The following is a 72,089-nucleotide window of genomic DNA, read 5'->3' as shown; positions in this document are numbered from 1 at the left end:
ATCCCATTTTCAGATGAGATTAAGGGATTTTGAGTTAATTGTGGTTTTGAGTAGTCTTTATAACCAGAGAGGAAAGCACATGCACAGCTCAATGAGTATTATACTGATCATATTAATAAGCAGACTACCTATAGATTACCAGACATACCACCATTAATTAACATTTGCAATTACTTCCAACCACCAGAAAGACTGGACTCATTGCAGAGCTCCAATGATCCCATCATCTAAAAACAGCATCATAGGAGCGCAATTCAGCTCAATGCAGGGTCTTTATTATAGCGGCGATGTTCAGACCCCCACCGTTCCCCATGACTCTTCTGCTGAACCCATCAGAACATTGCAGCCATTTTATAGACGTGTGAAACAGTCTTAAGTCTATGTGTATAATCCACACTCTGGGTAGTCCAGTCTTTATTATAAGTGCTGTAATGGCACATTGTCACAATCCAATCCCATTTTTGACAAGTCATTTATCAAGTCCAACAATTAATGAGGCAGATGGGCACCAAGGATCACCATTTCTCATTGCAGTATGCCTTCTGGGGTAGTAGGGTACAGATGATTATTTTGTAGGGGCACCTGCCGGAGCATATGTCTCGCCCAGGCCCCCACCCCTGGAGGGCAGCAATAATCCATTGCCTTTTGACAGATTAGACATAGAAGGATGGTTGCAAACTAAGTTGAAGGAGAGCCACAAAGCACCTTTGAATTTTCTCACTTGTACTGGTGCACAACCAACCCGTGAAAATCTTCACAAGTTTTAAAATTAAGAACCAAATTAGCTTTTTTTTTTTTTTTTTTTTTTTTTTTTTTTAAGGTTGGAAATGTGATAATGCTCCTGTAACCAGCCAAATGCCAACCTACAGAAATGTAGATGCACATAGTTCTTTAGTGGTTCATTCGCCAACAGTCATCTCCAGATCGGAATTGGATCCCTTACTAGAATGAAGCAGTCAGACCTTCCAGACCCCCGTCAATAGGTTTATTGCAGAAGTAGGGGGAAGCGTAAAAGATTGATAGAAGGTGCAAAGCTACAATATTTTAATAGTCTTAGGTTGACATCAGTTGTTGTTTTAGGTAGGTATGCTCCACCTGTTCTCGATGGACACCCTACCCCCCTATTATGCCATGAACCAGTCTACACTACAACCTATATTAAAGTATATAGGGACATAACCCATTTATGCCACCTTCTTTCATGTTCCCATTATACACCCTGGACCCTTTTTTTAAAGGTGTCCAGAAGCTTTGAGCGCCATTACCAATCAAAATGTAGTTTCTGCTTTTCAGATGTTGGCTTTGGACACCGATCTAGAAACTTGTAGTCAACTATGCGCCGTTTACAGACGCCTACAATTACAGGTTATATTACATTCCATCAACCTGATTGTTGCAAGAACTAAATCATTGATCTTGGGAACTAATACGTGCGAACTAATATGTGTAGTTATTCTGATGAGTAAGTTACTGTCGTTCTACGATTAAGTGTATGCATAATGCGTATTGAAGGTAGATATTAAATTCTCTCATCCATTCTGCTAAAATAAGGGCAAAAACACATTGGTAGTTTCATGTATTTATTGCCAACAACGTATACAATGTATACTTAAAATAATGTCCAAAAAAAAGGTCATAAATACTTCACTTTTGGGCTGTAATAAATTATTATAATAACTAGGAATGCACTTGTCCAGCCACAAACGTGGGTATTAAAACAAAAATATATATTATATATGGCCATAGTTCACAGTTGAGCAGCAGTAAGCTGCGTCGATCACAGCGATTCCACATCACATTCTTGTCCTCGAATGCAGACATTCGACTCGGAATCGTGAAAGTGTTCACAGTTCAAATCCGCGACCACCAAGATGCTCTCCATAGAGCAAAACACATAGTCACTCCGCTTTGACGTACTCCCAATAAGGGTCATCATCCAATAGGATTACTTTCCACAAAAGTAAACTTCAAAACTGGTCCAACAAAGCCAAATGTATTGATCTCTGGTCCAGTCTGGTTCCAGCCCAGCGTGCTACGTAGGAAGTCTGTTTTCGTACCACTTCCGCTTTCCAACGTGCTAGGTTCCGATGCCTGACACTTGTGTTCTCACAGTGAAGGACTTTCTCACCCTCTACGTTCCCAGTAACAGTCAGTCCATTAATTGCACCTCTGCATCAACATGTTCAATGCGTACTCCATCCTGTTCCTCAGGTCGTTTGAACCACCGGACATGAGTAGTGTACTCAAACGGAAAGTTGTAGACATCCTGTCTTCATTGATGTAGGTTAGAAGATACTCATCACTTTGGTTGGCTATGATGATTTTTGTGTGATCATGGTAGAAATTTACCTGTTTATATGAAGAGGAGGAACCAGTTTAGTAATTTATGAGCCAGCACATTATCTATACAAGTCATTTTATAAGTCTAAAGGCCTCCTGTCACATTAGTTTGATTGGCACGTAACATTCATCAGCCAAGTAGATATATATAGGTTGTGAAAAAAAAAAACCTATATAAAATGCCTACTTTTTCAGGATTAGGAGTTCAGTGGGTGGTCCTAATCAGTAAAGTACGAATGGCAAGTGGTCTCCACATAAAGTAAATTAATACATATGAACTCTAAGTAAAGTTGTATTTCATTCATTGACAAGTCTCTTTTAAAATATTTGGGAGTCCAGTGGGTGGTCTTATTTTACTGGTTAAGACCACCTACTGGACTTCTAACAGCAAAGGTTTAAATAAAGCAATTTATACTGAATCTACTCTCAAAAAACTACATAGAAATCTGATCAGCTCCTCCTATCCCTAGATAGGACATATAACCAGTTACCCAACCTTAAAAGTAGCTGTCAAGAAAAAACGGGGCAAACCCTTATAACCATAGTTTGCTCAAGACAAGGACTTTGTGTGGAGAGAAGGGTTATTACCTGAAATGTGCCATCATTGAACAGCATCATGAGGGCTTTGTCAGACTTTAGCCACTGAAGGAGATATAATCGAAGTCTGCACACATCTGTGACACTGGGCAAGTCACCCCCCTATAGAGAGAAACCAAAAATCATTAGTCAAGGAGAAAGTAAAAACATTGGGTTAAGTTATATTTTTCAGACTTCTCTCCACTAGGCTTAAAAGTGTGCCAGATATCAGGTGGCTACTTACATCCATGAGATTCTCCTCCATGTAATGGGAAAAGTATTTCAGGACAGTAACTTGGCTGATGAATTGCTCCGGGGCTTCAGTAGCAGCAAAGATGGAACATTGGCCGAGTTCTGCGTAGTAGTGCACAGTCCTGCAAAAAAGGCAGAAGACGCAAGCATAAGACATCCAAACCGATGGAGTAGAAGACCAAGGTGGTGACAGCGCATATGCAATACTTACTTCTTGTCAGGCAGTAGACTCATGTGCGCCCCATTATTGAACAGTACGCCAACCGTGTGATCCGACAGCTGGTAACCGAAGCCGTATTTGTTGGAGTAGTCGACCCATTTTGTCACCCAGTGAAATGAGGTGGTCAAGTGTTCTTTAGGGATACAATCTGAATCGGGCATGTTTTCTAGGCAGCCTCTGAGGACCCTGGCGACTGTATCGGCCACGCTGCCCATCGTGCTGTCTTCTAGACCTGGAAATGAGTAATGGATAACGTTACTACCAATGACAGGAGAATCTGCGTGCCTAGGGAACTCTTGGCACATATTCAGCAATCTCAGCTTGAAGGCTGTTCTGTAGGAGCTCTGTGCAATTATAATCTTGTTCTGGTTTATTCTAGGCGGCGTGCATTTTTTTTTTTGATAATTGTGCCGTCAATGTTCTGACTTGTAGCAGTGCCAAGGCAGCTGAGAGGCCAATTGTGCGGAGCGATAATTGAGCCAATAGTCACTAGTGCAGTGACTGTCAATAGTCTGATAGGTTATACTTACATTCGCTGCTGCTGCTACAGCTGCCCAGGGTGCCACGAACAATCATTCGGATCGTGTCGCCCATCTGCTGCTTGTCAGGCTTGTCCAGGGCATTGGACTTGGAGATTGTTTTGATTTCCTGGAAGTCAAGAAACAAGAAGAGCATAAGAATCAAGCTGAAGACCCAAAAATAAAAAGTTCACTTCCCTCGCCCTTAATTCGCACTTCCCCACCCATAGCAATAAAAAAAACTAACCTCATCCGTCCTGGGATTCTGCTGAGATATGGAGGTTTTCTTCAAGTCTTGTCTCAGCTTGTAAATTTCTTCATCTTCCTTGGCTAGTTTATCTGTAAAGTAATGAAGCCTGGTTAGATAAAAGGCACAACAGACAAGATATGGAGGCCAAGGTTTCCGCTCCATCAGTTACTATAAGAAGAAACAAACTTACTGTGGTTATCCAAGTATTTTGCCTTTTCTTTCTTCCCTCCGAACAGTGCTGCAGCTGCTTTCTTAAAGAAGCTCTTAGCCGGACTTGACAGGTGGAAGTCCGGAGCGGTATGACAGCAGCTAGAAGGAAGCCGGTCGGGTGTGAAGCCCTGGAGGGAAAGAAGGCAGCCAGTTATTGTCTGCATGGGCGATGAGCAGCAGGCACCGAAAGGAACATTCCCAGAAATGAATCACTACATACCTGGGTGAAAAAGTCGTGTTGCATGATTTCTTCAAGACTGGGCCTGTCATCTGGGTTCCTGGACAACATGCTTGCTATGAGATGCTTTGCAGATGACATTAGTGAAGACGGCAGAGAGTACCTCGCCTCCCGGATACACCTGTAGGTCTCTTTAAGATTTGTGGTTTCGAATGGCGGTCTCCCAAGCAGCATGGTATACCTTTATAAGAAAATCAAAGGAAATGGTCATCACCTATACATGTAGGTGACTAATGATACATGCAAAACTGTATCACAGCCTAAAATCCACATCCCACCTCTCATGATGGATATCACCCCATTAGATACTTACATTACACATCCTAAAGCCCAGATGTCCGATTCACAGCCGTGCCCTTGTTTGTTAAGCACTTCGGGTGAGAGGTAATTTGGTGTGCCGCATATCGTTCTGCAGAATAAAGGGGGACGACAGAAAATTAGCCAACTAGATCGCATGCATTGGGGGAGGTACAGAGGTATATCCAAATTCACAGCACAGGGGGGAGCAGATCAGTCAATGGCCGTACCTTCTTCTTTGTTCCATAGGCTCTAGTCTAGCTGCCAGGCCAAAGTCACCCACTTTTAGTTCCATGCCTTCGTTAATAAAAAAATTTCCTAAAATTGAAAAAAAAAAAAAAAAAAAGTGTATTAGTACCATAGAATGGAAAAAAAACATTGCAATCTCAAAGTCAGAATGCGTGCATTAATTACATGGAAGATGACAGCTGGCCTCTGCTACGAGATAGTGACAAATTTGGCTCTGCTACATCAGTAAACAATTAATTTCACTTAGGTTATGAAAGCTAAGGCTTGCCTCGCCAGCAGAGCTTGCACTTACATTTTAAGAGAGAACTCACCTAATTTTAAATCTCTGTGCAGGATTTCTTGCTCATGTAGGTATTTCAGGCCAGACACGATCTGTTTGAGGTAGTATCTCACTTCAGGGTCTGTCAACACTTTCCTTGTTTTCAGTATATGTGCCATAGACTGGAGAAACAATAGGAGACGTCATTAGCTCGTGCCAGGGAGAGATCGGGCACAGACAGGAGACGGGCACACTGGAGGCAGAATACTCACCCTTCTGCTGCAGTACTCCAGCAGTATATAAATGTTCTCCTTATCCTCAAAATAATGATAGAACTGCACAACGTGTCTGTGGTTCAGGGTCCGATGCAATTCAATCTCTTTGTCAATCTGGAAAAGAAAAAAATGACAATCGGTAATTTTTTTTTATTCTGGTATATAAAATCGGTGCAAAATAAAAAAAAAAGGCAACGCCTAATAATATCCAGGTATACTCAATCACACATTACCCACCTTCTCTCTCTGATGAGGCTTTGACACCCTGCTGTGCGGGATTATTTTGGCAGCATAGATTTTGTTGGTTGTCAAATCTGTCATTTCATAGCACTTTGCAAATCCTCCCTACAAAGAAGAAGAAGACGGGTTGGTCCTAAACAAAGAATCCTCGCAACATCGCTCTCCATTTAACCCCACACCTAGACGCTGCAAATATTAAATATGCAAAGCAGACGGGGTAGAAAAAAAAAAAAAAAAAATCAAACCAAGATCAAATACAAAAGGCTCTCCAAAGCCACAGACAGCCAACACAAACCATCCCACAAGGGATCCATCTCTATGAGCATACATCATATATTCAACTGGTGACTTGTTGCTAAATAATAATAATAAATAATAAATAATAATAATAATAATAATAATAATAATAATAATAATAATCAACACACAATAGCAGAAAGAAGAAGTCAAGATCTAACAGATTCCAATACTGGAATCTTCAGATCTGACAGTGAAAGAGCCACCAAAAAGTAACATTATAATACAAGAATTGGATTAATAGAAAAAAAAAATCTGCAGGATTCTAACATTCTATATTATAATAAAATTGATTCAAAGCCAAGTCTTCTAATAACATCCGCAATGATTCTGATCACATTGTATGAACCCATTTCCATTGATTTTTAGGCGTCTATGGAGGGTGCCGCAATTTGGGCACAAAGCAACATGTTCTGCCAAGTGGTATAAATGCCAGCAGTGCCAGTGATCATTAGTGCCAGCACCAGGCACAATGTGCAGCCCGGCTATAGATCCAGGAGGGCAGAACTCGCACACAGCCTGCACCCATCACACGTCCGTGTAATCCCCGTGCATCCGATGATGCCCGCAGCTCTTTACCTTGCCAAGCACTTTGCCCCTGCAATAACGTTTGCCAGTGCTGGGGTCAGTGATAATCCTGGACACCTCGGTAGCGGAGCCGGTGCAGGTGTGCTGGACGTGCTGCTCCCCCTCAGCCGGCAGCTTCCACCTTCGGTTGTTATCACACACCCTGCCCGTTGCCTGCTGCTCACACATTTTGCTCCCGTTGGTTGGCTGGTAAGTAATAGTCCTCAATATTTCCATCACTCCCTCTCTCGCCTCCACCTCCAGCTGCTGCTGCGAGAACCAACGCTGTCTGCGGGCTGCAAGACCGGCACCGCCTTATATAAGCTGTGACCACGCCCCTAATACTGACAGATCCCGCCTCCTTCAGCGAGCATTGCCTGGACATATCTCTGCATTGACGCTGGTGGCTGTCATCCGTACACCCTCCCCACCCCCCCAATCATAGCAATGGTAGCCCCCAAAAAACAAATATGAATGAAATCAATGTCAAAACAAAAATACCATTCTTCAATATAGGGAGGGTTAGCGTATGACTGGTACAGGGACAGTTAACCCTTTCTTTACTCAGACTAGGGAATGTCTACAGTAACAGCCATGGCTCGTGTATAGGAATTATGGAGGGGACATATATATATATATATATATATATATATATATATATATATATATATATATATATATATATATATATATATATATATATATATATATATATATATATATATATATATATATATATATATATATATATATATATATATACACCCTGCCCGTACTGTATCTACTAATATTGTAATTATTAATATTTTTAGATTTTTTTTTTGCAATTTTTCGCTTGTACATGTTGACAAAGGGAAGGTGAGGGTCAAATAAGGGATTTTAAAGGGTAAGGGGAGGGTTTATATAGGCATTAATGATGGAAATGGTAAAATCCTCCCCGATCTTAATCCTTATTTATCCTATAGTCTTATAAAATTCCCATATTTCCCTTTGTCTCCCATATTTCTGGTGGTCTATGGTGGGGAAGGGGTGGTCTGGGGCAGATATAGGTTCTTTTCTAACCCCCGTGGGGACACTGATGATGATGTCTGTAAGGCGCTGCGGAGGATGTTGGCGCTATATAACCAAAGAGAATAAATCACAATGGTCCGTTGTGCCGTTCCTCTGTTACTCCTCTTGGAAGTGTATGAATAATCTGACAGCTGGGGGGGGGGGGGTGTACCGACACAACCCCATTGTCCAATGAGAGCACAAAGTATCAGGCGACTATATAGGGGACACGTCCCTTTGGTGAAGAATGGTAACACCCAGTTGTCAATTTATACTATTTCTAAAGGAGGAATAACAGCACAATGCAGAGATAGAAAACAAAAACAATGCTACAGAATTTTTAATTCTTGTGAAATACAAGTATTTACTGAGACAGACAGGACAGGGATGGTGGTGACAGGTTTTGTTTAAAGAAAAATAAGAGAAATAAAAATTAATCTCTCTTCCTGCAGATGCCACTAGGGGGAGCTGACAGTGCGGTCAATAAGTCACTGTGCAGTGAGCTCCTCCTAGTGGTGGCTAAGGGATAAACATGAAACTTGAGGAATGGCGCAGAGGTTTCCAGGTAGTAGACACCTCACTTCTAAGTCTTGTTACCATTATACTAGATGTAAACTGGTGCTGTAGCCATTAACCGCATTACAGGTCTTGTATAGGAGGAGTTAAAAAAACTGAAGCAGCAAGCAGATTGGCAGCCTCAGGCAATATGGTCATTGCAGCCTGCTGCCAGTGACACTTTTTTTGCACCATTTCTTACTCTATGCATGCAAATTGTCTCTTCAGTGACAAAGAGGACTTGAACTCTATAGTGCCACCTATTGGAAGCAGCAATCCTACAAGTCACAATCGACCCTTTAATGAGTCTTGCAATATGACTTAGGATAAAAGTCAAATCAGAGTCTCAATTTGCAGACAGTGTTTCGGGCTGTTGGCCCTCATCAGTGCAAAGGTTGAGAACTGATTTGGCTAGATGAGAGGCTCTGGACTGACGTCTAAGGGGTAAACGCTTACTCTAGGCAGTCTTCTATTAGTTGGTTTGCTATATTGTGTCACTTTAATGCACGTATTTGGGGCTAAAAATCATTCTTTTGAATTGGGTTCCATTATAAATTTTTCACCATTTGGCTTTTTCTAAGCTCTTTGTGTCGACCATGGAATCAATGGTGCTCTAAAAATTATTTATTATTATTAAATGTGGTCTGTGGTCATAAATAAGCTGAAAAGAGCTCAGAAAAAGATAAAATACTCAACCATCAGACTGCCAGAATGAGCTCGCTGACAGATTCTCAGTTACCTCATTCTGCAGCCGGCAATGGACAAGGAGACACAGAGGCTAGGATCGTCAAACGCTGCTAATTTGTTAATGACATTCAAATGCAAAACTAACCTTTAGCCCCCAAATCAAGTATTTAAAGAAGTGTTTCCTAAACTCCGGTCAACACAGCCCCCCCCAACAGATCATGTTTTCAGGATAAGTTAAAAAAAAAAATCCTGGATTGTTATAAAGAACGTCTCCATTATTTTTGAGGCAGATTGAAATTGTAAAATAACTGAATAATAAAAGCATAAAATAAAATATTATTTTTAATTTTTTGGTAATTAAAAAGGGTAGAAGTCACTGGTAAGATATGCAGACACTGGCTGATTGAGGGGGCACGACCACAGGGACCCCACTACTGATTTCAGCATTTTCTCTGCAGTGATAAGCAGATCCGGGCATTATACATAGACAATGGAGAAATGAGCTGCTCCTCCATAATAGGATCCGGGCAGTGGGGATGTGGTGACATTTGTGGCCGGTGTCCCTGGCATGTAATGCAGTCCCAGGGTGCGGAGAATGCAGGTAGGAGGAAGCAGGGGTGTCACTGGTGTCAGGAGCGCAGATCTCCCACAGTGAACAGTCCCAGGCGACAAGCTCAGGCATGTCCACACCTCTCAGCTGTCAGCGCAGACCTCTACAGGAAAGGTGATCGCTCTTAGATCAGAGGCGGCCTCACTATACACAAAAGGACACTGTAACGTGCCTGCAGAAGTCACACCCGGCGGGTGCGGACCCCCGGCACACCCTACAGGACAGATATACATATACAATGAGGAATAAATGAGGGGGAAGGTCAAATAAATAAGGCACTTCCAAAAAATACAAAATCCCCAAAAAACAAAAGGAAGCAGATGCAGCCAAATAGATAGTGATAACCTTTATTAGAAACAAATCCAACATAAAAAAGGTAAAAAAAAAGGAGAAATGGGACATAGCGACCCCACCAGTCCAGGGAACAGATCAACATAAAAGGAATAAAAGAAAACTACATTTACAAAATTGCATACCATAATGAAGCCATGATGTGGTATGGATAAGGGCACAGAAGAGCCCACAGGCATATCCCTTCGTACAGGGACATCAAGCTCAAATACAGAGGGCCAAAATGAAAAACGTTGACAAAGTCGTAGCCCTCCGTACAGAATAATGGGCCCCACAGAGCCCTCCGTACAGAATAATGGGCCCCACAGAGCCCTCCGTACAGAATAATGGGCCCCACAGAGCCCTCCGTACAGAATAATGGGCCCCACAGAGCCCTCCGTACAGAATAATGGGCCCCACAGAGCCCTCCGTACAGAATAATGGGCCCCACAGAGCCCTCCGTACAGAATAATGGGCCCCACAGAGCCCTCCGTACAGAATAATGGGCCCCACAGAGCCCTCCGTACAGAATAATGGGCCCCACAGAGCCCTCCGTACAGAATAATGGGCCCCACAGAGCCCTCCGTACAGAATAATGGGCCCCACAGAGCCCTCCGTACAGAATAATGGGCCCCACAGAGCCCTCCGTACAGAATAATGGGCCCCACAGAGCCCTCCGTACAGAATAATGGGCCCCACATAGCCCTCCGTACAGAATAATGGGCCCCACATAGCCCTCCGTACAGAATAATGGGCCCCACATAGCCCTCCGTACAGAATAATGGGCCCCACATAGCCCTCCGTACAGAATAATGGGCCCCACATAGCCCTCCGTACAGAATAATGGGCCCCACATAGCCCTCCGTACAGAATAATGGGCCCCACATAGCCCTCCGTACAGAATAATGGGCCCCACATAGCCCTCCGTACAGAATAATGGGCCCCACATAGCCCTCCGTACAGAATAATGGGCCCCACATAGCCCTCCGTACAGAATAATGGGCCCCACATAGCCCTCCGTACAGAATAATGGGCCCCACATAGCCCTCCGTACAGAATAATGGGCCCCACATAGCCCTCCGTACAGAATAATGGGCCCCACATAGCCCTCCGTACAGAATAATGGGCCCCACATAGCCCTCCGTACAGAATAATGGGCCCCACATAGCCCTCCGTACAGAATAATGGGCCCCACATAGCCCTCCGTACAGAATAATGGGCCCCACATAGCCCTCCGTACAGAATAATGGGCCCCACATAGCCCTCCGTACAGAATAATGGGCCCCACATAGCCCTCCGTACAGAATAATGGGCCCCACATAGCCCTCCGTACAGAATAATGGGCCCCACATAGCCCTCCGTACAGAATAATGGGCCCCACATAGCCCTCCGTACAGAATAATGGGCCCCACATAGCCCTCCGTACAGAATAATGGGCCCCACATAGCCCTCCGTACAGAATAATGGGCCCCACATAGCCCTCCGTACAGAATAATGGGCCCCACATAGCCCTCCATACAGAATAATGGGCCCCACATAGCCCTCCGTACAGAATAATGGGCCCCACATAGCCCTCCGTACAGAATAATGGGCCCCACATAGCCCTCCGTACAGAATAATGGCCCCACATAGTCCTCCATACAGAATAATGGCCCTACATAGTCCTCCATACAGAATAATGGGCTTAGTCCTCCATACAGAATAATGGCCCCACATAGTCCTCTATACAGAATAATGGGCATAGTCCTCCATACAGAATAATGGCCCCACATAGTCCTCTATACAGAATAATGGCCCCACATAGTCCTCCATACAGAATAATGGGCATAGTCCTCCATACAGAATAATGGCCCCACATAGCCCTCCATACAGAATAATGGCCCCACATAGTCCTCCATACAGAATAATGGCCCCACATAGTCCTCCATACAGAATAATGGGCATAGTCCTCCATACTGAATAATGGTCCCCACATAGTCCTCCATACAGAATAATGGGCCCCACATAGTCCTCCATACAGAATAATGGCCCCACATAGTCCTCCATACAGAATAATGGCCCCACATAGTCCTCCATACAGAATAATGGGCCTCACATAGTCCTCCATACAGAATAATGGGCCCCACATAGCCCTCCATACAGAATAATGGGCCCCACATAGCCCTCCATACAGAATAATGGGCCTCACATAGTCCTCCATACAGAATAATGGGCCCACACAGTCCTCCATACAGAATAATGGGCCCACACAGTCCTCCATACAGAATAATGGGCCCCACATAGCCCTCCATACAGAATAATGGGCCTCACATAGTCCTCCATACAGAATAATGGGCCCCACATAGCCCTCCATACAGAATAATGGGCCCACACAGTCCTCCATACAGAATAATGGGCCCCACATAGCCCTCCATACAGAATAATGGGCCTCACATAGTCCTCCATACAGAATAATGGGCCCCACATAGCCCTCCATGCAGAATAATGGGCCTCACATAGTCCTCCATACAGAATAATGGGCCCCACATAGCCCTCCATACAGTATAATGGGCCTCACATAGTCCTCCATACAGAATAATAGGCCCCACATAGCCCTCCATGCAGAATAATGGGCCCCACATAGTCCTCTATACAGAATAATGGGCATAGTCCTCCATACTGAATAATGGTCCCCACATAGTCCTCCATACAGAATAATGGGCCCCACATAGTCCTCCATACAGAATAATGGCCCCACATAGTCCTCCATACAGAATAATAGGCCCCACATAGCCCTCCATGCAGAATAATGGGCCCCACATAGTCCTCTATACAGAATAATGGGCATAGTCCTCCATACTGAATAATGGTCCCCACATAGTCCTCCATACAGAATAATGGGCCCCACATAGTCCTCCATACAGAATAATGGCCCCACATAGTCCTCCATACAGAATAATGGGCCTCACATAGTCCTCCATACAGAATAATGGGCCCCACATAGCCCTCCATACAGAATAATGGGCCTCACATAGTCCTCCATGCAGAATAATGGGCCCCACATAGCCCTCCATACAGAATAATGGGCCTCACATAGTCCTCCATACAGTATAATGGGCCTCACATAGTCCTCCATACAGAATAATAGGCCCCACATAGCCCTCCATGCAGAATAATGGGCCCCACATAGTGCTCCATACAGAATAATGGGCCCCACATAGGGGTGGCGGTTCTAGTGTCAGGGGCCAAATAAAACCACCCTGCGACCCAAATTTGGCTCATGTACCAGAGTTTGACATGTGTTGGTAATAAATAGTACATGCCAGTAAAGTGAGTAAAATGACATAATAAATAAATAGTACACATCTGAACAACTTGGAGAAGACGAGGAGATGGGTTTCGCTTTAGCTTCTTCCGGGGGTATTGGCAGCTTTCTGCCTATGCACAGAAAGCTGCCAATCAGTGGTGTGGGCGGGGCTATAGAGAGCTCATGAATATGGAGGATAACCGGCAGTAGGTTTACTAGTCCCACAGTGATTTTATCAAAACTACAGCAAGCAGCCCAGTAAGTGACACATTGCTGGAATCAGGGTCTCTGCACCTACATTATGCTGCTCTCAGCAAAAACCTGGTGACAGATTCCCTTTAAGATGTACTTCGTAGCCTGAAGCAAGTGAAGAAGTCATGTATGCAGCGCTGGGCATGTCTGGCGTTCCTTTCAGCCGTACATTCCTTTTGATTACTAATGATGAGTTAATGTATCTCCAGCAGTTATTCGAGCCCAGGATGCCGGCAGCAGCTCTGCCCCGGTGTGTCTCGCCACAGCTTGGCATCACTGTGCACCATATAATGAGGTGTGGAGTGTACGCTGCACAGGAGGGAAGGCGATACTGCAGAATCTGCTCACATTGTCTCCTAAATATGTCATTTACCCTGAGAGCCGGATTGCTTACGCATGAAGGTACAAGCCTAGGGATGTACTGAACATTTGTACCGGGTGAAGGAAATCCTAAATCTGACTCTCTAAAACCACTATATTAGGGAATTGCTGTGTGTCCAGCACATTGTTTGCTTATTTTAATATAAGCCGAGTCTCACCTTTCCTGGTTTATAATCTAGTTCTCTAAGCCACGTGACACCATTTCTATGATAACCATCCCAGACACGGCGGCTTCTGATCCCACACGTGATTGTGACATTCTCACTGCTGTGCTTCTGTCTCCCCCTAGAGGCTGTATGTAGTTAGGACACGGCTTACTTCGTGCCACCTATACCAGTGACCGCTGCCTGTCGTCAGGTGCAATCGCACGCATCAGTGATGATCATAAAACTTGTGCCGTAAAACAAAAAGATTTTTTTTTGAGTATGGTTCCTTCTTTAAAATTTAGGCATAGACTTTAAAAAAACATAAGGACAAGTAGAAAAGACTGGAGGTATTGCAGTGCTCAATGTCAATCCTTAATCCAAGGAGTCATGGAGCCCCTTCCCCTGGTGGTTGGTGACGTGTATAAAGATGGAGGGTTGTTAAATGGCAGTGCAATCGCTAAAGCAGCCCGCTTTTCCCATCCCAACCGCCAGCCCGCTTCTCCCATCCCGACCGCCAGCCCGCTTTTTTCCCATCCCGACCGCCAGCCCGCTTCGTGCACATCACCAGTCACATGCAGAGACAGAGGTGGGAAGAGAAGCTTGCCCAGAAGTGCACCCCCAATGAAATCAAGACATGGGAATTAAACTTCATAATAAAAAAAGTTTCATAAAATTTGCATGTTAATCACATTACATCTACTAACCCTTTAAGATGTATCAAATCAGCTACTCCAGAAAAACTGGGTCCACTTTCTTTCATATTGAGCCGGTTTCCTGCAGCGACATCTCACATCCAATGTGCTGCCCTGCGGTCTCGTTGCCCTGCGGTCTCGTGCGAGATTGCAGCTTAGATTGAAGTGTAATCTACTGGCCGCAATCATAGGCAGACAGGAAAGCAGACTCCGGAGGTGTTCTCAGATAATTGAAATAGAAAGGAAGAAATCAGAGTCTTTACAATGAACAAATAAGAGAAGCAGAGGTTAAAGGGGATCTGTCAGCAGGGTTTCACCCCCTAAAACTATTTATATGCGCATGGCGCTTTTTCAAAGACAAGTCCAGCAATACCTTTACATGGGCAGTCCACTCCTCCGTTACTGAGAAATTTCAATAGAATTGATATACAAATGTGACTGAAGAATTATGGCAGATTTGAAGTCTCTGTCACTCCAGCTCTATTCCCCGTTGCCTCTTCCTGCTTGGCTGAGCCTCTATGCGTCATGACTTAAAGTGAAGGAGTAGTCAGACAAGCAAGAGGAGGCGGCACTGGGCAGGGAATAGAGCTGGAGTGACAGAGGTTTCAGATCTACCATAGTCATTCAGCCTCATTTGCATATAAATAATGCAGACTTCTCAGTAACGGATCGGCTATGTAAAAAGTACCTGCTGATATACGGTGGATCGAAAGCTGAAACCCTGCGGACAGATTCTCTTTAATGTGGAAAAAAATCTAAAGTGATGAATGTATTCCAGCTCTCTGTACATTTACATTAGAAAACACTACAGTGACGTCTGATTCATGGCATGCTGCTTAATTCAATTGTTAGAACAGATGCGCCCTCTTGTGGTGAAATAATATATGGTTCTAAGTTCTGACAGGTGTTAAGTAATCTGCTTCCAGAATTAGGTAATCACACACAGCTCTGCAGTAAGACTGTCATTACATGTCTCACAATGAGAAATCTGGTCTAATCTATTGTGGGGAAGTGTTTTTTTTTTTTCTCCTGTATGATGCCTCCTGCTTATGATTGGTCAACATCATACAAGTGAAGAAGTACATGCCCCCAGAGTAATTTCTGGTAACGCCTCACTGGACTTGACATCAATTATGACCTAAACTTTGCAATCTAATATCACCACAACGCAGAGGAGAAATTAAAAGAATTAAACTGTTTCATGCTGTGGTCAGTTTAACATGCTCAAGCTGGTTAAAGGTCCTATTGAAAGTTCATGGAAAAGATTGTGCAACATTTTACTCAAAGATTTTTTAATTTGTGCCAAATTCATCAGACAAATAGTGTGTCCACCAGCGAAAACAGACAGAAAAGACAAAAAAAAACAACATAATTGATGAATCAGGATCTCAGTTTCTGTTACCATCAGCGCCACAGACTTTGAACGGAGCGATAGGGCATGCAGTCTAATGGGGCTTCATTCTGAGGCGTGGTCTTGCAGTTGAGGAGAAATGAGTCTCCCATCTTGGTGGGGGTCCCAGCAGTTAGAGATATATACTTCTGAGTGGAAAAAAATGGAACTCCCCACATTACAGCACATTCATTTATATTTAATCCATCATTAAAATGGCTCACCCCAAGCTCGTGTTTTTAATGCATCTTCAATACCAGGGCATAATCCCTTAGATAATGCCTATTCAGAAGTTACAACTTAATTCTATTTGTAAGCTGGGGTCTAAGGGGCAACGTTTCTCCTTGTGGAGAGTGACATACCGACTCTGGCATGCCAATGTAAGGAGGCTTATTCGCTGTGCAATGCTCCTCTGGGAAATTTAATATGCAAATTGCCTCTTCAGAGAGGCAATTGCATGCTTCCAACAGGTGGCACTATAGAGGTCTAGTCCTCTTCCTCTCTGAGGAGGCAATTTGCACAATTGTGAGCTAGGGATCTTCAAGCTTTACTGTTAAGAAATCCAAATGATCTCCTTCAAGACGTCGGCTGATCAGAACCTCTTCTAACGTTAGCCATATCGTATGCCCAGACCTGGTCCAGCCCAGTGCCTTCAGTACATGTTGGGGACCATCCAATTAATGGAAAACGACACACAATCACCCTGGCGTTATCAGGAAGTTCATCAGCCAACTTCTTCTTCAGGGTCTCCACCTCCATAAAAGAAAACAAAGTCAGATAAACGTAAATGTAAAATTACATTACTACTACTGCAAACACATTGCATTAGATTTAAAGGGAATCTGTCACCAGGTTTTTGCTAACCCATCTAAGAGCGGCTTGAAGTAGGGACAGAGACTCTGATTCCAGCGATGTGTCACTTACTGGGCTGCCTGTTGTAATTTTTATACAATCACTGTTTGTCAGCTGTGTGCACTGTGTATAGGCAGAAAGCTACCAATCAGTGATGGGACGGGGTTATACAGAGCTCGTGACTATGGAGGACTACCTGGTGGCAGGTTTACTAGCCTTTTAGTGATAATATCCTGCTTATATCTGGTGTACGGACTAGTACCAATCGTAGACTCATCTAGTCGTTGCCCTAGTTTTCCAATCAGGCTGAGTAAAATGAAACTTGTAGCAGCGCCATCTTGCCTGTGCTGTTACTATAGTACAGAGAGATGTTTATGGCCTAATAAGCCGGCTGCTAGTCATCGCCCATGTAATTGCATTTACAAATTTAGGTGAAGTATTAATTTTGTGTTAGCAAATTACCTGTTTTATGGACTAAAAAGAGCAATTACATGATTTTGAACAGGACATAAAGTTAATGAAGTGCAGAAATGAACTTCACATTCAGGCTTTTCTGTACAAATCTGAATGGCAAATGCAGAACTAATGACAAAAAAAAAAATAATCTGCTCATAACCCAGTTCTGTGCGGGTGACGGCGTTAATGAGGACATTATTATTAGACATCTTTATAGGTCATGTTTACTCGCCCTCTCTGCAACTGCCCAATGGAGGAGAATAATCAAGGATGATCTGCACCTAAAATGACAAGCTCAACCTGCAACTGTGAGGTTCTCAGCTTCCACTTATATGCGGAAGTTTACATGTGTTTCATGTTAAATCTACCATGTTGGCAACCAATGTGGCTGACTCCGTTACCGCAGGGGAAAATGTGACTTCTATTCAGGAAAAACATTCTCCGTGAAAGTTAATTAATGGCAATTAGAGATAAGCGGATCGATTCACAAAGGATCAAGTTAAGATAGAATTTCCTGAAATTTGAGGTTCCACGCAAATTCGCACATTCTGCCATTCACAAGGACGTGCAAAAAAAAAAAAAAAAAGAAGATGTCCGGCGCCATTCCACACACTGCTGAAGACTAATGACGTCAGACAAGCAAGGCGGATTTACCCATAATGCCCTGCAGCTGTCACATTGGCTATGCTAGACCATGCAGTCAGGGGGGCTATCAGAGCCAGTATAAAAGATGAGGGACAGCCTAGGATGCCATGCTATTCATGTACAGTTTAGGGATCTTGGTGTCTGTACTATGACAAAAGAGTTGAAGACAAAAGAGATGGGAACGACTTCAATCAAAAAATAGAATTAGACTTACCGGTAATTTGGTTTCTAATAACCCACCACGACAGCACACAGGAGGATGTAACTGTGGCGCCCCTGAGGGTTCAGTCGCCACAGGGGTACTGCACCTCAGAACGAGGTGTGGTATCTCCACTCCCAGGTAAGGATGGAGTACCTCACAAGACCCCAACCGCACACTCAACACTACACCACTCCAGTTCTGTAGGGGGCCTATAGCACCATAGTGCTGCCCATGGCCTGAATGGAGGAGTTGGGGGAGAACCAAAGTTAGGGGGAACCATGTAGTGAGTGAGGGTGGAGGAAGCACTTTACTTTAGCACTTAATAGAATCATATATAACTAGAGGCCATCTTTATAACCGGGTCTTTGGTCGTGGGTCTTTGAGACGGCAAGTCAGTACAAAGCTGCTGCCGGCTGGAGGGTCCACGGTTCCCGGTCTCAGGCCTCGAGACGGGGGATTGGGGCAGAGTTAAAAACAGGCTCTGTCCCCAGTCAGAGTCCAACCAAGAAGGCCCAGGACGGGAGCAGAGGAGTTAGGCTCCACAGGCGAAAGGATCTCAGGGGGTGCAGACGGAGCGGAGTCGCCACCTGCATACCTTATTCTGGCCCAGCCAGAGAGACCCTGCCGCAAGAGGGGGTACCGGTCCCCGAATATCTGACTTTGCACTTTACGTCTCTGTCGGAAAAGTCCGGAGGCTTATGTGGATCCCATTGGGATACGGACGGAGCGGAGTCGCCACCTGTATGCCCTAATCTGGAGTTTATCCAGAGGGACCTGGCCTTACGCCACGTTCTCCCCACCAGTCACCAAGAAGGGCACCCAGTCGGTCCGGGAGCTACACGCTACCCATCAAGGACATCGCAGTACCCGTACGGGACTCAGTGGCGGGAGAAGTTTACAAGAGAGGAACACTTTAGAGCGGGGGGTCCTGTGAAGCGCTCCTGAACTACCTGGAGTGTGCTGAACCCCACCCTGGCGGCCGCAGCTTGCCGTGTGACAGCAGAGGGAAGCTCTGGGCTGAGAAAACGCTACCGTGAGTAAAGACTTGGATGACTTCAGCTACTGCCTCTGTCTGTTCTTTCCTCTGCGGCTCCGCACCCGCCAACGCTCTATTCTGAAACACTCTCTCCTTCCTACACTGCCCTGAGGCCTCGCTCCACCTGTGGGGAGCAGCACCAACTAAGCTGCCTGAACAGCGGCCTCTGAGGATTGTTGTAGCGCTGGTGATCCTCACCAGACACCAAGGGTGGCGTCACGAACATTTCCCCTTTCCCATACACCTTTCCCCCCTTTCCCCTGCTTTTAAGAGTGACCCCAGGGTACGGGACCAGGAGCTGGCCACCGCGACATCCCCCAAAACCAACAGCAAGGCCCGGGCGCCGAGTAGTCATCCCATTCCCTGGGTGCGTCATAACCCCACCCTAATAGGGACAGGAAATACGAAGAGGTTTAAATAGCCCCTCCCACATCCTCCCTCCAGTGTGATTACAAAAGGACCACAAGAGTATAGATGCTTCAAATTAAAATTTAATTCTACTGATCAAGTTGTCGTAGAAACAATAAGCGAGGGGGAGGGAATTACCCGTGCTGTCGTGGTGGGTTATTAGAAACCGAATTACCGGTAAGTCTAATTCTATTTTCTCTAATAACCCCCCACGACACCACACAGGAGGTATACCAAAAGATATACTAGGGAGGGACAATAGCCTGAAGGACCTTCCTTCCAAAGGCTAAATCTCCAACAGACATTAAGTCTAGTCTGTAGTGTTTGGAGAAAGTATGAATTGAGGACAATGTGGCAGCCCTGCAAATCTGTTTGATGAATGCACTGGCTTTTTCAGCCCAGTAGACAGATATCGCCCTTGTAGAATGGGCCTTGAGCTTTGCTGGAGGAGGTAGATCCTGGATCTGGCAAGCCTCCGTAATCGCCCGCTTAATCCAGTTAGCTATTGTGGCTGCTTTATTTCCTCTGTTTGGACCTTGTGTATGGACAAATAGGTTCTTGTCTTTCCTTCCTTCTTCTGTTTCCTGAAGATAGTGCAGTACTATTCTCCGAACGTCCAGAGTGTGGAATTCCATCTCTTTTTTGTCTTTTGCGTTGTCACAAAAAGATGGAAGGATTATTTCCTGAGATCTGTGGAAATTTGAGACCACCTTAAGTAGAAATGAAGGGTCAAGTTGGAAAATTAGACGATCTTCCAGGATTCTCAGGTAGGGTTCGTTGACCGAAAGGGCCTGTAGTTCACACACTCTTCTGGCTGTAGTTACTGCCACCAGGAAAGCCGTTTTCCAGGTCAGCCTGTCCAGTCTTATGGTTGATAAGGGCTCAAAGGGTGGAAGGGTTAACCCTTTCAGAACGATGTTAAGGTCCCAGGGGGGAACCAGATCTGTTACTCTAGGGTGGATGCTGTCATAAATCTTCACACTCACTGATGTTCCGCTAGTCTTTGATCGAAGTATGAACTTAACACCGTTACCTGGACTTTAAGAGTACTAGGTCTGAGACCTTTGTCCAGACCTTCTTGTAAAAAGTCTAGAATCTGAGCCACATCAGCCCTATGAGGGTCTGGGCGAGTGGGTGCACACCACCTTAAGAAGGTTTTCTAGATCTTATGGTAAATGATGTTCATTACAGGTTTCCTGCTCTTCTGGAGTGTTTTGATGACTTTCTCTGAGAGGCCTCTTGTCTTTAATATCAGAAATTCAGAAGCCAGGCAGTTAGGTGTAGTCCCTCGGGATCCAGATGGTGAATCGGTCCCTGGAGAAGGAGATCCTTGATGGGAGGAAGGATTAGAGGGCTCTCCACACTCAGACTGGTTAACGTTCCGAACCAACTTCTTTTTGGCCAGCGAGGGGCTACTCTGGTCCCTTCGGTCCTTATCTACTGTAAGGTTTTGGAAAGTATAGGTAGTGGGGGAAAGGCATACGCTAGTTTGAACTCCCATTTGTAAGCGAATGCGTCCACGCCCAGGCAAGGGCCGTTTGCATCCAGGGAGAAATATTGAGGTACTGTCGCATTCTAGTGTCCGGCAAAGAGATCTACCTCTGGATAGCCACAACTCTTGACTAACATCTGGAAGACGTCTGGGTTTAGGGCTCCACCCTCCTGGATGCATCTTTTTTCTGCTTAAGAAGTCGGCCTGGATATAGACTGAACCTTTGATATGAAGAGCCGACAAGGATAGAAGATGTTCTTCGGCCCAGGAGAATATTCTTGACGAGATTGCTTTTAAGCTTTCGTATCTTGTGCCCCCTTGGTGATGAAGGTGGGCTACTGTGGCCGTGGTGATATTGTCTGAAAATATCTGAATGTTAGATTTCTGGACCAGAGGCTCTGCTGCTCTGAGGACTTCTGCTACGGCATTTAGTGCTCTGAAATTTGATCCATCGTTGGTCCATATACCCTGGAATAGCTCTTGGGAGACCATGGCTCCCCATCCCTTTTCGCTGGCATCCACCTTTATGGTTACCAGTGGATTCTGGATCCATGGTACTCCTCTGTTCAGATTTTTTCCGTTCAGCCACAAGAATAGAGAAGTCCTTACTCGTGGTGGTATAGGGATTCTCCTGTTCAGAGACCGTGGGGATCCATCCCAATTCGTAAGGATGTGGGTCTGTAATGTTCGGGTATGCACCTGAGCCCAGGCCACCATCTGAATACAGGATGTCATAGACCTGAGGACCAACATGGTGTCTCTTAATGATACAGATGTTCTGCTCCTTAGGACATTGATTTTTGCTTTTATCATGACCTGTTTTTGTTTGGGCAGGAATGACATCTGGCTGTGGGAATCTAATAGTACTCCTAGAAAGTGTTTGTCATGGAGGGAACCATCTCTGATTTATTCTGGTTCACTAACCACCCCAGAGACGATAGGATCTGAGTGGTCAACTGTAGATGTTCTCGGAGTACTGGTACTGAGGGCCCGATTAATAACAGGTCGTCGAGGTATGGTACTATTGAAATGTTCTGACCCCTGATATAAGCTAGGACTTCTGCCATGACACTTGCAAATATTCGCGGGTCTGATGAAATTCCAAAATGAGAGAACATTGAATTGATAGTGGACTATTTGATCCCCCTGAGCCACTGTGAATCTTAGGAACCTCTTGTGAAGTGGATGTGGTAATATGCATCCTGGAGGTCGATTGTGGCCATGTCCTATCAGGGGGACCTGATGGATTCCATCTTGAATCGTTGGTAGTGGATATACTGATTCAGTTGCCTTAGATTGATTATAACTCGGTGTGAGCCATTTGGTTTTTTTATTAGGCACAGGACATTATTCCAGACTCTTCCTATCTCTCTTGTAGGAACCAGGGATATCACCCCTGAGGACAATAGGTCTGTAAGACCGGATATCAGGGTGGCCTGACGACTCACAGGAGAGCGGTGTTAACCTTATCCTCTCTGGAGGATAGGAGGAGAAATTTATTTTTACTCCGAACTCAACAACCCTGAGGATCCATGGGTCTGAGCAGATTTCTTTCCACTGAAGGAGAAAATTCGAGATGCGGCCCCCGACTGTCCTGACGTCATGGTCTGTTATGACGTTGGTTTTGGGAGAGAATAAGATTTTTGCCTCCTCTACCTTTTGGGTAGCTCCATCGTCCTGTTTTGCCTTTACCCCTATATTGAGGGGTCTGCTCTTGGGAGGGACGAAAAGGCCTCTTCCTCACATTCCTAGGTTCCAGGAGGGCCTTCTTCTTGTCTGAGGCCTTCTCTAGAAGATCATGTAGGGCTGGCATGAACATGTATTTCCCCTTAAAGGGGATGGAACACAACTTCATTTTTGATGTCACGTCGCCGTTCCAAGATTTCAACCATAGGGCCCTTCTTACAGAGTTTGATAGCCCAGATGCTCTTGCCGCCACTCTCATGGATTCTGCAGAGGCATCTGCTAAAAACCCCGTAGCCTTCTGTAGAAGCGGTAGGGATGCCAAGATGTCTTCTCTGGGGGTGCCTGAAACTAGGAGTTCCTCCAGTTGATCTAGCCAACGAGCCATTGATCGAGCTACGCTCGTAGAGGATGCGTTGGTGCTTAATAGTGTTGCCGAGGTCTCCCAGGATTTTCTGAGTAGTCCCTCCATTTTGCGTTCTTTTAATTGAGAGGAATCTTCAAAGGGCAGTGTGGTTTTCTTTGCTACTCGTGCAATTTGGATATCCACTCTTGGGACTTCAGACCAGATTTCTGCCGTCTCATTGTCTACAGGGAATCTATCCCTTAACTTTGTAGGGGTATTTAATCTCTTTTCTTGAGATTCCCACTCCTCTAAGACTAAGTCCCTAATACTCTGATGTAAAGGGAACACCAATTTTTTCCTGGAACGTAGCTCCCCAAACATCTGATCCTGTACTGTTTGGGGCACTTTTTCTTCCTCGACCTCCATAGTTCTCCTTACTGCCATGAGGAGTTCCTCCAAACTATCTGATGGAAAATAATATCTCTCTCGTTGGGAGTTATCAGGGGTTGGACTTAGTTCACCTTCCTCTGGAAGATCTTCCGAGATATACATCTCCTCTTGAGAGTCTTCCTCCCCTCCCTCTGGCGGGCTAATCTTCCTCTTTTTGGCAGCTGAGGGAGTAGATGTAGAACCCCGACTAGGTGAGGGCGTAGGGAGAGTAACCAAGGCTAAGGAGGATTTGATCTCCAGATGTACAATCACCTTTATCTCCTCCATTAAGGAAGGTTGTTCCTGCCTGATAATCCTCTCCGTACAGTCCTTGCATAGGGGGTTTTCTATGGAAGGATGATAGTTTTTTTGTACAGATGGGACATCTGCGTGCCAGTTTAACTTTTTCTCCAGGTGCAGGTTCCTTGTCCCCCTACAAGAGGGGAGAAGGGGAGTGGGGCTATAATCACTATTTCCTGCATCTGGGAGATGGACTACCAGAGCCATACATACTGGGACCGGACCGGCGCTGGGCTCTACAGACGCAGAGCGAGAAGCTTCAACAGACATGGTTTTGTCCTACCTCTAGATGTCTTCCTGTCCAGGGCTCCTTTTATGGGCGACTGGACCAGCGCCTCCCTTTGTTTAGAGGGCTCCTCCTCCGGTGTCCAGGTGAAGATTTCTGATCACCGGCGGCATTCCGCTCTTCTTCCCCCATAGTTTTTTGATGCAGTTCACAGTGGAACGCAAACTGCCGGAAGTGACGTCATCATCCACTGCCCAGCGTCCGACGTCACTTCCGGCGCCGCGGCGTGCGCTCTGCATCCGGGAGCTGGCATCGCCTGCACATCCAGAGGGGGAGAGGAGGAGGAGATTGACCGGAGAGCTCAGAGAGGCCTCCGGTCAGAAGATCCTGCAGACCTTGCCCGAGAGCGCGGACTGCAGGAGGGGGTCCCGAATTCGGAGGAGACGGGAGCACCGCCCTGAGGAGGAGAGGTAAAGACCGCTCGATCCTCCGCTGCCCGGCTAGTAGCTTTCACCCAGTGCCTGTTGCCAGCCCAGCACACCGGGGATGACCTCTTCATCCCGGATACAGACAGGAAATAACACTGGAAGGAGGATGTGGGAGGGTCTATTTAAACCTCTTCGTATTTCCTGTCCCTATTAGGGTGGGGTTACATCCTCCTGTGTGCTGGAGGGGTTATTAGAGAAAAGGAGGGTCACCAATGAAAGGTACCTGGATGTAAATGTTTATTTTTGATACTGACTACGTCTCAGTGTTGTGGTTTCTGTATGGTCCGCAACCTGTAACAAAAACTCCCAGTAGCCACTTACCATTGTTCAGAATCTACTGTGAGTTGCAGGTTCACATGACACGTGTATATGGGGCTGACCTGAAACTGCAATTGATCATTGTATTAAGTTTGTATCCATGCACTGACAGTGGTTCTGGTGCTGCATTCATGCACTGACTGTGGTTTTGACCATGCAGCAATCCATAATGGCTTCATGGTAAAACTGAAAAGTCCTAAAAACTTAGTCTTGAGATTATGAGGTGGATTTGGTTGACTTTCTGATCTAAAAAGTCAGTGTAAGTTTGGGTGTTTTCACACTGATTTTTGGGGGCAGAAACTCTCCAAATCTGTCTCAAATACTCAACAATTGGTTCTGGTGATGTATCAAAACCCTGATGAGGATTCTGGTGATGTATTCATGCAAGTAGCCCTTTACATTTTTTTTGCAGCCCTTCGGATTGGTTCAGTATGACAATGGCCCTTGGACCAAAATGTTTTCTGCACACAGGCTCTGGGAAGATAGCCTTAATATCAAAGCCTTAACCTGTGTTTGCATTCCAGAACTCAAAAAGCTTAAAACACAATGTTCTGGGAAAATTCGGCAAAGCCGGCGAATTCAAATTTTAAACAAACAATCCGCTCCTCTCTAATGACAACCCGTTTTACCAGAAAATAAGGCTCCAAAAAAATAAATAAATAAAAAAAAATGGGATCCTAATCGTACCTTGCAGATTCCCTGCCACTCCATTCTAATGCTGCCTAGTACCACATTTATCTATTTGCTAATCCTGTTCCAGCTGGACAAATGTGAGATCTCTGCAGCCAATCACTGGTCACCTGCATGATCAGTGATTGGTAGAAGTGGTCACAGTTTTATCCAGGCCAAACAGGAAGTATAGTGTCCAGTAAGGGACCTTAGCAGCTTTGGAAAAGGAGCTGTAAAGTAAGTTTAGGAGCCACTGGTACACATTCTATATAGTCTGGAAGCCCTGTATTCTGGGAAAACTGGTTGTTAAACAATTATGGGATGCCATTAATCTTCTTTCACAGAGAATGGAGGGTGGTTTTTTTATATATATATATATATATATATATATATATATTTTAACCCCTTCGCAACCCTGGGATTTTTCGTTTTTTGCATTTTCGTTTTTTGCTCCCCTTGTTTCCAGAGCCATAGCGTTTTTATTTTGTGGTCAATATGGCTGTGTGAGGGCTTATTTTTTGCGGGACGAGTTGTACTTTTCAACGCCATTACTAATTTTACCATATCTTGTATGGGAAAACAATTCCAAGTGCGGTGAAATTGCAAAAAAAAAAGTGCAATACCACAGATGTTTTTTTTTATCACGTTCACTGAATGCTAAAACTGACCTGCCATTATTATTCTCCAGGTCATTACGAGTTCGTAGACACCAAAAGTGGTGAAAAAAAATTCCGAAGTTTGCTAAAAATATCTAAAAAAAAAAAAAAAAAAAAAAAAAAAGGGGCCATTTTCCAAGACCTGTAGCGTCTCCATTGTTCATGATTTGGGGCTGGGTGAGGGCTTCTTTTTTTGCGCGCCATGCTGACGTTTTTATAGATACCATTTTGGGGTAGATCCGATGTTTTGATCGCCCGTTATTGCAATGTTGCGGCGACCAAAAAACGTAATTCTGGCGTTTAGAATTTTTTTCTCGTTACGCCGTTTACCGATCGGATTAATTTTTTTTTTATATTGATAGATCGGGCGATTCTGAATGCGGCGATACCAAGTGTGTGTATGTGGTTTTTTTTTATTATTTATTATTTTGAATGGGGCAAAAGAGGGGTGATTTAAACTTTTATATTTTTTTAATATTTTTAAAAACATTTTTTTTTTCACCTTTTGCTTGCTTCTATAGTCTCCATGAGATGATCAGCAGATCACCGCTATGTAGCAGAAATGGTTCTGTGCTATGAGCGCCGACCACTAGGTGGCGCTCATAGTAACCAGCTCATGACAACCACTGGAGTCTGCTGCAGACCCAGGGTTGTCATGCCCACGCATCGGTGACCCGCGATCACGTGACGGGGTCACCGATGGGCGGGGTAAGTGACGCGCTTCCGGCGCGGCGATGTTAAATGCTGCTGTCAGAGATTGACAGCGGCATTTAACATGTTAACAGCCGTGGGTGGATAACGATTCCACCCGCGGCTGTTGCAGGCACATGTCAGCTGTATGAATCAGCTGACATGTGCCCGGTTCAGTGCGGGCTCAGTGCCGGAGCCCTCATTGAATCGGATGTTACAGCCTTGTGCGTATAAATGCGGCACAGGCTGTAAAGTGGTTAAAGCACCACTCCAGCATTTTGTTTTTTTTTTTCAGCGCTGGAGTGGTGCTTCTAATGCAAGGTTCCTGCCCCTGGTTTTATACTCAGTCTACCGGCGTCTTCACCTTTTTTCAGTTCAGCTCTGGTCCCACGGTGCCATCTAGTGACCTCAACTTCTGACTGGCCAGAAGTCAGAAGTAACGGTCAAAAGCTCTCAATGTAAGTCTATTAGAGCCAAAATGAGTCCAGAACGAGGCTCTCAGACTTGTATTGAATTGTGACCTGCGGCTCCAAGAAACATAAAAGGTGAAGATGGTAGTGGGCGAGTATAAGAGTAGGAATTACACGTCCAATGATACAAAAGAATGGCACTCCATAAACAAACTCAAAATGACAGACTTAAAATAAGTCCATACCCAGAAGCAATCAATTATTAAAAACCAAACTTTATTTCATATAATAAAAACAAAATTAAAAAGCAGAAATGTCCTACAGGGGACACAGTGGTGACACTAATAAATCAAATGCAAGTAGAGTATTTTTATATCCACAAGGGAATAATATAACCTCACAATAGGACCGAAAAGGCCATGAAAACGTATAGTGCTGAACCTGCCATAGACTATCCTAAATAGGAAAAAAATATAAAAGTGCATCCATATGATGGGCAAGAATATACACCCAAGAATATAGATAAGTTGTAGACTACTTTCTAGGAAGATATAGTAATAAGGATCAGTGTCCAAGTGAAAACCAGGTAGTAGATACCGCAATACAGTATGAATACAAGATGCAAAGACTACGGTTGAGAGATGGCAAGAAAAGTACCTGTAATCAATATAGGTCCAGGAGGAAAATAAAAGGCACCACGGCAACCCCTCACCCCGACACGCGTTTCGCTGCCAGCTTCTTCCGGAGTCGTGTCAGGGTGAGGGGCGGGTAAGGTATTTATATGTGAAGTGGCGAATAACTGCAGAAATGTCAATATACATGGGATATGATTGGCGCATGTCGTCACTGTCCGCGCCTCCCTTGATATGAATCTTCCTTCCGGTGCTCAATGACCCGCACGGGTCAGATAAACTTATTACCTTCTGTAGGTCCTTGTTTCTTCTTGGACTATGATTCTTGTTGAACATGTCAGGAAATTTACTGTGGTTCACACTTCTAAAATATGGTTCTCTGGCATTATCAGTCACTGATGGAGGTGCTGCTCCCATTCCCAGAGACACTAGATGTATCATTTTTGTCCATCCGATGGGCCTGTAACTGTGTAGTTTTTTTTCCATTGTTGCTGCCAGCGATAGATGTGCATGGTATTTTTATAATCTTTAACATCTCGCTGATATTTTTTCCGTTTGCCTTGGCTAATGTTCTCCTCCCACTTAACCTCCTTGTTTAGATCTCTTTAAGCCAAATTTTCCAATGTATCATTAGGTACATCATTATGGAGTTGTTTTTGTGTTGTTTCAAATTCTTTATCAATCTCACTAAGATGACGTATTTTTGTCAATTATAATTTAAAAAAAAAAAAAAAAAAATCAAAAAAGGAACAGGTGGCAGCCATGTCAAGCCATCTATTTGTAAGTGTCTCATCATTGAGGTCAAATGTAGAGTAGAGTAAAGCTGAACCCATAAACCAAGTGGGATTTTTTTCTGGACATAATTTTCTAAAGATGTTCTATTCCACCACATTTTGTTTTTCTGGTGCAACTACAGCGTCCCCTCACCACGACGTGCGTGTCGCTGCCAGCTTCTTCCGGGGCATGTTTGGTTTTTAATTATGGACTTATTTAAATCTGTCATTTTGAGTATAAAAGAGTAGGGTCAGGGACATTAGATTAGAAGCACCACTCCAGCAGTAAGATAAAAAAAAAAAAAAAAAAAAAAGTCAGTAAGAACATGACTTCTCCACAGAAAAGATGGCATCTCTTTTTGCCTTTGGGGCTAGGACAAGCGCTAGATCCAGGCAACTTGACAACTGAGGACAGCTGAAAGACTTATATTAAAAGGCAAACCACCGATACTCACAACACCTGGAGCCAGGAACACAGTCACATTATTGTACTTTGACAGATCGGCCTACAAAATGCACAAATAAATTAACTGTGATTATATGGTTATTACGAACGTTGGCAAGCCATTTAAAACACAAGGAGATTTACTTACTGCCCAAAAGTTCTGCTTGAGGAAAATTGCCTGTTCCCGAGAAATCCCTCTCCGATATGCCAAAACCTTTGCCCAATTTAACAAGATGGGATTTAACTCATAGCCGGTACTGTGAAACCCCATAGACACTGTGGCAAAAACCTAACAAAAAACACACCGTCTGAATTGTCTTCACAGCAAATGCAGTGTAGATACTTTGGTGAAATAGGTCATCAATATCCGATTGGTAAGGGTCTGACCTATGACCTAGGTCATCAATACGGTAGTCTGCGACAACCACTTTAAGGCACAGCTACGTTAAATAGGAAACATCAAAGAATTAGGAAAGAGCCCTGAAGTCCTTATAAGTCTCCAGGGTTGTCAAACTGAATACAGGATGCCCACAATGACATCTGTATGATAAAAAAACAAAAAAACAAGTGGGCCTGTTCTACCACCCACGCACCTCCGGACTGTTTCCAAAAAGCTGTTTTGTAGACAGTAAAGTGTTTCCTTAAACGGTATTGTCCGAAACTAACAGTGAATTTCATACTATATGTCTGTCCATTTAATTTAATAATCTAACCACTTCTCTAATGTAAGTCAATAAAAAATTCCCTACCGTTCCCGTTTTTTCCTCATTTCCGATGATGATTTGTTTGAGTCTCCAAGTATGCACTGGGCATTCTCAAATAGATTGTCATCAGGGAGCTACTGTAAAGCTGCGTGCTCACTATGAATTTTTCAAGCGTTTTTTTCCGCGGAATTTCCGCAGCGAAAACGCTTAAAAACGCTTGGTAATACGTGCCCTAATGATAATCCGCATGTGCTGAGCACATGCTGCGGAAACTTCCGCTGCGGATTATCATTGCGGAAAAATCCGCAGCATGTCCATTCTTTTTGCGGAAACGTGGCGTAATTGCCGCCATTGAATCGCTTAATATCCACATGACTACATGCGGATATTAAGCATTTCAATGTGCGGATGGTACCCGGGTCTGGAGGAGAGTCCTACCATAGTACCTGTTAAAGAAAGAATTTAAAATAAAAAAAAGATATAAATATTATATATATATATATATATATATATATATATATATATATATATATATATATATATATATATATATATATATATATATATATATATATATATATATATATATATATATATATATATATATATATATATATATATATATATTTTTTTTTTTTTTTTTTTTTAATATATAACAGACCAAAAGTTTGGACACACCTTCTCATTTAAAGAAATTTCTGTATTTTCATGACTATGAAAATTGTACATTCACACTGAAGGCATCGAGACTATGAATTAACACATGTGGAATTATATACTTAACCAAAAAGTGTGAAACAACTGAAAATATGTCTTATATTCTAGGTTCTTCAAAGTAGCCACCTTTTGCTTTGATGACTGCTTTGCACACTCTTGGCATTCTCTTGATGAGCTTCAAGAGGTAGTCACCGGAAATGGTTTTCACTTCACAGGTGTGCCCTGTCAGGTTTAATAAGTGGGATTTCTTGCTGTATAAATGGGGTTGGGACCATCAGTTGTGTTGTGCAGAAATCAGGTGGATACACAGCTGATAGTCCTATTGAATAGACTGGTAGAATTTGTATTATGGCAAGAAAAAAGCAGCCAAGTAAAGAAAAACGAGTGGCCATCATTACTTTAAGAAATGAAGGTCAGTCAGTGCGAAAAATTGGGCAAACTTTGAATGTGTCCCCAAATGCAGTTGCAAAACCCATCAAGCGCTACAAAGAAACTGGCTCACATGAGGACCACCCCAGGAAAGGAAGACCAAGAGTCACCTCTGCTTCTGAGGATAAGTTTATCCAAGTCACCAGCCTCAGAAATCGCAGGTTAACAGCAGCTCAGATTAGAGACCAGGTCAATGCCACACAGAGTTCTAGCAGCAGACACATCTCTACAACAACTGTTAAGAGGAGACTTTGTGCAGCAGGCCTTCATGGTAAAATAGCTGCTAGGAAACCACTGCTAAGGACAGGCAACAAGCAGAAGAGACTTGTTTGGGCTAAAGAACACAAGGAATGGACATTAGACCAGTGGAAATCTGTGCTTTGGTCTGACGAGTCCAAATTTGAGATCTTTGGTTCCAACTACCGTGTCTTTGTGCGACACAGAAAAGGTGAACGGATGGACTCTACATGCCTGGTTCCCACCATGAAGCATGGAGGAAGAGGTGTGATGGTGTGGGGGTGCTTTGCTGGTGACACGGTTGGAGATTTATTCAAAATTGAAGGCATACTGAACCAGCATGGCTACCACAGCATCTTGCAGCGGCATGATATTCCATCCGGTTTGCGTTTAGTTGGACCATCATTTAATTTTTCAACAGGACAATGACCCCAAGCACACCTCCAGGCTGTGTAAGGGCTATTTGACCAAGAAGGAGAGTGATGGGGTGCTACGCTAGATGACCTGGCCTCCACAGTCACTAGACCTGAACCCAATCGAGATGGTTTGGGGTGAGCTGGATCGCAGATTGAAGGCAAAAGGGCCAAAGTGCTAAGCATCTCTGGGAACTCCTTCAAGATTGTTGGAACACCATTTCCGGTGACTACCTCTTGAAGCTCATCAAGAGAATGCCAAGGAGTGTGCAAAGCAGTCATCAAAGCAAAAGGTGGCTACTTTGAAGAACCTAGAATATAAGACATTTTCAGTTGTTTCACACTTTTTGTTAAGTATATAATTACACATGTGTTAATTCATAGTTTTGATGCCTTCAGTGTGAATGTACAATTTTCATAGTTATGAAAATACAGAAAAATCTTTAAATGAGAAGGTGTGTCCAAACTTTGTCTGTACTGTATATAAAAAAAAATTAAAGTGTTGTACACTTTATTTCTTTAAAGAGTTTTCCCACTACTAATTTAACCCCCTTTCATATGTCCTAACTCTTCTTAATAATGAGTTTTATGAACAATACAGCATTCATCATCAGGAATAATTGTTACGTCTGGCAATTTAGAGCTGGAGTATTGGACCAGGACACCAAAAAAAAAAAAAAAAAAAAAAAAAAAAAACCCAGATGTTCCCCATCTAGATTTTATGGGAAAAGCTTAATTGTAAGACCATGAAAATGGCCAGTTTTAACACCTTGGGGAAGAGCTGCTGATTTGAAGTTTAAAATTTAAAAATGCAAAAAAAATCCTTAGAGTATGTATCACCAAAAACTGACAAAATATCAAAATGTCCTAAAACTGAAATTGCTGTTAGGAAAGTTCAGTGATACATAGCAAATTGGATGACCAGAGTCGAAGCAACGGTTGGTATAGAAGAAAATTCTGATACAATTACTCCTTCATGCACCAACATCAATGGTCCTTAGTGACCCACAAACAGAACATCTTGGTGAACATCTGGCCAATATAACGTTTAGCTCCTAGTATTACAAGATAACCCACAAGACAGAACACTGAAGCCTATTTTTTGGTTGGACATAAAAGTCAAGAATAAGGTTTTTCTATCACTGCTTCCACACATGTGGCCCATTGTGAGGAAACCACCGCTTGTCTCCTTGAGATGTCCACACAGAAGACAGTCGAAAGAAATTACCAAAGCGATTCTTACCATTCTGGCCACTGAGAATACTAAGAAAAGGGTTATGAATCAGGGCCATATTTTTTCTCTTTACTTGCAGCTATAAAAGTTATGTTGTATAGTTACATCTACTTTACCAGTCTTCCATCTCCTGATCCAAGGTCAACCAGTCTTCCTTTCCTCCCTTGCAATAGTTTTACCACATTAGCAGTTTGATTCTTGCCGGAAGGCAAGTATGGGACCTGTATAAGATATAAATAAGAGGGATTGAGCTTCAATACTAAATACAGCACATGGCAAGAGTGGAACTGTGCAGCTACGTGCCAAATTTAGTTAATCCCTTGAATACTGGAACAATTTATTGATTTTTCCTCTTTACATTGCAGTGGTCATAACTGTATGAAGCTTTCTTTTAATTGCAATGAGCTATATTCTATGAAGATCTCAATCTGTGCTACATATATACGTGTTCAACTTATATACATTTTGTAATAAAAGTAAATTTTCCTACTAACAAAGTACGGTACATTTTAGTCAATAGACCTAGGAATAAAAAGAAGTTCCACAATTGGATGTGTTTATATAAAATGTTCCTGTGCTGAGATAATCTTATAAATGTGCCTCTGCTGTGTACTGTGTAATGACTGTGTCTGACCGTGCAGGGACATGGTCTGATCATACCACAGCTCCTGGGCAGGGGGGAAGCAAAGGGTATACAGACATTACAGTATGGGATCGAGCTGATTCTTCCTGTGAGGTAAAACATTGGTTTTACCTGCTTCATGCCATGGCAATTTTTCATTTTTTCCTCGACTTCTAAGAGCCATAACTTTTTTTTATTTTTGCATCAATATAGCTGCATGAGGGTTTGATTTTTGCAGGACAAGTTGTACATTTCAAAACATTCATTTTATATCATGTGATGTACAGGAAAAAGTGAATTTTTTTTTCTAAGTGCGGTGAAAATTGCAAAAAAAAAAAAGTGCAAATTTAACAATTGTTTTTTGGGATTTTTATTTACCATGTTGACTATATGGTAAAACTGACCTGTCTATACAATTCTCAAGGTCAGTACGAGTACGCAGGTACCAAACATGTATTTTTTAAGTGGTGAAAAAAAAAAATTTGGGAATGAAAAAAAAAAAAATCAGCACTATTTCCCGAGACCCATAATGTTTTCATTTTTTGGGATATGGGGCTGTGTGAGAGCTTATTTTTTTGCGCCGTGAGCTGTCATATTTACTGATCCAGTTTTGAGGTAGATACGATGTTTTGATCGCCTCCTATTGCAATGTTGCAGGGTCCAAAAAAACATAATTCTGGCATCTCAATTTATTTTCTCATTACTGATCGGATTAAATTTATTTTATATTCTAATAGACTAGACTTTTACAAATGCAGTGACATCAAATTTGTGTATTTTTTTTATTTTTCATGTTTTATTTTTAACGGGGGAAAAGGGGGCTATTTTAACTTGTGGGTTTTTTTTTTTTTTATATTTAAAAAAAAAAAAAAATTTAACTGTATCATAGTCCCCTCAGGAAATTTGAAGCTACGATCATCCTATCGCTTGTGCTATACAGAGCAGGGCATCAGTACTGCTTTGTATAGCAAAAATCACGATCTCCTATGAAGACAAGCTACAGGCTGGCTTTCACAGGAGGACTGTAATGACAGGCACGGGGGTCTTCAGCTGACCCCCAGCTGTCATGACACCCCGTTGGTGCTCCATGATCATGTCAGGACGCACCGAAGGGCGCGTGGAACGACGCACTCCCCTGCTACCGCATGTTAAACGCCGCTGTCAAAGATTGACAGCGAGATTTCACATGTTAACAGCCGTGGGTGGAGCTCCACTCCATCCGTGGCTGTTAGAGGCACATCTGCTGATTTAATCAGCAGTCATGTGCATGCAGAGCCCACAGCAAAGTCCGGTATGTCACTGGTGACTGGTATGTCATATGTTGGTAAGGGGTGAAACATGCAGGGTAATGTTTTACCTCACAAAGTAGAAGATGCGATCCCATGCTGTTCTGTCTTTCTACTCGCTTTTCCTTCCTCCCCTGGCCAGAAGCTTGAGACCATGTTCAATCCATGGGACCTGTAGACTCATATTCAGACCAAGTCCCTGCACGGTCAGACACAGCCATTACACAGTACACAGCAGGGGCACATTTATAAGATTATCTCAGCACAGGAACATTTTATTATTATTATTTATTTTTTATTTTTTTAAACACATCCAGTTTTGGAACTTATTTTTAGTTCCAGATCTATTGCTTAAAATGTGTTTTGTTTGTGAGAAAACCCCTTTAATTAAAAAAAAAAAAAAAAAAAAAAAAAAAGCTAAATAAAGAAATTCTGCTGCATTTTGTATTTTATATATAAATACCCTAAGCTGCTTCCAGTGACAACCAGCAGAACTATGCATGCTGCTGTGGTGTATAATAAAGACTAACGCACAATCAGAACAATGTAAGAAATGTATTTACTGGAGATGAGCAAATCTTTTGAAGATTTAATTTGCCAGCTTTGTTGAATTTTCCCCAAAAATTTGATTTGCAGAGTTGACTGGTTGCCAATCACAAATACTGCTAAGCTTCAAAATTTCCCTAAAAGACAAGTATAGGTCTCCTAGGATTGTACTGAAGCTTTTTCAAGCATGGGAACACTAACACAGCCTGCGAAAAGTGAATGTGACCACAACATATGATTGTGTAAACGGAAGGTAACCAACCATATAACCATAATACATTTAACTGACCGACTTTTTATGGTTTTTAAAATGTAAAAATTATCCAAATATTAACCTTTTTCAGAGGCAGATGTCTGCCATTGTGGTGTACATGGGAAAAAATAATGGTTTCTTGACAATTAGTGTTCCAAAAAAATATTCCTTTTTGGGGAGTAGCAACAGGTTGTTTGGAAAATGAACAGTGACTTTTTACAAGCCTTCCAGAAAATTGGTAGCAGTTTTGGGTTTATTTACTTTGTGCAGGGCAGGGTTCCCAGTAGAAGTGTAGCTGAAGAACACAATGGACAGGCAGGAGATGTATGGCTATCAGCAGTGGCAATAACCAGACAGACTAGAATAGAATGGGACAAGCAAGGGCATATCGGTTGTGTAGGGCCAGTACTGGGAGCCCTGGCAGTAACAGTACAGTATTGATATAAGTGGCATGATGGAGAGGCAGGCAATTCCTGGCTATGTGGTGGTCTAAGCACTGGTGGCAGCATAACAGTATAGACTAGACTACACACACAATGGATAGGCAGGCAGATGCTACATATGACCTAATTATTGACATCAGCCATGGGTGAATGAAAATTGGCAATCAATGCCCAATTCATTTTATCAAATGTAAGGTTTTCCACATTGTCCTCCACCAATCTGCTCAGTTTGGCTGTAACAGACCCACCAGTCGTGCTGAATACCCTCTCAGACATGACACTCTTAACCCATGCAATGGGCAACTATCTGCCAAAGAAAGGATTTAGTTCAGAAATGACTGATCAGCATGTGCGTCTCTGTTTGCTAATGTCCATCAGGTAGGTTCTCCTCTAAAACACTTTGTGATCAATTACTGGCACCTTTCCCATCTCTCTCTTGCTCTATCAACTGTTTGACAACCGTCCTATGGCTTTCTCCTTACTTCTATTCTTACGCTGTAACGTGTTCTCACTATCCAGATTTACCGCAAAATGGCAGCTGCATTCCCTGCCTCTGTTTTTATATAGGCTACAGTTGTGCTCCAAAGTTTACATACCCCGGCAGAATTTTTCCCTTTCTTGGCCTTGTTTCAGAGAATATGAATGATAACAAAATAACGTTTTCTCCACTCATGGTTATTCTAACATCAATGACAGCTTGAAGTCTTTTGTGGTAGTTGTGGATGAGGTTCTTTAATTTCTCAGATGGTAAAGCTGACCATTCTTCTTGGCAAAAAGCCTCCTGTTCTTGTAAATTCCTGGGCTTTCAAGCATGAACTGCGCGCTTGAGATCTCTCCAGAGTGGCTCAATGATATGAAGGTCAGGAGACTGAGATGGCCACTCCAGAACCTTCACTTTGTTCTGCTGTAGCCAATGACAAGTCGACTTGGCCTTGTGTTTGGATCGTTGTCATGTTGGAACGTCCAAGTACATCCCATGCGCAGCTTCCGGGTTGATGAGTGCAAATTTGCCTCCAGTATTTGCTGATAACGTGCTGCATTCATTTTTCACCAAGTTTCCTGTGCCTTTGTAGCGCACACATCCCAAAACCTCAGCGATCCACCTCCGTGCTTCACTGTAGGGATGGTGTTCCTTTCATCATAGGCCTTGTTGACCTCTCTCCAAATGTAACATTTATGGTTGTGGCCAAAAATTTCAATTTTGGTCACATCACTCCAAATTACCTTGTACCAGAAGTTTTGAGGCTTGTCTCTGTGCTGTTTGGCATATTGTAGGCGATATTCTTTGTGGCATTTGCGCAGTAATGGCTTTCTTCTGGCGACTCAACCATGCAGCTCATTTTTCTTCAAGTGCTTCCTTATTGTGCATCTTGAGACAGCCACACTGCTAGTTTTCAGAGAGTCCTGACTTTTAGCTGATGTTATTTGTGGATTTTTCTTTGCATCCCGAACAATTTTCCTGGCAGTTGTGGCCAAAATTTGTTGGTCTACCGGACCGTGGTTTGGTTTTTACAAAGCCCCTGATTTTCCATATGTTAATCACAGTTGGAATGCTGCTGACTGGCATTATCAATTCCTTGGATATTTTTTTGTATCTCTTTCCTGTGTTATACAGTTCAACTACGTTTTCCCATAGATCCGTTGACAATTCTTTTGCTTTCCCCATGACTCACAATCCACAAATGTCAGTGGCTGGATGAAAGATGCAAGAGTCTGTCTGGATGCCAGAAACTCACTCAGCATTATTTTAATATAATATATATATATATATATATATACACACATACACTACAAGAAAACAGGTCACAGGTGAGGATGTTACCTTTAGTAGCCATTCACACCCATTTGTGTCTAATTCTGTACATGTTATCAGGCTATAATCACCAGGGCATGTAAAATTTTGATCATGGTCATTTGGATGTTTTGGTTGTCATTAAGATTTAAAAAGAGAAAACACAGTAGTTTGACAATAAATGGCTTCACCCAACCAATAACCATGAGTGGAGAAAAAGTTTTTTTTGTTATCATTCATATTCTCCGAAACAAGGCCAAGAAAGGAAAAATTCTGCTGGGGTATGTAAACTTTTGAGCACAACTGTATGTTAGTCCATTCTTACATAGTTAGTAAAGCCGAATAAAGACTTGCGTCCATCAAGTTCGACCTGTTAGTTCTGTAATTGCTAAAGTTGATCCAGAGGAGGGCAAAAACCCCAAATGATTTAGCCAATCTTCACCTGAGGAAAAATTCCCTCCCGACTCAAACCAGCAGTCAGAATAAATCCCTGTATCAACCTACTATTTTATTCTATTTTTAAGTATATGCTGAAATCTGCCTGGTATCTAGAAATGCATCCAGTCCCCGCTTGAACTGGTTTAGTGAATCCGACATTACCGTCTCCTCACTCAGTGAATTCCATATTCTCACTGCTCTTACCGTAAAGAACCCCTTCCTATGCTGGTGCTGAAACCTTTTCTCTTCCAGTCTTAGTGAATGCCCTCTTGTTACCGTAATATCCCTCCTTTTGAACAAATCCCGGGCAAGGTCTCTATACTGTCCCCTAACATATTTGTACACATTTATTATGTCCCCCTTCAACCTTCTCTTTTCCAGGCTGAATGGTCCTAGTTTTGCCAACCTCTCTGGGTATTGCAGTCCCTCCATTCCCCTTATTAATTTTGTTGCCCTCCTTTGTACCTTTTCAAGCTCATTTATATCCTTTCTATATATTGGGGCCCATAACTGAGCACAGTATTCCAAGTGTGGTCTGACCAGTGCTTTGTACAGTGGAAGAACAATGTTCTCATCCTTTGCAGCTATACCTCTTCTGATACATCCCATTACCCTGTTTGCCCTTACAGCAGCGGCCTGACTTTGGGCACTCCAATTTAGTTTGCTATCAATCAAGATGCCCAAGTCCTTCTCCATCTCTGAATTCCCCAATGATTTCCCATTCAGTGAGTACTGGTGACTTCCATTTTTCCTTCCCATATGTATGACCTTACATTTCTCCTCGTTAAACCTCATTTGCCATTTAATGCTCCACCTACCCAGCTTATCCAAATCCCTCTGTAGGTCTTCACTATCCTCTTTTGTATTAATTGTTTTACATAACTTTGTGTCATCTGCAAATATTGATATTTTACTATTTATCCCGTTGACTATGTCGTTAATAAAGATATTAAATAACATTGGGCCTAGTACAGACCCCTGTGGTACCCCACTAGTGACGCTTACCCAATCTGAGTATATTCCATTTATAACCACCCTCTGCCTTCTATCCTTTAACCAGTTAGCTACCCACTTGCAGACATTTTCCCCCAGCCCCATCATTCTCATTTTGTATACCAACCTATTATGTGGCACGCTATCGAACGCTTTTGAGAAGTCGAGATACACGACATCCACTGGTTCCCCCTGATCTACTCGAGAGCTAACCTCCTCGTAGAAGTCAATCAGGTTTGTTTGGCAGGAGCGATTCCTCATGAATCCATGTTGGTTCGGGGTTAATAGATTATTAGCATCAAGATGCTCCATGATTGCCTCATTAATAAAGCCTTCAAAAATTTTGCCCACAACGGACGTCAGACTCACCGGCCGATAGTTTCCGGTGTTACTTTTTGCTCCCTTTTTGAATATTGGCACTACATTCGCCTGTCGCCAATCAAGTGGTACAGACCCAGTCTCAACAGAGTCCTTAAATATAAGATATAACGGTCTGTCTATCACATTACTTAGTTCCCTTAGTACCCGTGGGTGTATGCCATCAGGTCCTGGTGATTTGTTTATTTTAATGTTACTGAGGCGTTTCTGTACCCCAGCTTGGGTTAGATTTGTCATACTTAGTGGAGGATTAAGCTTGTCACTTCTCATTTCGCCTGTTAGTTCTTTTTCCTTTGTGAAAGTTGACGAAAAAAATTTATTTAATAGATTAGCTTTATCCTCATCTTTCTCTATGATTTTGCCTTCATCACTTTTTATCGGTCCAATATTATTCGATTTAATCCTTTTACTATTTATATACGTAAAGAACAGTTTGGGATTTGATCTACTTTCCCTAGCAATACGTCTCTCTGTTTCCTCCTTTGCTATTTTTATTTGTTTTTTGCAGGTTCTCGTTTTTTCCTTGTAACACATTAGTGCCTCCTTACTGTTTTCCTGTTTTAATCTCTTGAATGCCTCTTTTTTGCTATTTAACGCCCCTTTTACGTTCTTATTCAACCATATTGGTTTCCTCTTATTTCTGGCCCTTTTATTCCCATACGGTATATATCTCTCGCACTGAGTATTCAGAATTCTTTTGAAGGTTTCCCATTTACTATTCGTATTTCCTTGATTAAGAACTTTGTCCCAGTCTATAAGTTGAAGGTTTTCTTTCAGCTGAAGGTTTTCTTTCAGGTTTTCTTTCAGGTTTTCTTTCATTCTGATTGGCTTAGCTCTAAAAACATGTCATGGGATAGTTTTAAGGCATTACGGGGAAGCCTATCTGACCACGCCTGAGGACAGGCAAGTCCTCTCTGACTGATGCAATCTTTTGTATTGTGTAAAGTTGAGGTAAGCATTTTTACCATTTTATGCATATAGAATTGAAAATTTTTCAACTTTGCAGAATTTTGCAATAATTAGAAACAAATGAAACTCATAATGAATGAATTTGCTCAGCTCCAGTATCTACGTTAATACGTTTTTATGTATAGCAGATCATATATAATCAGTACAATGATGCTCAAGAAAGGACATTCCTTTAAATTAATTAATTTTCAATGTTTCTCATGGAAACTGTTCTGAGCCATTAATACAACCAGATAGTGCCCACCTTAAGTTTAAAGGGAACTTTGCGGAAACCTGGGAAGACAAACATGGTCCATAGAGCATATACTGAGGCAGTCACACCGATTATAGCCCATGGTGCACGCGAGTTAGACTCTTCACTAAAAAGGAATTTTGTTGATTTATCGAATAAAAGGATGTCGACGTTATCTTCCATTGCTCACACAACAGCCCTGCAAACAGAAAATGAGGGCTTGGCCATAAATCTGCTAGTAACAAACATCACACTAATTTCTCTATATATAAGTACTTAGGCATATAAATAACATCATACGCCATCTTTTTACCTGTGGAGACTGTCAGGGAGCCCATCAGGTGATTCCTTTACTAAAAAGGGAATATGATTATTGGCTTCCAAATCAGGTAATTAAAGGGCTGTTCAAAGAGAAATATTGCATCTTTAGGGGCTACTGACAATCTGAACATCTCTATAGGGTAGTATCTATGAAACGTTACACCAAAATCCTCCTTTAAAAGGGTTTTGCAAAAAATTGGAGCTCATCCTCTATGCATAGTATAGCTTACTGATCCCCGGGCGCCAGCGATCTCAAGACTGACTCTAGTACTCAATAACAGACCCTGTCTTCTATGGAGCAAAGGTACGTATATTCCCTCTTGAGATGTACAGTGTCAGTACCTGGCGAACCCACTCTGCCCAGGTCTCACAGACCCGAAGAATAAAGTCGTCTAATCACTTCTACTGCACGAGGAACAGCGTAAAAAAATAAAACAAACTAATTCTTCACCTTCTGTTGATTTGTTCATTCTGCCTCCCAAAGACCGTAGTAAGGCTCAGCTCACATTTATCTTGCGCTCTGCACTGAGTGCTTACACCGGGGTTTCCGTATAAATCTCTGAAATACGTGATTTAGACGGAACCACCGGCAGTAGATTCTCTATAATGAGGCAGATGGAGACAATGCGGACGCCGTCTGGCCTATGATCCGGCGGTGTCTGTCTTATTAGGCATGCATAAAAGTGCCGTCGCCCACAGTTTTGTGCACTTCTGAAAAGGACGACATTGAACAGAGGCCAGACAGTCCAGTGTAACTATGTTGCCCTCATTATAGTGAATGGATCCCTCGGGGGTTTCATCTGAATCACGTCATTCAGAGATTTAGATGGAAACCCCGATATAAGTGCTCAGCGTAGAGCGCATGATAAATGTGATCCCAAATGTTATGTAAAATTTTCCCAATAAAAGCAAGTCCCCACTCAGGTCCATCATCTGTTATCGGAAATAGAGGGGGCTTTCAAGTTACTGGTAGCACACCGGCTCCTCGCCCTCTAAAAGAAATCCAGTGAATTCTGCGCTCCCAAATCCAAATGTCACCCTCCCTTCTGAGCTCCACAGTGTGCTGAAACCGGTTAATGTCCACATGTTTGGCATTCCTGTAATGATGGGAGCCCGCTAATTTATGGGTGCATGTCTCCAGAAGCATGAGCTAGGCATAACGTACTGGTCACGACAATGGCAGTTTGCAAGCTTCACTTAGCAACATCCACTGCTGCTTTTTTCTGGAAAACATCCATGGAATAAAAATCGTCACTACACCTGTAGATAAATTTCCAACGGGGTATAATTTCCAAAATGGGGTCACTTGAGGGGGATTTTGCTCTTCTAGCACGGAGGGGCTCTGTTTATGGAGTCCGCAAACTATTCTAGGAAAATATCGCTCCAGGAGGCGAATAGCGCTCCGTCCCTCCCGAGTCTCGCCATATGGCTAAGCCATACTGCACAGCCATATATGGGGTATTTCTACATTCAGCAGAAATTGTGGGACAAATTTTTTCTTCACTGCCCAATGGTATAAAATGCTGCGACACACCTGTGGTGTCAATATGATACCCCAGATGAATTCATTGAGAGGTGTAGTTTATAAAATGGGGTCATTTATCGGGGATTCGGCTCATCTGACACCTCAGGAGCTCTGCCAATGTGACATGGCACCCTCAAACTAGTCCAGCAAAATCTGAATATGGGGCTTCTTCCCTTGAGCTTGGCACTATTGCCTCAAAAGTAGTTTTTGACAACATATTGGGTATCTGCGTACTCAGGAGAAATTGCACAACAAATTTTGTGGTCCATTTTCTCCTTTTACCATTGTGAAAATAAAAATTTGGGGCCAAAATATATTCTTTGATTTTTTTTTTTTCACAGCTTAACGTTATAAACTTCTGTGAAGTACCTGGGGTTTCAAGGTGCTCACCACACACCTAGATAAGTTCCCTGAGGGGTCTAGTTTCCAAAATGGTGTCACTTGTGGGGTTTTCCACTGTTTAGGCACATCAGGGGCTCTCCAAATGCAACATGGCGTCCGCTAATTATTCCAGCAAATTTTGCATTCAAAAAGTCAAATGGTGCTCCTTTCCTTCTGAGCCCTGCCATGCACCCAAACAGTAGTTTTCCCCCACATATGGGGTATCAGTGTACTCAGGAGAAATTGCACAACAAATTTTGGTGTCCATTTTCTCCTGTTACCCTTCTGAAAGTAAAAAAAAAAAAAAAAAAAATATATGGGTCTAGACCCTTCAAAGTCATTTCAAATGTGAAGTGAAAAAAAAAAAAAAAAAAAAGAAAATCGCTGGTCAACTTTTAACCCTTATAACTTCCTAAGGAAAAAAAAAAAAGTGTTTCCAAAGTTCTGCTGATGCAAAGTAAACATGTGGGAAATGTTATTTATTAACTATTTTGTGTGACATGACTCTCTGATTTAAGAGCATAAAAATTAAGAGTTTGAAAATTGCTACATTTTCTCACAAATAAAAGAAAGTCATATCAAATAAATTTTACCACTATCATGAAGTACAATATGTCACGAAAAAAACAATCTCAGAATCACCGGGAACCGTTGCTCATTTTGCCTTTCTACCCAGCTAAATCTTCTGTTTTCCATTAGGCCTATGACATCACGTGATTAAAAACTGACTAGCTGAATCCTTCTAAGCTCTATGTAGAAAAAGGAGGTCAATTTCCCTGTATGACTCATGAGTCACTGCAAAAGTCCCTGGCACGAGGGAGGAGCAGAACAGCTGGGTCAGGAGATGAAGAGAGGAATGATTTCCGCAAGGACAGGAGACTTCCAGTTTCTACATAGAGAAAAAGAGAAGAATTATCTGGGTAGAAAGGCAAAGTGAGCAATTGCTGTATAATATGATGACTGCAATATATTAAAAGGATAAAAACTTTGATGGGAGGAGTGCTTCTTTAAGGGGTTTGTCCACTACTCAGATAACTCCTCAATTCCTACTTATAAAATAACAGCAGCCTATACTCCTCTCTGCTGTTGGTGCAATCCTACCGATGTCGGGGCTCAGCTGAAGGGTTTGTGTGACAATGTCATGTGAGCCCCGATGCCGCCAGAGAGGAGTATAGGCTGTTATTTTATAAGTAGGAATTGAGAATGGGTTATCTGAGTAGTGGACAAACCCTTTAAATGACACATATTTACCTATCGGCGGTCGATAATACACTCTTTATATAGGCAGACTGTGCTTAACCCCTTCGTGCATAACGATGTACCGTATATGTGCGTTCTGTGCTGGGGTGACCGTATGTTGAGGGGCTCAGAAGATGAGCTCCCATCACACACAGCTTATGCCGATTGTATTAAATAGTCGGCACCTGTCTCTAACCTGAGGAAGATCCAAATACGCTTTTGCTCATTACACACCAGTCGGTAGGTTTTAACCACTTTTTATTTTGGCTTTAATTCATCTAAAATAAATTGAGTGGCTTAACCATCATTTATGGACAGTGCCAAGAACTTTAATTTTTTTCCACTTTTTGTACATCCTTTATTCCGGACCCATCTGGTAATTCGGACAGGGCTGGCAGCAGTCCCACATTGTGATGCATAGCTCACAAGGTGAGCATTTTATATTAATTTTATTAACTTTTATAGCTCATATAATATTACTTATAGCAGCGCCCTGGTCTCTGAGTAATAGCAGTATCCCTTCTAACACAGCTCGGGCCATGGCTGTTTACCCATGCTTGCCAAAGGGCCCGGCGCTGCCACCTTGGTTCTCTAAAGCTCATCTATATACAGAGCTTCAAAAGGAGATCAGGATGAACACCATATACTGCAGTATTGAAGTATATAGTATAAGTGATTGAACAATTGCAGGTTCAAGTCCCCTACAGGAAAAAAAAAAAAAAAAAAAAAAACACCCCACACACACACACAACAACCCACACTCTTTGATCCCCCCCCCCCCCACACACTTTTAAAAATAAAGAAATATATTTGGTATTGCCACATCCGTAAAAGTCCAATCAAAACTTTTAAAAAAGCCAGAGTTGCGTTTTTTCAGTGAGCACATAACCCTAGTAAAAAAAATGTGTGTGTGTGTGTGTGTGTGTGTGTGTGTGTGTGTGTGTGTGTGTGTGTAAAAGGAAAAATGTTACAGGTCTTGGATAATGGAGACAGAAACCAACATTTTTATTTATTTATTTTTTTAATGAGCTTCTGATTTTTTTTTTTTTTTTTTTTTTTTTTTTTTTTTTCCCCACAATATTAAAAAAAAAAAAAAGTTTGGTATCGCCGTATTCATACTGGCCTGGAAAAATCAGGTTACTAAGTAATTTCTACTTCACAGTGAATGCCATAGAGACCGAATCCCCTCCCCCCAAAAAAAACATTTCACCACACTTGGAATTTTTTTCCCCCTTTATTCAGGACATTGTACGATCAAATGAATGGAGGGCGGGTCACTCAAAACTACAACTCTCCCCATAAGGCTGTGTGCCCACGTAGCATTTTTCAAGCGTATATGCTGCGGAATTTCCGCAGCGTAAACGCTTGAAAAACGCATGTATATCCGCACCCCATGGTCCCCAATGGGATTCCGCAAGTTCTATGCACATGTTGCGGATTTTTCCGCAGCGTTTATGCCGCGTTCAAAAATCCGCAGCATGTCATTTAATTTTGCGTTTCCGCAAGCGGAATTGCCTTAGTCCAATGCATAAAAAACGCAAGGCAATTCCGCATGTGGAAAACGCGTGATAAACGCGTGAAAAATGCGCGATAAACGCGTGCGGAATTCCGCATGCGTTTTTCCGGGAGAGGACTTGCATTTATGCAGCAGAAATTTTCTGCTTCATAAATGCAACGTGGGCACATAGCCAAAAGAAACAAAAAACGGAAAAAAAAAAAAAATCATGGCTTTTGGGAAAAAAAATCAACTAAAGTGCAAACGTTAATGGTGACCTGTAATAAATGGTTTGGTGTGCACAGCCGGCCATTGTTCACACAGGACGACGTGCTGCTGAGAGCAATGATCTTCTGTGCAGCACAATAGACTAACGACCGTCTCGCTCGTTTCTTGGGTGACCGCCTCGCTCGTTTCTTGGGTGACCGCCTCGCTCGTTTCTTGGGTGACCGCCTCGCTCGTTTCTTGGGTGACCGCCTCGCTCGTTTCTTGGGTGACCGCCTCGCTCGTTTCTTGGGTGACCGCCTCGCTCGTTTGTTGATTATCGTACAGCGAGCGTTCCTAGGAGCACTCAGCGTTCCCGATAACCGCACAGTATAAAAGCCCCTTTAAGAGCAGGCGATAGACAGACGACGTGTACAGATGCCTATAGAGCCGCACTTACACTTTTTTGAGCTTTGCACTGACTAGCTGGTAGTTTTGCAGGTTGTAAACAATCCCGCGTCACCTGATTACTTCATTTTTGTCACTTTCTGTAATTGATAACTAATAAATTACTTTATTTCTACAATGCATTCTCCTGCAGGAAACATCAGAGCACTGACAATGCAGAAGTCTGCACACACCCCAATGGGGCTCCAGTTGGCAGACAACCACCCTGTGTGCCAGCACTTACCTTCTGACTCCTGCACCATGTAACTTGTGCCTCGATCCCTGTTTTCGCAGTACATAAACTCCACCACCAGGGGGCGGGGCAGGAAAGGTCATTGCTGGTTCAGCACAATACAGGCTCATATGACGGCACTGCTAATGCACCATCCTAATAATACTGCTGGCACCTACTGGAAGCAACATGGACATATTTCCTTCTTTCTATTTGACTAGACACAAAGGTTATAAATGTTTGGCAAGGACAAAAAAATCAAACCGCTCTTTCCCACAGTTAAGATGGCGACTGCCTGATTTCCTGTATTGGCAGCACGTGACATTAAAGGTACAGACGCTTAGAATTATGGGAGATGGAACGGGAGCTGAGGGGAAGGGGGTGTGAGGGCATGATGGAAGTTGTAGTCTTACTGCTGGAAACTGGAGAGACCCTGCAGTGACATGATTTATGGGGCATTTTATGTCTGTGGGCATCATATGTGAGAAGTAATGTTACTATAACTGAAATTGTGTGGTTAACCCTTTCCTGATGCAAGCAATTTTCGTTTTTGCACTTTAGTTTTTTCTTTCAAAGAATCATGTTTGGGGGGAAATAAAGGTTTCCCTTATACATGGATGTAAGGGGACTTGCTTCTTGCGAGATGAGATGAGTAGTTTTGAACAACAATTTATTTTGTCATCTAATGTACTGAAAAATGGGGGGAAAAATTCCCTAATTGTGGTGAAATGGTGGGAAAAAAAAGCATTGTTTTTTTTTTGCTTATTTACAGTCTTTATTGTATGATGTTAGTTATTAAAAAGATTCAGAACTTAGTAAAAAAAAAAAGAAATTTGTGTCGCCATTTTCTGAGACCTGTAACTATCCTTATTTTTCCCAAGAAAGAAACAAAATGAGCAAATACCCTGCAGTAAGTAGTAATAGTACATGTAAATAACATAGCGTACTTGATTAACACTGTTTTGATCAAAAAAGAATAAAAGCCGTCCCACTGTAAGGCGTCCAGTGTGGTACCTGTGGGCGAGCTCTTGCTCCATAATGCCCCCCTGGCACTTTACAAACAAATCGTGTCCCGGTCCGTTAGTGTTGTGCTGTGTACATTGCGTTGTACTCACTTGTAGGCCGGAGGCCTCTGCTGCACCAACATCCTTAGGTCCAGGATCAGCCGCACACACCTCAAGGGACACCCGCAACTTTATAACAAGTTCAACTTTACTGGACAATTCAAGTACATCAGTCCATAACACGCAGTATCTGGCACAGCGTCCTCCAGTTCCATCAACACAGTACATTTCGAGCTCTTGCTTACGTTCAGCTCAGCACTGTCCCTATGCTTGATCCTCCTGTCAGCCCCAGGGATTTCCCGTCCGGCACCACAGCACTGCCAAGATCGATTAAATTTACCTCACGTGTTTCCCCGTCCGCCTTCCTCTGTATGGAAGGAATTGAGGCACACTCCTCAGTACCTAGTTTGGGCCATAGATCCCGAAAGTTACAGGAATGTCTGCAGGAAATCTGGTATGACCTCATGCTTCCAGTACGATGTGTACTCCTCGTGCCTCCAGCCCACTGCAGTTTGAACCTGAACTTCACATGAACCTCCCACTTTCTCTAACTAAGCCAGGTAACCAGGTAATGATTCCCCTTTTTACTTGACCCCTTCTTCTCCCACGCTAGGCTGGTCCTAAACATTTAACTGTATCCTACACTATTACTGTACACTAATAAGGCCCACCACTGCCTTATCTATCATTACCTAAGTACTAGCTTATATTCTATACTTTCCCTACTCCTAAGCTGAGTGTACTAGAGTTACCCTAGGCGTTAACTTACAGTACCCAAACAGCAGCATCGGTGCTTATTACACTATGCATTAATCACAATACACTTTACACATTACACAATAAAACTGCAAGTTCATATTCACACTACGCAAATTGTTGTCTTCAGGGGCAGGTACATGACAGTCTCTGTCACAACCTTACACCCCAGCAACAAGGTGTACCCAATTGGAACGGTCCTGCAGCAGGAAGATATGGCTGCTTTTTTCAATGACCTTAGTAAGATTAATTGCTCCTTCCAATGGTTCCAGTCCCGAACCAGGATCAAGTACATAGTACAGTACCAGGGACTGAAAAAAGTACACAACACAGCACCAATGACAAGTACAAGTACATAGTATAGTACCAGGGACAAGTATGAGTACACAGTACAGTACTAGGGACAAGTACGAGTACACAGTACAGTACTGGAAACAAGTACATAGTACAGCACCAGGGACAAGTACGAGTTCACAGTATTCAGCAATCTCCAGCATTCCTAAAGGAAAAGGAACTGAGGGCAGGACGTGTGATCGCTGCTCTATTCAAAGTGGGTTAAAAAAAAGTTTCAATTTGGAGTGCTCAGTGGCCGGACTCCCACCAATCTAGCAGTTATCACTTATCTTATGGGCAGGGGATAATTTGTCTTTAATAGGTTACCCTGTTAAAGCAGTTTTCCACTTTCAGGAAAGTGGTGCCCAAAGGCTCTAAAATATGTAAAATAACAAAGCATGTACTCACCCTCCCTAGGTCCAGCATCGGCTCTCCACCACTGCTTTAGTCTCAATATCTTGGCTGTGGTGGTGATAACAGGTTGACAGAGTACATCACCGCTGTAGCTAATCCCTGAGCTCAGCAGCAGTGCTGAGCCTCTGAGCTGAAGTGGACAAGCAGAGCAGAGCGAAACCGCAGATGCGGTGGACAAGCAGAGCGAAACCGCTGGTGCGGTGAATAAGCAGAGCAGAGCAAAACTGCAGGTGCGGTGAACAAGCAGAGCAGAGCGAAACCGCAGGTGCGGTGAACAAGCAGAGCAGAGCGAAACCGCAGATGCGGTGGACAAGCAGAGCAGAGGGAAACCGCAGATGCGGTGGACAAGCAGAGCAGAGCGAAACCGCAGATGCGGTGGACAAGCAAAGCAGAGCGAAACCGCAGATGCGGTGGACCAAGGTCGCACGGCGGCTCAGTCGACTCCGTGAACCAGGGAGGAACCGAGCAGAGGGACCAGGTGCTACTCCAGGTCAGACCCCGGTCACAGCTGTTGACCCACACCGGGGAATGCAGGAACGGGCAGGCACAGCTGGTATGCAGACAGGTGGGTACTGGCAGGCACGGCTGGTATGCAGACAGGTGGGTACTGGCTGGCATGGCTGGTATGCAGACAGGCGGGTACTGGCAGGCACAGCTGGTATGCAGACAGGCAGATACTGGCAGGTATGAACGCAGGCTGGATAGGGACCAGTACAGACTGGGATACAGGAACAGAGCCGCAGGTGCGGTGGACTAGCGGGGCAGAGCAGAGCGAAACCGCAGGTGCGGTGGACAAGCAGAGCAGAGCGAAACCGCAGATGCAGTGAACAAACAGAGCAGAGCGAAACCGCAGATGCGGTGAACAAACAGAGCAGAGCAAAACCGCAGGTGCTGTGGACAAGCAGACCGGAGCGAAACCGTAGGTGCGGTGGACAAGCAGAGCAGAGCGAAACCGCAGATGCAGTGAACAAACAGAGCAGAGCGAAACCGCAGATGCGGTGAACAAACAGAGCAGAGCAAAACCGCAGGTGCTGTGGACAAGCAGACCGGAGCGAAACCGCAGGTGCGGTGGACAAGCAGAGCAGAGCAAAACCGCAGGTGCGGTGGACAAGCAGAGCTGAGCGAAACCGCAGGTGCGGTGGACAAGCAGAGCAGAGCGAAACCGCAGATGCGGTGGACAAGCAGAGCGAAACCGCAGGTGCGGTGAATAAGCAGAGCAGAGCAAAACCGCAGGTGCGGTGAACAAGCAGAGCAGAGCGAAACCGCAGGTACGGTGAACAAGCCGAGCAGAGCGAAACCGCAGATGCGGTGGACAAGCAGAGCAGATGGAAACCGCAGATGCGGTGGACAAGCAGAGCAGAGCGAAACCGCAGATGCGGTAGACCAGCAGACCGGAGCGAAACCGCAGGTGCGGTGGACAAGCGGAGCAGAGCAAAACCACAGGTGCGGTGGACAAGCAGAGCTGAGCGAAACCGCAGGTGCGGTGGACAAGCAGAGCAGAGCGAAACCGCAGATGCGGTGGACAAGCAGAGCGAAACCGCAGGTGCGGTGAATAAGCAGAGCAGAGCAAAACCGCAGGTGCGGTGAACAAGCAGAGCAGAGCGAAACCGCAGGTGCGGTGGACAAGCAGAGCAGAGGGAAACCGCAGATGCGGTGGACAAGCAGAGCAGAGCGAAATGGCAGATGCGGTGGACAAGCAGAGCAGAGCGAAACCGCAGATGCGGTGGACAAGCAGAGCAGCACAGAGCAGAAGGGGCAGGCAGACAGGACAGGGCTCTGTTCACATGGAACAGACTGGAAAATACAGGAAGATAGTTAGAACACAGGAGGTAGATACGGAGGCAGGGAAACGGGACAAGCAGAACCAGATACACACAAGGTACTTACTATGAAGTAGCGAGTGGACACAAAACTCACAAACAAGTACAGAGACAACGAGTTGGAGTTAGGTGCAGGTTCAGACACTGCAAGAAAAGGGAAGGTTCAGACATAGAGACAAACAGGTAACGGGCTAGGACTCAGTTCAGACATGAACTGAACCAGGAACAAGATACAGGAACGAGGCTGGGAACTCAGCCCCCAGGGAGGCGGAAACAAACTAGAAGTCACAGATACAGGCAATAGGCCTGGGTATACAGCCCCCAGAGTGGCAGAACAGACTAGAAGTCACAGATACAGGTAACAGGCCTGGGTATACAGCCCCCAGGGTGGCAGAAACAGACAAGATACAGGACAGGACCTGGCAACTCAGTTGCACAGAACACACTGTAAGAAAATGTTGCTCAGGCACCTCCTACTGGGTGGAGGGGGTTTAAGTATAAAGTGACTCACAGCAATAGGCTGGGGAGGCATTAGGAGTGCGCACGCAGTAACTATAAGAATCAGGCAGTAACCGCGCCACCGCCCTAAGCAATCAGACAAGAGACACAGCAGGTACTGGAGCAAAGTGTGCAGCCTGGACTGATAGGTAAGATGGCGGTCTTGCATGGTGGGAGGTGGTAAGCCATGCCAGCACGCTACCAGGGATGTTACAGTACCCCCCTCTTTATGCGCCCTCTTCTTCAAGCCTGCAATGAGTTTCTACAGAGAATTTAGAGGCCGATCCTTCTCTTCAAGAAGATTACCTCTTCTGTCCACTAGAGGGAACGAAACTTTTCTCACCATCTTGGTGACTAGGATGCCTCCTCCCATCGAGCCATCCTCAGCAACAGATGAAGTGAGTGAAGTACCAGAAACAGGACACAGGAAAGTCTCTCTCCATTTGTTAATATCGGGTAGCACCCCAAAGGATTCACGGGACAACTGGAGATCCTCCACCGGGTTGGAGGGGTGCAGAGACTCGGGGGTTACCACCGCCTTGATGTACACTTTGCCAAGCTTACTGGATGAAGTGGGCGAAGTACCAGAAAAGTCTCTCTCCATTTGTTATCAGGTAGCACCCCAGAGGATTCAGGAGGCAACTGGAAGTCCTCCGCCTGGTTGGAGGGGTGCAGAGACTCGGGGGTAACCACCGCCTTGAAGTACACTTTGCCAAGCTTACTGGATGAAGTGGGCGAAGTACAGGGTGCAGAAAAGTCTCTCTCCATTTGTTATCAGGTAGCACCCTGGAGGATTCAGGAGACAACTGGAAGTCCTCCGCCTGGTTAGAGGTAGCCACCGCGTTGATGGACTTATTGCCAGATTTATTAGAGATGGAGGATCCTTGCTTAGGGACCAACTACAGTCTGGTTTCTGAGATGACATGCCTGCGAGGCGGAGTGGTACCTGAAGCCAGATCATTGGTACAATCACCGAGACTGAGTGGGGACAATGCCTCCGCTTCCCTTCCTTCGGAGACTTCAGCGCACAGCGAGTCAGCTACTAGCAGATCTGGTGAAGAAGAAGAAGACACTGCTGACTGTCCTGAAGATATGGGGACTGGACACCCCTTGCACCTCAGCAGTCCCCCAGGAAACACCATGCAGGATCTCCAGACCTGAGCGGGCACTAGATCTCTCGGCTCTGGACGACCTGTGGGTAAACCAGACAGCACCTGGAATGTGAACTTCTTCATGTGTAATGCTCCAATCTGGAGCTTAATTTGTACAGACATATTTTGACTGTTTCTGAGTAGGGCTCGTCCTTCCGCTGACAATGCCCAAACCGGATTCTGGAGTTGTCGGACGGGAATCAGACACCGACTCTTCAAGGCTTTATGCCCGAAACTTCCGGTTAATCCGAGGCCTTCACTTGCCACGGAGACAGTTATGGTCATCTGTGGAGAGGAAACACCAACGCCAAGGGCAGCCTCTCCTTCAGGCCTAATGTCTTGGGATTCTCCAACCTTCGCTGGACAAAGACCGTCAGGGTGTCCCAAACAACCGCAGCGGGACCGCAATCCGATTTTGTGACTGAGTTCTGGCCTCTGCTTTGCCTGACGAACATGGTCATCCATGATGGATTCTGTGCGGGTAAGCTGCCTCTACAGGCTGGGGAACATGAGGTCTTTGGGAGGACAGAACCTGGCGTGACGGTTTACCTCTACGCCTTACACGTCTGGACTGCCTCTTGAGGTTGGGAAGTGAAGTATTCTGTGGAGCATTGTCATCCTGTGTGGATTCTGTGTGGGCAGCAGCCTCTTCTGGCTGGGGAACTGGTGGGCTACCTACACGCATCACCCATTGGGACTGCTCCAGGATATTGGGAAGGGAAGCTTTAGCAGAAGCTTCAGGGTTAGGGTCATCGAAGCCCATTAGAGAGGCCACCAGGAAGGCCTGCAGTTCAGAGATGATAGGATCCCATGCTTCCCATAGGGGGGTGATCCAATTCAAGGCATCACCCGCTAGGTAGGACATTAGAAATGCTACTTTAACCCGATCAGTGGGAAAATAGTTAGCATAGAATTTGTAATGCAGCATGCATTGCTCCACAAATGCATGGCTTTGTTTTGGATCCCCATAGTACTGTGGTGGATCCGCAGGGACGAGTGCTGATAGTTCCATTTGGGCTGGTGCGTAAATCGCCTGGATTTCAGCTTGAGAAATTTTTTTTCCTTGGTGCATGTATTCGCCAGACAAGGATTCAAATGTCTCCGAGAGCGAAGGGCCGTGGGGCTCAACGGGGACCATGGCCTGAGCAAACTGTTACGCTCACGCCCGGACTGAGTGGCGTGAGCGTGGTTAGTGATCCCACTGGACCATGAACCGAGGAGTGACTGGAGGGGCGTAACTAAGTATCAACTCGGTCTGACCAAGGTCGCACGGCGGCTCAGTCGACTCCGTGAACCAGGGAGGAACTGAGCAGAGGGACCAGGTGCTACTCCAGGTCAGACCCCGGTCACAGCTGTTGACCCACACCGGGGAATGCAGGAATGGGCAGGCACAGCTGGTATGCAGACAGGTAGGTACTGGCAGGCATGGCTGGTATGCAGACAGGTGGGTACTGGCAGGCACGGCTGGTATGCAGACAGGTGGGTACTGGCAGGCACGGCTGGTATGCAGACAGGCAGATACTGGCAGGTATGAACGCAGGCTGGATAGGGACCAGTACAGACTGGGATACAGGAACAGAGCCGCGGGTGCGGTGGACTAGCAGAGCAGAACCGCAGGCGCGGAGGACAAGCGGGGCAGAGCAGAGCAAAACCGCAGCTGTGGCGGACAAGCAGAGCAGAGCGAAACCGCAGATGCGGTGAACAAACAGAGCAGAGCAAAACCACAGATGCGGTGAACAAACAGCAGAGCAAAACCGCAGGTGTGGTGGACAAGCAGAGCGGAGCAAAACTGCAGGTGCGGTGGACAAGCAGAGCAGAGCAAATTCGCAGGTGCGATGGACAATCAAAGCAGAGCAAAACCGCAGGTGCGGTGGACAAGCAGAGCAGAGCAAAACCGCAGGTGCGGTGGACAAGCAGAGCAGAGCAAAACAGCAGGTGCGGTGGACAAGCAGAACAGAGCGAAACCGCAGGTGCGGTGGACAAGCAGAGCAGAGCGAAACCGCAGGTGCGGTGGACAAGCAGAACAGAGCGAAACCACAGGTGCAGTGGACAAGCAGAGCAGAGTGAAACCGCAGGTGCGGTGAACAAGCAGAGCAGAGTGAAACCGCAGGTGCGGTGAACAAGCAGAACAGAGCGAAACCGCAGGTGCGGCGAACAAGCAGAACAGAGAAAAACCGCGGGTGCGGTGAGCAAGCAGATCAGAGCGAAACTGCAGGTGCGGTGAGCAAGCAGAGCAGAGCGAAACCGCAGGTGAAGTGAACAAGCAGATTCAGACACTGCAGGAAAAGGGAAGGTTCGGACATAGAGACAAACAGGTAATGGGCTAGAACACAGTTCAGACAGGAACTGAACCAGGAACAAGATACAGGAATGAGCCTGGGAACTCAGCCCCCAGGGAGGCGGAAACAGACTAGAAGTCACAGATACAGGCAACAGGCCTGGGTATACAGCCCCCAGGGTGGCAGAACAGACTAGAAGTCACAGATACAGGTAACAGGCCCGGGTATACAGCCCCCAGGGTGGCAGAAACAGACAAGATACAGGACAGAACCTGGCAACTCAGTTGCACAGAACACACTGTAAGAAAATGTTGCTCAGGCACCTCCTACTGGGTGGAGGGGGTTTAAGTATCCAGTGACTCACAGCAATAGGCTGGGGAGGCATTAGGAGTGCGCACACAGTAATTATAAGAATCAGGCAGTAACCGTGCCGCTGCCCTAAGCAATCAGACAAGAGACACAGCAGGTACTGGAGCAAAGTGTGCAGCCTCGACTGATAGGTAAGATGGCGGTCTTGCATGGTGGGAGGTGGTAAGCCATGCCAGCACGCCGCCAGGGATGTTACATACAGCATCACACGTCACTTCTCTCATTGATGTTTTGGTTCCTATAATAAACATAAAATGTAACTTTTATCTTTTAACATAATCTAGATGTACAACTACCAGGATGGCGGATGCCAACTCCAAGACCACCAAGGAGAAGAGGAGCTAGAAGAAAGAATGGAAGAAGACCAGCGATTAAATACTTTTTATTATGTCACACTCATACACACATCTATGGCGTATACACCCAATCACTGTAATCAGTGACATGTGCTCACTGTAGATAGTTACATGCACATTTAATAATGTTCCCCTCCCTTAGTATTCCCAGAGGAATTGTAGTACAGCAGCCATGGTTTCTCTACAGGTTTCCTCCACTGGGGTTTTTTCCTGTCCTGAGTGTTGCTGTACGCTCTTTATGAGTGATGGGGGGTAACAATCACTACTATATAGCACATAGAAAATATAATAAACTTCACATTATTTAACAGACGTGTAAGGCTTTGTCTGAGTCATTTATTTTTGTGCACAAGTGAAATGTCATAAACAGAGGTCGCAGTAATGCTTCTACAAGCATCTGTGACGCCTGTCAATGTACTTTTACTCATTAAAATCAGTCCCATGAGTACATGTACCCATGAAACTGATTGCCGAGAAGAAGATCGGAAAAGCGTAGCGAAGCTGTACCTGAGCATTGTGCACAGAGGAGAGCTGTGTGCCCCCCGCAGGAGAGAGTGAGAAGTTCTATCTATAAGCAGACGCGCTGCACAGTGAGCAGCTCTGGCGCACGCGCTCCTCATCTGGGACACTGTGTCCAGTTCTGGGCACCATATTTTAAAAAAGGCATTGAAAAGCTGGAGCAAGTATACCAGTTATTATTTTATAAGTGGGAGACGTAGTGATTGAGAAGGGTTTGTACAAATAGTAGACAACCCCTTTAACTCCTGCAGTACTCGGGGCTTTATGCCATCTGGAAGAAGTAATCTGTCTACTTTAGTGCTACTGGGTTGAGCAGGTGACATCTAACGGACAATTTACGGTATCCTTGATCATGTCATGTCATTGTCTGTCATGGGATTTTCTTGTGTAAATACTGTAGAGAAGAAATCCTTCTCCACTATTTCTCCCAGATTATTTTTGAGGGGGCCAAAAACTACAATTTTTGAGTTTCTTACTGTTTATGTAGTTGAATAATATTTTTTGATTATTTTTACTTTCTTTGTCAATAAGCCTTTTTGACTCAATCTTTCCTGCCTTGATTTATTAATTACACAATTTATTTTTTTCTCTATAATTACTTAAAACCTCTGTAATACCCTCTTGCTTTAATTCCCTAAATGCTTTCTCTTTGCAATTTATTGGACCCTTTACAGCTCTCTTTAGCATTTTGTCTATTAATAAAATTCTAATTTTGAAAATATTCTTAATTTGTTGCATTTTTCTACACCTGTGTAAAACACTTGCACAGTACATATATATATATATATACACACACATAAATATATATATATAAATATGTATACACACACACATACTGTATATTAAGTTCTCGATCTGTTGCACTAAACTTACTGTGATCTTGTAGTTTCCGCTGTCACCACTAGATGCTCCTGTTGCAGCAGGAACTACTTGGAATGTCCTATAAAGATGCTAAGTTTTCAATTCCTATATCTTTATATCTATTATATATAGTTACATAGTACAGTTGAGGAAAAAAACTTACATTCATCGAAATCAACCAAGAATACTGTCATTAATTAATGTTTGTACATATGTCAATGTCCCCAAAATTATAAAAGTACTCTAGGAGTGGTACTTTATATTTGCAAGCTTTTAGTGCACAGAGGCACCTTCATCTCTTAAATGTTGTGTTCTTGTCTCAGGAAATAATTTGTAAACTGATGAAGGAGCCTCTGTGCTCTGAAAGCTTGCAAATATAATTTTTGGGGGGTTTGTCAATAAAGGTTTGAGCAATGAAAATAAAAAACAATCACATTTTTCTCACAAAAATGTTGTTTTAGCCCTAAGTTGTTTAGTAAGGGTAACAGGAGAAATCGGACGCCGATACCGAAAAGGGGTAGTAAACTACTGTTTGGGCGCACGACAGGGCTCGGAAGGGAAGGAGCGCCATTTGACTTTTAAAGAGCAAAATTAGCTGGATTCGATAGCGGACGCCATGTCGCATTTGGAGAGCCATTGATGTGCCTAAACAGTGGAAACCCCCCCACAAGTGACCCCATTTTGTATACCAGACCCCTCAAGGAATTTATCTAGATATGTTGAGCACCTTGAATTCCCAGTTGCGTCACAGAATTTTTATAATGTTGAACAATGAAAATAAAAAAAATTATATTTTTCCCACAAAAATTTTGTTTTAGCCCCAAATTTTTCATTTTTACAAGGGTAACAGGAGAAAATGCACAACTAAATTTGTTGTACAATTTCTCCTAAGTACGCCAATGCATTATATGTGGTGGAAAGTTACTGTTTGGGCACACGGCAGGTCTTGGAAGGGAAAGAGCGCCATTTAACTTTTAGAAATGCAAAATTATCTGGAATCGATAGCGGATGCCATGTCACATTTGAAGAGCCCCTGACATGCCAAAACAGCAGAAACCCCCACAAGTGACCCCATTTTGGAAACTACACCTCCCAAGGAATTCATATCGGAGAGTAGTGAGCATCTTTAATCAGCGATTCACATACTTGTATAACATTTGGCTGTGTAAATGAAATATTACCATTTTTTCCATTGTAAGTTTCAAACTGGGTAATAGGAGAAAATGAACAGTACAATTTGTTACACAATTTCAATACCAATACCCCATAAGTGGTCAAAACTACTTTTAAAGCACAGTGCAAAGCTCAGAAGGGAAGAAGCGCCATATTGGAGTTCAGATTTTGTTGTTATGGTTTGCGGGTGCCATGTCACATTGGAAGAGCCCCTGAGGTGCCAGATCAGCTGAACCCCTTATAAGTGACCACATTTTACAAACTACACTTCTCAATGAATTAATCTAGAGGTTCAGTGATCATATTGACACCACGGGTGTGTCACATAATTTTATATCATTGGGCAGTGAAGAACAAATATTTACATTTTTACCACAAAAAAATTGTTTTGGCCCCAGATTTTACATTTTCACAAGGGGAAATGGGCAGAAATGGCACCAAACTGTGTCACACAATTTCTGCTAAACGTTGCAATACCCCATATGTGTATGTCCAGTACTGCTTAGCCACACAGCAAGACATGGAAGGGAAGGAGCGCTATTTGACTCTTATCGTAGAATAGTTTGCGGACTCCATTACAGAGCCCCTAAGTGCCAGAAGAGCAGAATCCCCACTCAAAAGACCCCAATTTGTAAAATGCACCCCTCTGGGAATTTATCTACAAGTGTAGTGACGATTTTGACGCCATGGGTGTTTTCCAGAAAAAAGGAGCAATGGATGTTGCAGAGTGAAAATTGAAAATCTTACATAGTAGTGCCCACACATTGTAGTGTCCAGGACGTTGTAGCGCCCGTACATTGTAGTGCCCATGCATTATACCCAGCACGTGCTTCTGGAGACATGCACCCCGTAAATTAAGTGGGCTCTCATTGCCATAAAAATGCCAATCATGTGGATGCTAAATGTGGTTTAGGCACACTGGGGCTCAGAAAGGAGGGAAGCATTTTGATTTGGAAGTGCAAAATTTGCAAACATTTTTTTGGAGGGGAGAGTCGAGGAGCCATAGCACTTTTCCAGAAACTTTGTGCTACCAGTAACGTGCAAACACCTATATATTTCCATTAACAGAGAATGGACCTGAGTGGGGACTTGTTTTTGTTGATTCAGGTGAAACCCCGAGGAATCCATTCACTATATTGAGGCAGCGGAGTTACTCTGAACTCCGTCTGGCCTCTGTTCAGCGGTGTCCTTTTAAGAAGTGCACAAAACTGGCGGACCATGCATTTATGCATGCTTAAAAAGACAGACACCGTGGAATCAAAGCCCAGATGGCGTCCACAGTGTCTCCGTCTGCCTCACTGTAGCGAATCTTCCGCCCGGGGTTCCGTATGAATCACGTATTTCAGAGATTTACACGGAAACCCCTGTGTAAGCGCAGAGCGCAGGATAAATGTGAGCCGAGCCTTACTGCAATGTTTGGGAGGAAGATTGAACAAATCAGCAGCAGGTCAAAAATTGGTTTTATTCATTTTTTACGCTTTTCCTTGTGCGGTATAAGTGATTAGACAGATTTATTCTTCGAGTCAGTGACACTACAGCGATACCAGATTTATATCGGGTTTTTTATGTTTGGCTGCTGACACAGACTACAAAAAAAAGTTTTTGCATCGCCATATTTTGGTGGCTATAATTTTTCCATATTTCGGCCAACAGAGTCATGTGAGAGCTTGTTTTTTTGCCGGATGAATTGACATTTTTATTGGTACCATTTTCGGGCACATGACATTTTTTGATCGCTTTCTATTCAGTTTTTTGGGAGGCAGAATGAACAAAAACCAGCAATTCAGGATTGTTTTTTGAGGTTTTTCTTAATACCAATTTAAAGACACATAGAGGAGTGGCTCCGTAACAACATGTTCCCATTATAAAGTAGCTGTTCTGCTATACAGTTATTGTGTATGCAGTGACTACAACGGCTGCCTAAATTTTGGAAAAACCCCAGTAACAATTTGAAGGCACTTAGAGGTGGGCCTCAGTAACGAAATGTTCCCATTATAAAGGAGCCATTCTGCTATACAGTTATTGCATATGCAGTGACTACAACGGCTTCCTAAATTTTGGAAAAACTGCAATGCCAATTTGAAAAGAAGGTGCAGGAGCTGTAGAATGTGGGGGCAACCCTGATTGACCTAGGGCCCGTAATCCTCGGCATTGGGAGGACGTGTTCCACCCCAAGGTCCAACTGGGTCCCGGCTTCCACTATTAACCCAGTGTGCCGTCAGCAAGATGTACTGTCCCTGCCCACAAGCACTTGTCCACGTGTCCATAGTTAGGTGGATATTCCCAGTAACTGCGTTGTTGAGGGAATGGCTAATGTTCTGGGACACGTTCTTGTGTAATGCGGGGATGGCACACCGGGAGAAATAGTGGCGGCTGGGGACCGAGTACCGAGGGATGGCCGCCATCAGGTTGCGGAAAGCTTCCGTCTCCACAAGCCTAAAAGGCAACATTTCGAGTGCAAACATTTGCGAAATGTGTGAGTTTAGTAGTGTGGCCTATGAGGCGTTGGCTGCATATTTGCGCTTGAGTTCCAAGGACTGGGGTAGGGACAACTGAAATCGGCACTGGGACAAGGATGTGGATGCTGATGATGGTAGTTGCGAGTGTGCAACGACAGTCGCAGGGCGGGAGGCATCTTCACATGCGCCATGCACAGGGGATTGGCATGCACGCACAACAGCAGAGCAAGCAGTGGTGTCACCCGCAGACACTGTTTCTGGACCCTGGCATTCGGCCCACCTAGTCGGGTGCTTTGCTGTCATGTACCTGAACATGCTGTTGGTGGTCAGGCTGCTAGTTTTGCTACCCCTGCTGATGCTGGCCTGGCTGAAGGTGCAAATGGCTTTTTTGGGGTTATCTGCTGAGTCTTTAAAAAAGAACCATGAACAAACAAAGTAGCACAAAGTAACGCTGAGTATGTAAGTATGAAGTCTGAAATATGAATAGCATTACTGCTGTAGAAAATAGAAATAAATGAGAAATTTTAGCGCATGTAAATATGAAGTATGAAATATGAATAGCATTACTGCTGTAGAATATAGAAATAAATATTTCTTGTAGTGGAAGTGCCATCATTTTCTTTGTTACTAGATTTGAGTTTTGACTGAGCACTCCACCCACATGCCGCAGGTGGTTTTAATTGCATCAGGATCTGACTTTCCCACACATAAGCAGACGGATGTCCCTTAGAGAGGTATTCACATTGTTAGGTCCTGACATCGAGAAACGCCTTATCGCGGCTGTCAGGTACACATGAATTGGCCAATTTATGCGCTAAGATTTCTCATTTATTTCTATATTCTACAGCAGTGATGCTATTCATATTTCATACTTCATATTTACATGCGCTAAAATTTCTCATTTATTTCTATTTTCTACAGCAGTAATGCTATTCATATTTCACACTTACATACTCAGCGTTACAGTGTGCTACTTTGTTTGTTCATTGTATATGGAGGTAGCTCCTCTTAGTAAGCACCTGTTCACACCTATTTCTTGTAGTGGAAGTGCTGTCATTTTCTTTGTTATTAGATTTGAGCTTTGACTGAGCACTCCACCCCCATGCCGCAGGTGGTTTTAATTGCATCAGGATCTTACTTTCCCACACATAAGCAGACGGATGTCTCTTAGAGACGTATTCACATTGTTAGGTCCTGACATCGAGAAACGCCTTACCGCGGCTGTCAGGCACACATGAATTGGCCAATTTATGCGCTAAGATTTGTCATTTATTTCTATATTCTACAGCAGTAATGCTATTCATATTTCATACTTCATATTTACATGTTCTAAAATTTCTCATTTATTTCTATTTTCTACAGCAGTAATGCTATTCATATTTCATACTTCATACTTACATACTCAGCGTTACAGTGTGCTACTTTGTTTGTTCATTGTATATGGAGGTAGCTCCTCTTAGTAATCACCTGGTCACACCTATTTCTTGTAGTGGAAGTGCCGTAATTTTCTTTTTTAAAAAAGAACCAGACTCGGGAAGACCTAACAGTTGTACTGGCAACTTCCGTCGTGTTGGTTTTCCGGGGAACGGTTGCCCGCCTTGTGTCTGTGGCCACCACACTGCTTGTTCCTGCCTGTGGTGGTGCTATGCCTCCCTCCCCCTGTGTGCTGCTGTCCTCGCTCTCCATGTACCCTTGCCAGGTTTGGTCAGTGACTTCATCGTCCACCACCTCATCTTCCACTTCCGCACACTGGTCCTCCTCCTGACTTTCTGGCAATTGTGTCTCATCATCATCCACCTCTTGTGACAGTAATTGCACTTTCCCACCATTGCCTTTGTGTGACCGTGGCTGCTCAAATATTTGGGCAATATTTGAGCGAGAGGCCCGAATCTATAAATGGAAAAGTGAACAGCTCTTCGGAGTGTCCGTGTGGGATCAGTTGTCTCCGGGCACTCGGCATGGTGGAAGGAAGGAGGATCAGGGTGAGGAATATGCAGTCCAGATTCACGGCTACTGAGACTTGACCATGTGGAAGACAGGGTGGGGGTGGCAAAGTGACTGGAAGCATTATCTGCTATCCAACCAACAACCTTTTGACACTGCTGTGGGTTCAATGGTGGTGTGCTGCGTACCCCTAGTAATTGGGACAGGAAGGTCGGCAACAAGATGTGGGTGTTTGTTGCGGCACAATTTCAACTTGCCCACTGCCTCGGGCTCTGCCTCTGCATGCACCATCACGTCCACTTCCTCATCTCTTGGCACGCGCCTTGCCCATTGTAAATAGAGGATAATATTTTGCACGGTCGCTACAAATGGCTTGATTTGTACCGCAGTTATATGTGATACGTCTGACGGACGCTCACGGTTTTAAATAGCGGGCTTGTAGTTCCCTATTATTGCCAGCGACCCTGTGTGAATAGCTTCAATAACACACTACTGCCAAACTGTAAATGGAGGACAATATTTTGCACAGTAGCTACAAATGGCTGGATTTGTACTGCAATTATATGTGATATGTCTGACGGACGCCCACGGTTTTAAATAGCGGGCTTGTTGTTTCCTATTATTGCCAGTGACCACGTGTGAATAGCTCCACTGACATACTGCTGCCAAACTGTAAATGGAGTGCAATATTTTGCACGGTCGCTACAAATGGCTGGATCTGTACCACAGTTATATGTGACACGTCTGATGGACACCCCGGGTTTTAAATAGCAGGCTTGTATTTTCCTGTTATTGCCAGCGACCATGTGTGAATAGCTTCACTGACACACTGCTGACAAACTGTAAATGAAAGATAATATTTTCCACGTTCACTACAAATTTCTGAATTTTTATCGCAGTAATATGGGATCACGTCTGATGGAAAAGATCTGACTGTATTCTGGAGTGCTAACAAGCAAATTGAGCAGTAAAATGTTGTACACTATTACTTTTTAGAATATGATCAGGATTAAGAGAAAAAGAAGCCCTGATATCTAGTCCAATGGCTATCTGTAACAGGCAGCAGCAGCAGAAGCAGACAGAACATGCAATGGACACTATTGTGCTGTGTAGTGTTCACAAATTTCTCTGGCTGCCTAACTCCTGCTATCACCACTGAATATATGCAGATGGATTAGTCCTCAGAAGGACTGTTAGTTCAGATGGATATGCATCCTGGTGTGGAATAACTATGCTTATTGCCTAACTATTACACCACCAATTCTGTCGCTCACACAGCAGCACCTCTCCTTACTCTGCCAGTCTGAAGGTTAGACTGTGACGAGCATAGCATCACCAGGTCTCATATAGACCCGATGAAGCTATGCGGCCAGCCAATCACTGTAATGCCACAACCAAGAGGGCTACGACATTACAGTGAGTGGCAGACAATCCCTGCATGTTCATTGGCTCTCTAAAGAGCGCCAAATATGCAGGGCGGGGACCCGAAATCTCGCCCAAGCATCCCGGAAATACTCGCCAAGCATTGAGCATCTTGAACAGTGAGATGCTCGGGCGAGTACCGAGCAGTAGCGAGCACGCTCGCTCATCACTAGAGATGATACCTTGTAAGAGCTGATATAAGATGTAGATAACAGCCATTCATCAATTACCAATATCACCTCAAGTGATCAGCATTCAGGTTTATAAGAACAATAGTCTGTGTTGAGCAAAGAACACAGGTTAAAAAGTCAACAAAAAAATAAAGGTATATTGCTCTTGGCCATCAGAAAGTATGTCTGGCATAATTAAGAAGAAAAGCTGGGTTGTCACATACCTTCCCCTTCTTAATTAGCCAAACGTGATAGGTTTCTTATCACCCTTATTGGACATAGTCCATCACCATGTCTTTAAGCACAGACATGAATGTAAGAGGTCTCACCTTCACGAGAACAAAACTTTGTAGCATCCAGTATCCTCAAAGCGTATTCCATATCTTCCTTGCGAATAAACTCCACAATCCCCATTCCATCCTTGTGTACATCAGCATAGCAGACACTTCCAGCTTCTCTCATATGATATTTTAGATCCTGCCAACTTCCTGATGGTAGAAGCTTGGAGACGAGGGCTCTGTATTCAATTCGCCGGGGAGGGGGTCTGTTCCTCCAGGCGACTCCTCCATATCCTCCCCATGGTCTCTGGCTTGACCTGGGAAACTCCACACATAATCGATGAGAACCAAGCTCATATTCATTGTGTCCACACACTGCGTCCTCCGCATTTTGCGGATCCTGGAAGCTGATGAAGGCGAACAGTGCTGCACCGCCTTCCCCACGATTCTTCAGCTCGATGGTACAGATCCGCCCATACCGATGGAACAACTCCACCAGCTTCTTTTTCCATACATCGGCCGGTAAATTGCCCACATAAATACACCCAATCCCAGGGTGCTGACCCCCAGCCCGGGAGATAGTCACTTGGAGGCCTGGTAAATAGTGTTCTGGGGGTGCAATATCTGAATTGGCTAGGGTGATGGAAGGCACAATTTTTGAGGTCCCTGGGTCTTGATACCACTGACCTTGACTGGCTGGAGGTGGTTATGACGGTTGGCTGGGGTACGGTGGTCAACCTGCCATATAGTGCGAACAGGGAATATCACTTCCTCCTCTTCTGGTGTATCCTGAGGGTAGCATTTCTCAGACTCTGATGGCTCCTCATGGCAGACGTTAACTGGATGGGCCAAAAGACTGGCTCCAGGCATGGGGTCCTGGCCTGTAGACAATCTTTGGCGATGTGTCCAAGGTGACTGCACTTAAAACAGCTCTGTGAGTTGGGCAAATCATGAGTACTGTTTGTAAGCCTTTGTCCTGGTTGGGGTTCTGCTGGGTAGTGGGATAGTCCTGCTAAAATGGCTGGTGGCTGCTTGAATCCTTGGTTGAGGGGTTTCCTGTGAACGGTGGGAATATCGGATCTCCAGTGGGAATGATTGGCTGTGAACTCGTCGGCCAATCTGGCTGTTTGCTTTGGGGTTTCGGGATTCCGGTCGGCTACCCATTCTCGTTTTTCTGGGGCCATTTTCTCCATAAGTTGCTCGAGAATGATCACGTCCTGGAGGGCATCAGCAGAGTCGGCAGCCCGACCATCGAGCCAATGGTTGCAGTATCGTTGGAGTTGACTGCCAAATTCTACATAGGAGGCCCCCTGGTAAGACAAAGTCCGGAACTTGGTGCGATATCTCTTGGGGGTGATGGTAAATAGTGCTAACAGGGTATCCTTAACACTCCAATAATTCAGGCAGTCCTGAGGCCCAAGTGACCGGACAGCATCCCGTGCATGGCCAGTCAAACTAGTCCACAGGTATTTGACCTAATCAGCTGTGGTTACCTGGTACATCAGCATCAGGGTCTCAAAATCTTTCAGATGTTCATCAACCTCTGTGTTGGACTCCTTAAACACTGGCACATCTCTGTAGCGAAGATGATTTCCTAGGTTGTGGGCCATCATGGAAGTATGGTTTGGCACTGGCGGTAGGGGTACTGGAACTCCCAAAACCAATTCTATAACAGAAGCACTCTCCTCGCTTGAGGCTCCGGGTCCCAATGCGATCAACAATTCCTGGATTCGAGCTCCTTGGGACTGGGTATTTGATTCTAGACTACCTGGATTTGGAAAACAGTTTAATTCCTCTTGGTCCACCTCAGCGGAGTTTTCATTGTCCTCCATGACATTCTGGACATGCCAATGGACCAATTCCTGTATCAGATCATACCGAGAGTCGGTGGCCCGGTATTCGATCCGTCGGGGCTGGCACAGCTCCTGTAGTCTCAATTTCTCGTTGCGGCTGTATATCCCCTCCGGTCCTCCTTCCAAGTCCGGGCTGGTGGGGCTGGACATGGTAGCGTCCGAAACCTGCAGTGTATTCCTCACCTATGGACTACTGGGTCTGTCTATATGCCTCCCTGGTTGTGGAGCCCTTTGAACGGTATGTGCTGAAACCAATGCCGTGCAGCTCACACAGATCTGCTAGGCTGAGTATTATCCCAATGTTGCCACCAAAATGTGAAGACAAGGGGTCTTCCGTGGGCGTAACACTACTCAGACAACACAGGCCGTGGGTAAAACTGTGTGGCAATACTTTATTGAGCCCCAAACAGACAATAAATACATAGAACAGTCCCAGCAAGTACCCAAGAGGGTGCATGTCACAAAGTCTCACCCTTCCGCTGCCCTGCCAGGAATAGACAGATATGTGGCCAGGTGACCTGATTGACTCAACTTGGATTTCCTCATAAAATTCAGTCATATTCAATGGTGCAGATCTGTATTTCCGTTTGATGGAGCCATGTGTTCTCGTTTCTGTCCTCAATAGTCTGTCTTGGCTGTGTTTTTGTCAAGGCTCCCCACTACAGAGGCCTTGTCCCTTTAAGAGTTCACAATTGTTCTTTGAAGCACATATTCACAGGTCAAGGACTAGGGATGATATTATTCCACAGAGCTCGAGTATCCTCAGCTCATCCCCCAAGATTGACTGGCAAACACCCTACAATGGTATTTAACATATCTAACAAACACTAACAAACATTCATTGTTCAGAGTCCCTGTATGACAGACGATAGGTTGTAAGAGCTGATATTAGATGTAGATAACAGCCATTCATCAATTACCAATATCACCTCAAGTGATCAGAATTCAGGTTTATAATCACAATAGTCTGTGTTGAGCAACCAAAGAAGAACACAGGTAAAAAAGTCAACATAAAAATAAAGGTATATTGCTCTTGGCCCTCAGAAAGTATGTCTGGCATAATTAAGAAGAAAAGCTGGGTTGTCACACCCCAGTTCTGCATTACTCAAGGTACAAGCCCCCTGCACACAGCCCCTGTCCCCCCAGATTTGCATTACCCAAGGTACATTCCCCTGCACACAGCTCTTGCCCCCCAGGTCTGCATTAACCACATGAATAAGCCCCCTGCACACAGCCCCTGCCCTCCAGTTCTGCATTACCAAAGCTACAAACCCCTGCACACAGCCCCTGCCCCCCAGGTCTGCATTATCCTCTGGTGTAAGCCCCCTCACACAGCCACACAGCCCCCTTTCCCCACTTCTGCATTACCCAAGATATAAGCCCCATGCACACAGCCCCTGTTATCCAGTTCTGCATAACCCAAGGTACAAGCCCCCTGCACACATCTTCTGCCTTTCAGTTCTGCATTACCGAAGGACCCACCCCCTGCCCACAGTTCTGCGTTACCCACAGGTATAAGCTCCCTACACACAGCCCCTGCCCGCCAGTTCTGCATTACCCAAGGTACAAGCCCCATGCATACTGCACATGTCCCCTTCATTACTGCAATACCAAAGGTACAAGCCCCCTGCACACAGCCCTTGTCCCCCAGTTCTGCATTATCCACTTGTGTAAGTCTCCTGCACACAGCCACTGCCCCCCAGTTCTGCATTACCTAAGCTACAAGTCCCCTGCACACATTCCCTGCCCTCCGGTTTTGCATTACCCAAGGTACAAGCCCCCTGCATACAGCTCCTGCCCCCCAAGTATACATTACCCACAGGAACAAGCCCCCTGCACACAGCCCCTGCCCCCCAGTTCTGCATTATCCACTTGTGTAAGTCTCCTGCACACAGCCACTGCCCCCCAGTTCTGCATTACCTAAGCTACAAGTCCCCTGCACACATTCCCTGCCCTCCGGTTTTGCATTACCCAAGGTACAAGCCCCCTGCATACAGCTCCTGCCCCCCAAGTATACATTACCCACAGGAACAAGCCCCCTGCACACAGCCCCTGCCCCCCAGTTCTGCATTACTCAAGGTACAAACCCCGCACACAGCCCCTGCCTCTCTGTTATCAAGCTGAGTCTAAGAGCATGTAGGGTGCTCGAAACGCGTTCAGTTGTCTCTCTTCTGCACCTTGCTTTCCTCTATACATTCTATTTGTTTGGTCTAAACAATTGTATATTTTTAATGGACACAATAAAGGAATACTAATTTTATACTGTTGAAGCTGGATGTCTCTTCGTTTACAAACCCCTGCACACAGCCCCTGTCCCACAGGTCTGCATTATCCACTGGTTTAAGCCTCCTTCACACAGCCCCTGCCCCTAGTTCTGCATTACCCAAGGTACAAGTCCCCTGCACACAGCCCCTTCCCCCCAGTTCTGAATTATCCAAGGTACAAGCCCCCTGCACACAGCCCCTGTCCCTCAGTTCTGCATTACCGAAGGTACAAGCCCTCTGAACATAACCCTGCCCCCCAATTCTGTATTACTCACAGGTACAAGCCCTCTGCACACAGCCCCTGCCCTCCAGATCTGCATTACCAACAGGCACAAGCCCCCGGCACACAGCCCCTGCCCCCCAGGTCTGCCTTACCCACAGGAACAAGCCCACTGCACACAGCCACTGCCCCCCATGTCTGCATTATCCACTTTTGTAAGCCCCCTGCACACACCCCTTCCCTCAAGTTCTGCATTACCCAAGGTAAAAGCCCCCTGCGGTGAAAAAAATAAATAAAAAAGTTAAAAATAAAACCTGTATATTCACCTCTCCGGCGGCCCCCAGTCTGCTCCCGGCCACGTTCTCTCTCCTTGGCGTCCCGTGGTGTACTGTCAGGACCTGCGGTGACGTCATTTAGTCACCTGATGGTCACGCGACCGCTGACATCGGCGGTCAGGTGATGGTCGCGTGACCATCAGCTGACTAAATGACGTCACCGCAGGTCCTGACAGTACACTGCGGGACGCCAAGGAGAGAGAATGTGGCCGGGAGCAGACTGGGGGCCGCCGGAGAGGTGAATATACAGGTTTTTTTTTATTTTTAACAATTTAATTCTCTTTTTTTTACTATAGATGCTGCATTTAAAGCATCAGTTGTTCACACATTATAAATCCATGCTGGTTGCATGGATTTATATTGTGTGACCAACTTGTCAAGCACTTTTCCAAGTGATGCTCAAAATCGCTTGGAAAACTGCTTGAAAAAACGCATGTAAAAACGCTGAAAAAACTCTTCTCTCTGGCAGAAAAAACGCATGTAAATCTGCATGCGTTTTTTTCTGCCAGAGAGAGGCAAAAACGTTCTGCATCAAATCTGCTACGTGGGCACATAGCCTTAGTGTAGCTATTTTCTCAGGTAGAAGCCATCACCTGGGTTTGCATGTGAGACTTCCTGTGGCGACGGCTTCTCTGCGTCCACTCTTTCCATCTACATAAGGGGTCCGTTGGCTGACAGAATAGCCCAAGGCCCCTGAGATAAGGTCACTGAATGGAATTGATACCTGCGGTTGAACTGATGAGCAAACAAATCACTAACAAAACACAGCAAGCAAATTTCTAACAAAACACAAAAATAAGATCGATGAAAATGGGTGCTCAGTGCTGGAAAAGTATTTAGTAAGTGGTAAGGTCCTCACACACAGGAACAAGCCCCCTGCACACAGCCCCTGCCCTCCAGTTCTGCATTACCCAAGGTACAAACCCCTGCTCACAGCTCTTGCCCCCAAGGTCTGCATTATCCACTTGTGTAAGCCCCCTGCACACAGCCCCTGCCCCCAGTTCTGCATTACCCAATGTACAAGTGCCTTACTCACAGTCCCTTCCCCCCAGTTATGCATTACCAAAAGTACAAGCACCCTGCACACAGCCCCTGCCCTTCAGCTCTGCATTACCCAAGGGGCAAGCCTCCTGCACACAGCTCCCGCCCTCCAGTTCTGCATAACCCAGGGTACAAGCCCCCTGCACACAGCTCCTGCCCCCAGTTCTGCATTATCCATGGGTGTAAGCCCCCTTCACACAGCCCCTGCCCTTCAATTCTGCATTACCAAAGGTACAAGCCCCCTGCACACTGCCACTACCCCCAGTTCTGCATTACCCAAGATATAAGCCCTTTGCACACAGCCCCTGCCCTCCAGATCTGCATTACCAAAGATACAAGCCCCCCTGCAAGCAACCCCTGCCTCCCACGTTCTGCATTACCTAAGGTACAAGCCCCCTGAACTCAGCCCCTGCCCCTCAGTTCTGCATTAGCCAAGGTACAAGCCCCCTGCACACAGCCCCCGCCCTCCAGTTTTGCATTACCCAAGGTACAAACCACTGCACACAGCTCCTGCCCCCCAGGTCTGCATTATCCACTGGCGTAAGCCCCCTACACACAGCTACACAGCCCCTTCCCCACAGTTCTGCATTACCCAAGGTACAAGCCCCCTGCACACAGCCACTGCCCCTCAGTTCTGCATTAGCCAAGGTACAAGCCCCCTGTACACAGCTCCTGTCCCCAAGTCCGTATTATCCACGGATGTAAGCCCCCTGCACACATCTCCTGCCTTTCAGTTCTGCATTACCGAAGGTACAACCCCCCAGGTACAAGCTTCCTGCACACAGCTCCTGCCCCTCAGTTCTGCATTACTCAAGGTACAAGCCCCCTGCACACAGCCTCTGCCCCCCAGCTCTGCATTACCCACAGGTACAAACCCGCTGCACACAGCCACTGCCCCCCAGTTCTGCATTACCCAAGATACACATCCCCTGCACACAGCACCTGCCCCATATTTCTGCATTACCCACAGGTACAAGCCCCCCGCGAACAGCCCCTATAATTATTTTGCATTTTATTGCATTATATAAGTATTTGATACAATAGTAAAACAGAACTTAATATTTGGTACAGAAATCTTTGTTAGCAGTTACAGAGCTCAGACTTTTCCTGTAGTTCTTGACCAAGTTTCCACATATTGCAGCAGGGATTTTTGCCTACTCCTCCATAGAGATCTTCTCCAGATCTTTCAGGTTTCGGGGCTGTTGCTGGGCAACATTGAGTTTCAGCTCCCTCCAAAGATTTGGTATTGGCTTCAGGTCCGGAGACTGGCTAGGCCACAGCAGAACCTTGAAATGCTTCTTCCGGAGCCACTCCTTAGTTGCCCTGGCTGTGTTTTTCAGGTCATTGTCATGCTGGAAGACCCAGCCATGACCCATCTTCAATGCTCTTGCTAAGAGAAGAAGGTGGCTGGCCAAAATATCACAATACATGACTCCATCTATCCTCCCTTCAATAAGGTGCAGTCGTCCTGTCCCTTTGCAGAAAAGCACCCTCAAAGTATGATGTTTCCCCCACCATGCTTCATGGTTGGGACGGTGTTCTTGGGGTTGTACTCATCCTTCTTCTTCCTCCATACACAGCCAGTGGAGTTGATACCAAAAAGTTCTATTTTGGTCTCATCTGAACCCATGACCTTCTCCCATGCCTCCTCTGGATC

At 44.6% G+C, this 72,089-nt stretch overlaps 2 protein-coding genes across 7 annotated transcripts; both read right to left on the bottom strand.

The window, feature by feature from the left end:
• Positions 1-1,567: 1,567 nt before the first annotated feature.
• Positions 1,568-7,107, bottom strand: PLK2 (polo like kinase 2). The gene is made up of 14 exons (XM_073680283.1): positions 6,801-7,107; positions 5,922-6,029; positions 5,682-5,798; positions 5,462-5,591; positions 5,132-5,219; positions 4,918-5,013; positions 4,587-4,785; positions 4,347-4,494; positions 4,154-4,245; positions 3,919-4,036; positions 3,380-3,620; positions 3,161-3,290; positions 2,929-3,039; positions 1,568-2,349 (listed from the first exon to the last, which is right to left on the bottom strand). Exons 1-14 carry the CDS (start codon positions 7,023-7,025, stop codon positions 2,158-2,160), a joined length of 1,995 nt encoding a protein of 664 aa, XP_073536384.1. The 5' UTR covers positions 7,026-7,107; the 3' UTR covers positions 1,568-2,157.
• Positions 7,108-14,794: 7,687 nt separating this feature from the next.
• LOC141267800 (ATP synthase subunit C lysine N-methyltransferase-like) lies at positions 14,795-47,151 on the bottom strand. Of its 6 annotated transcripts, none has more exons than XR_012321342.1 (7): positions 46,866-47,151; positions 41,022-41,208; positions 33,174-33,278; positions 29,472-29,612; positions 29,334-29,384; positions 16,180-16,920; positions 14,795-14,998 (listed from the first exon to the last, which is right to left on the bottom strand). XR_012321342.1 is itself a non-coding variant. In XM_073680280.1 (7 exons), exons 3-7 carry the CDS (start codon positions 41,190-41,192, stop codon positions 16,744-16,746), a joined length of 645 nt encoding a protein of 214 aa, XP_073536381.1. In that variant the 5' UTR covers positions 41,193-41,208; positions 41,323-41,362; positions 46,866-47,151; the 3' UTR covers positions 16,053-16,743. The 6 variants fall into 6 exon arrangements, 4 of the variants coding, with proteins under 4 accessions (XP_073536381.1, XP_073536380.1, XP_073536382.1 ...); XR_012321343.1 differs by lacking the exon at positions 14,795-14,998 and having other exon boundaries at positions 16,053-16,603; positions 16,694-16,920; XM_073680280.1 differs by lacking the exon at positions 14,795-14,998 and adding an exon at positions 41,323-41,362 and having other exon boundaries at positions 16,053-16,920.
• Between the last annotated feature and the right edge of the window lie 24,938 nt (positions 47,152-72,089).

The sequence above is a fragment of the Phyllobates terribilis genome, unplaced genomic scaffold (assembly GCF_046119375.1).
Source record: "Phyllobates terribilis strain yellow unplaced genomic scaffold, ASM4611937v1 Scaffold_1__5_contigs__length_1240528914, whole genome shotgun sequence".
In the NCBI taxonomy this organism is placed as follows: domain Eukaryota; kingdom Metazoa; phylum Chordata; class Amphibia; order Anura; family Dendrobatidae; genus Phyllobates; species Phyllobates terribilis.
This window is presented reverse-complemented; position numbering and strand designations above follow the sequence as displayed.

Bases quoted from the DNA above. Each gene is read 5' to 3' on its own strand.
- PLK2 (XM_073680283.1), bottom strand. From the start codon at position 7,025: ATGGAAATATTGAGGACTATTACTTACCAGCCAACCAACGGGAGCAAA. The intron at 5,014-5,131 runs GTACGGCCATTG...TTTATTCTGCAG, and splicing joins CCTATGGAACAAAGAAGAAG to AACGATATGCGGCACACCAA. The intron at 3,621-3,918 runs GTAAGTATAACC...ACTCATTTCCAG, and splicing joins CTGTAGCAGCAGCAGCGAAT to GTCTAGAAGACAGCACGATG.
- LOC141267800 (XM_073680280.1), bottom strand. From the start codon at position 41,192: ATGGAAGATAACGTCGACATCCTTTTATTCGATAAATCAACAAAATTC. The intron at 29,613-33,173 runs GTAAAGTAGATG...GTTTTTTGTTAG, and splicing joins GATCAGGAGATGGAAGACTG to GTTTTTGCCACAGTGTCTAT. The intron at 16,921-29,333 runs GTGAGTATCGGT...TCTTTTATGGAG, and splicing joins TGTTCCTGGCTCCAGGTGTT to GTGGAGACCCTGAAGAAGAA.